This window comes from Amborella trichopoda, chromosome 4 (assembly GCF_054954075.1).
Source record: "Amborella trichopoda isolate Santa Cruz 75 chromosome 4, AtrichopodaSantaCruz75HAP2 v2.0, whole genome shotgun sequence".
Classification (NCBI taxonomy): domain Eukaryota; kingdom Viridiplantae; phylum Streptophyta; class Magnoliopsida; order Amborellales; family Amborellaceae; genus Amborella; species Amborella trichopoda.
In genome coordinates, this window is record NC_142339.1 from 6132534 (window position 1) to 6204622 (window position 72089).

At 37.1% G+C, this 72089-nt stretch overlaps 2 protein-coding genes across 5 annotated transcripts; one reads left to right on the top strand and one right to left on the bottom strand.

The window, feature by feature from the left end:
* The first annotated feature begins 31206 nt into the window (after positions 1-31206).
* Positions 31207-54949, top strand: LOC18439208 (inactive poly [ADP-ribose] polymerase RCD1). Of its 3 annotated transcripts, none has more exons than XR_966837.3 (9): positions 31207-31308; positions 32124-33520; positions 33953-34194; positions 35874-35974; positions 36220-36405; positions 36514-36609; positions 45835-45901; positions 54526-54642; positions 54731-54949. XR_966837.3 is itself a non-coding variant. In XM_011626941.3 (8 exons), the coding sequence occupies exons 2-8, from the start codon at positions 32205-32207 to the stop codon at positions 54567-54569; spliced, it is 2052 nt and encodes a 683-aa protein (XP_011625243.1). In that variant the 5' UTR covers positions 31207-31308; positions 32124-32204; the 3' UTR covers positions 54570-54949. The 3 variants fall into 3 exon arrangements, 1 of the variants encoding a protein (XP_011625243.1); XR_966838.3 differs by having other exon boundaries at positions 54739-54949; XM_011626941.3 differs by having other exon boundaries at positions 54526-54949.
* Positions 54950-61877: 6928 nt separating this feature from the next.
* On the bottom strand, positions 61878-71179 carry LOC148782225 (voltage-dependent L-type calcium channel subunit). 2 transcript variants are annotated; one of them, XM_088864554.1, is made up of 4 exons: positions 70673-71179; positions 68796-69033; positions 68505-68685; positions 61878-62092 (listed from the first exon to the last, which is right to left on the bottom strand). In XM_088864554.1, exons 1-3 carry the CDS (start codon positions 70976-70978, stop codon positions 68552-68554), a joined length of 678 nt encoding a protein of 225 aa, XP_088720680.1. In that variant the 5' UTR covers positions 70979-71179; the 3' UTR covers positions 61878-62092; positions 68505-68551. The 2 variants fall into 2 exon arrangements, with proteins under 2 accessions (XP_088720680.1, XP_088720679.1); XM_088864553.1 differs by lacking the exon at positions 61878-62092 and having other exon boundaries at positions 68129-68685.
* Positions 71180-72089: the final 910 nt, after the last annotated feature.

Below are 72089 nucleotides of genomic sequence, written 5' to 3' on the forward strand. Positions count from 1 at the left end.
AATTCAAGAAGAGGTGGATCCCAGATTCTTGGGAGGGATTTTCATAGTTTGCGATGTAATGTGGGAAGTAGGAGAGTCTGTTTCGGGTGGCATTTTAAGGTTCACTTTGTTTGGATGTTCCTGCAGGACCTGCATCAGTCCCGAGAGATCTCTACTCTGTTGAGAATAGGGATGGCGGTGTACAATTGATAGATGGTAATACCATTTCCCTAGAAATCTACGCACCGCCTAATGTTATCCTTGCTTCTCTGCAGATTTCCTTTTGTGAGTGGTATTTTCTAAATCTCCTAAATATACCCTTCTAAATTTAGAACAGCTGCCCTTGGTGGCAGGAGACGAGAAACCTTGGGATCTTTTGTTTGTGCTCTGGCCTTACTCGCAGTTGCAAATCGTCTTCTCTTTGGGGTTTCTTTATGGGTATGTCTTTGGAAGGATATCATGTATCTACTTTTTTACTGTCAGACAACAAGAATCCTTCTTTTGATCCGCTAGAGATTAATCCACTGGCTATTGTGGTAGTAGAACCTGGCGATGAGATTCATCTGCTAGTGGATGAATGAGGATGATGATCAATTTGCTATGGAAGATGTTGACGAGATACAGGGTGTGGTGCGGTGCGGAGGTAGTCAAGGAGGAGGAGGAGTCTCCCTGATTGCAACTAGTATGGTGATCTTGAGTTCGTTGTGGTGGAGGCAGAGGTCTCACCCCCACCAAGAGAACCATCCGAGACTGTTCCTTCCACATGCTAACATTGTTGCAGCACCAACTGAAGTAAACTTATATGGCGAGGCGGAAGTTGTATCAGTTGTTGTTGTACCGGATGAATTCAACCAAACTAGGGATGCAGAAGAAGGAAGAGTAACGCATATGGGGTTTGATTTTGAAGTACCTACTGGTGTCTTTTATCAAGATATTCTTGACAAAAAGAAGAATGAGGCCTTGGAAAAGAAGAAGGTTAAGTCATCGGACTCAGTGGAGGCAGGGGACAAGAAGAAGCTTACTGGGAAGGAGAAGGTGGTTCACTCCTATCAAAGCAGCTGCAAAGAGCATTAAAGGCAAAGGAGAACTCAAAGCGTCCAGATTTTCAGCAAGGCTAGTGGCTCATGGAGGCGCTTTTAGGAGAGCTACTCCTAGTCATGTCTCTTTCTCATATGCTGATTTCCTGGAGGTCAGTAGTGAATCAACCTCTTCGACATAGGAGTCTTCCGCTCTGGAGGAGGCTCTATTGCTGGAGGAAGTATATTTTGGTCCCTTTTTGGATGGTCCAAGTTCTACCTCTTCCCCCCTCTTTACTGCATATTATTTCATGGAATGTAAAGGGTTTGGGTGATCCCAAACAGAAGGAAGATGTTCTTTTTTTAAGTTAGGAAGTTTAAACCCTCAGTGGTTATCTTGCAAGAGACCAAACTTTCAAAACCCATTGTCTTGGGGGTTAGGGAAGTTTGGGGTTCAAGGGCTATAGACTTTTAGGGTATTGACTCAGTAGGGGCTTCGGGAGGGGGTATTTGGATTTTATGAGACCCTATTGTTTTGGTTCCTTTTCAAAAAAATTTAACAAATAACTTTTTATTAGTGGGTTTGTAGGAACCAGTTTCAGGCTTTTTTTGGGGTCTTATGAATGTGTATATACCTAACTCGCATCTCTCAAAGAGGGTTTTATTAATGATATGTCCAATGTTATGCTTGAATTTAATTTCCCTATTTTCTTGGGGGGGGGGGGGGGGGGAGAACTTCAATTTGGTTCGTTGGCCTGATGAAGCTTCTTCGAGGGGTTCTATTAATGCTTCAATGAGACTATTCAATAGGTTCATTGAATCTAACTCCTTGGTAGACTTATCGATTTCGGGTACGGTCTTTACGTGGTCTAATAGAAGTACCAATCATCTATCCATTTCCAAATTGGATAGGTTCCTCATCTCTGGGGAGTGGTTAGAGCCTTCCCTCTTGCTTCGGTTAGAGCCTTGCCTCGCTTATCCTCGAATCATACACCCATAATGCTGAGTACCTGTAATATTATGGGGGGACCTAATCCTCTCACATTTGAGATAGGTTGGTTATAAGAAAAGGAAGTCATAGAGACTATTCTATCTCCTTTGGATCTCTTGATTTCCAATTGCATAAGAAATTGTTGAATATTAAGCATAAGTTGATTGCGTGGAAAAGAGATAGTAGATATAATGTTAAGGGCAAAATTGATGGAGTTCTTATGGAGTTGGAGATCCTTGACAATAACATCCAAACTTTGGGGGTGTCTTTTCGGAGGAACAAATGATTGAAAGGTCCAGCACACTTAAAATTTTGCAAGATTGCCTTAGAATGGAAGAAGTCTATTGGAAACAAAGATCTAGAAATAAGTGGCTCAAAGAATGTGATCTCAACACCAAATTCTTTCATGCAACTATCAATGCTCGGACTAGGTAAAATAACTTATCGGGTTTGACTATTCTGGTGATGGATCCTAAGGATAACAATGGCATAAAAGATGTTATATTATTGTTAGCCATTTTAAGAACACCTTTGCTACTGAAGTGCACTTCACACCTAAAATGCATAGAGTGGGGTTCAAAGTTTTAACTGCAAACCTTACCAGTGAAGTTAAGAAGGAAATTTCTTTAGATGAATTAAATAAAGCAGTGTTCTCCTTACCCGGTGATAAGGCACCAAACCCGGATAATTTTCAATTAGTCTTCTTCCAAAACTTTTGGGATTTGACTTGTGGGGAGCTCATATCCATGGTTAAAGATTTCATGTGTAGGGATGAGATCTTTAAAGGAGAGAATTCCACTTATATTACCTTGATTCCCAAAAAATCGGTTAGTGTAGGTTTGGGGGACTTAAGGCCCATTAGTTTATTGTCTAGTCTCTTGCAGATAGGTTGAAAGTTGTGTTGCCTGTGGTTATTTTAAGTCCACAATCATCGTATATCAAAATAGGCTGATTACTGATGGTGCTCTGGTTGCTCAAGAATGTATCGACTCTAGAGTGGTTAGTGGAGAATCAAGGGTGATTATCAAGTAATATATGGAAAAGCATATGATAGAGTGGAGTGGGGCATCCTAATAGAGACAATGAAAAATATGGCGTTTGGGGAGAAGTTGATAAGTTAGATCTATGGATGCTTGTCTTGTACCCACTTTACCATTCTTTACAAGGGTAGTCCTACTTGGTTTTTTTAGTGCTTCTAGAGGCCTATGACAAATAGACCCTCTATCTCCTTTCCTATTCACCATCTATGCAGAATGATTCAGCTTTCTTGTTTGGAATGTTGAAAGTAGGGGTAATTTCTCATGGTTCAAAGTTTCGAATCAAGGACCTTGTGTTTCATATTTACAATATGCAGATGATTCTCTTGTTTTCTGTGGGGCTAATAGTACCCAAAACAGTAATATTACCTTATTGATACGATGTTGTGAAGTATCTTTGAGCCTTAAAGTAAATTTTAATAAGACTTCGGTGATTGGGGTAAATTGTGATGAGTCTTTGATTTTGGAGATTGTTGGGCTAGTGGGTTGTAAGATTGACTACTTCCCAATCACTTATCTGGGTATGCCATTATCTGATGGTAGGCTACCGGTGTCGGTGTGGGATAAAGTCATTCAGAGGATTCAGTTTAAACTGGACCTTTGGAAGCCAAATATTTGTCTCTCAAGGGAAGGATCACGTTACTTAAGTCTTGCTTGGCAAATTTACTTATTTACTAGATGTCGATAATCCAAATCCCCTCTTCAGTTGCAAAAAAAATAGAAACGATGATGAAAAACTTCCTTTGGGGATATTCGGATGAATCAAAAAAGTTTCACCTACTCCGTTGGGATAGAGTGCGCACACCTGAGAAACAAGGAGGACTGGCTTCATGAATCAGGCCTTACTTTGTAAGTGGTGGTGGCATAGCTTCTAGTTAAATGATCAATTATGGTACCAGGTGCTATCTTTTAAGTATGGAACTAATAGATATGGCATGTGGATTGGATCTAGACATGGTAGTGGCAATAGTTCAATATATTGGAAAGCTATCTTTTTTAGCAAACCTCTGGTTAACCGCAATGTGAGATGGAATATTGGAAGTGACGAACATATTTCTTTTACATATGGGTAACGAATTATCCGCTAAAATATACTTTCCCTGATATATTTACTAAGGTGGATGATCCTAATGCCCTTGTATTGGATATTTTTTAGAGAAGAGGGCAAGAAATAATTTGGAATGTCAATCTTCCTTACAATAGGATATCTGATGATCTTTTTTCCAATTTAACTCTCTTTTAGAGGTGTTGAATGGTGTATATATATAGCCTCTGGCTGTAGATGAAGTGGTTGGGATATTGAGAGTGATGGGTAATTTTCTATTAAATCCATGTATAGACTGCTCTTCCATGATTTATGGCGATGGTCACTACCTCAAGCTGCTCAAGTTTGGAAATAGACAATCCCTTGCTGCGCAAAATAAGATTCTAACTGTTGATAATTTGGTGTAGAGAGGTAAAGTGCTACTAAACATTTGTCTGATGTGCAAGAATGATGGTGAATCAGGTGCCCATTTATTTATACATTGCTCCTTTGTCAATCATATTTGGTCTTGGTTTCTTTCACAGATGAGTGTTTCTTTGGCTCTACTCCAACCTGTCTTAAGAGTTATTACCAACTTGGCATGTCCAATTTTACCTCAAACTGGAAAAGTTATTTAGCAAATTATTAGAGGAGTAATTCTATGGGAGATATGGAAAGAGAGAAATAAGAGAGTTTTTGAAGGGGAGAGTCAGGCGTATGAGATGGTCTTTAATAAGATAATTCACTCTATATAGTGTTGTTTCTCTAGTACCAAGGAGGGAGTAGGTATTGTCGAGTTGGATGTGAGGATAAATTCATATAACTTGTTTAAGATGGGCTTTATCAAATCCCACCCCAAATACCAATAGCTGCCATTGGTTGGCCTTGGATCTACCTCGCTCGGGCTTCCTTGGGGACTTTGGTTCGATTGACCCCCTATTGGACAACCGCTTGACCTCGCGTGCACATGTGCGCCTCGTGTGCCATGTGCGGATGGGTATTTCCAACAGTGAGAGGATTTTAAAACGATGAAGAGGTGGACTCAAGTACCTACCTCATCGTTTTTGAGTTTATAGGATACACTCGGGCTACTACCCTCTTATATCAATGAACAAAAGCCCTCTAGCTATCCAATAGCATGGTTTGAATTCGGCCCCCTCCCTAAACTCGACACCTCACCTGGACTCTCACTGAAAAATTGCAAATGAAATCCACTTAAAGTGAACTCATCTCTGACGTGCTTTGTTAATAGTTCTAGTTTTGGGGGTAGAGTGGTAAGAGCAATAAGTAAGAAAGAGAAGAAATAGTTCTAGTTTAGAGGTGAGAAGAAGAAGAAGATGATGAAGTAAAATAAGTAAAAGGGTGACCCAAAAATTGGGCAGCCTCCCCGCATAACCTCTCCAAAGAGGTATTACCGAAGACAAGGACGAGTATCAGGCTCGAAACCTTGGTACCTGAAGGATTTGGAAAGTGGAGTTAACTATGTCACTAACCCAAAGAACCCCCAAAAAGTGATCAAGGGAGAGAAGAAAGTGAGAAAGAGAGAGATGGATGCCCCTCACAACCTAAACATTGTGTGACTCGGTAGTTAGAGTAGTAAAATTGTTAGAACTCTAAGAAAAGCTGACTTATGATGACCTCAATTCGAGTGACCAAGTGTAAGAGAATCAATGTCTCTTATAACTTGACTACATTGTACGAGCTTATGGTTAATAGGGCCCTATCTCAAAAAGACCAAATTGAGTGCTCGAGAGGTGAGAGAATCAATGAATAAGAGAAGAATATAAAGGAATAACCAAATAAAGAAAAAATAAAAAGCATAAATGAGAGATGGATATATGGGTTAGAGAGAGAGAGCAATATTTAAAGTAAGAGAAAAAGAGAGCAGGGATTAAGGGAGGATGGACCCGCTTATGGCCCGGGTCTGGGTCTCTTATGTTGGTGATTAGGACAAGAGAGAGTAAGAAGAGATGACAGATGGATGGACCGGCCTTTGGTGTGGGTCTGGGCTCTATGGGGAGGTGAGGGAATAAAGGAGATGACAGAGTAGAGAGTAAAGAAGTGGACCCACCTAATGTGCAAGTCTGAGCTCTAAACGAGAGGGAGAGAGGGGCAGACAAGAGAATGGATGGGAGAAAGAGGGTTAGACGTGTAGACACCCCATTTTAAATCTGGCAAATTCTGTGGTTTCCTGAACCCTTAGGATCACTCCTAACGTAGTAAACCCATTTTTTTGGATAAGTACGTATATGTTATATTAGTATATCCTCCCCTATAAACCCTCTTTTCCTGGTCATTTGGAAAAATGACGGAGAGAGGCCAAACCCTAGGAGAGAGCAGATAGAGATCAAAATCTGATAGACTAGAACCCTAGGGAAGAAAACAAATAGAGATCAGAGAAAAAATAAAAAAGCAGAGAGAGTTACACGAGAGAACAGAAACCCAGAAACTACGTCAGGAACCCGAGCCTCCTAAGAGAAAACCCCTAGAAACTGCTTAAGGAACCCGAGCCTCATGAGAGAAAACCCCTAGAAACTGCTTCAGGAACCCGAACCTTCTAAGGAAAAACCTAAGTCTGAGAAAACCTAGACCTAGGACACAACCACCCTAGATCTACCCTTAGGGCACAACTACCCTTCTTCAACCAGAGACTTTCTGATGAACATCCGACTCAGAGAGACAAAAGAGGATCGGTTCTGATACGGGTGAGCCCCAGAAGGCTCGAGAGTCCCGGGCCATCCGGTCCAGTTCGGTATCGTTTTTTACTCTTTTATTATTTATTTTATGCTTTTATTTCATTTTAATTAGATTAGATTAGTTTTTATTGCTTTTTATTTCATGTTTTATATTCGGATCAATGCTGGCGCTGGCACTGATCTGAGAACAGATCCACTCGTTTCAAGGCGGATCTGGCCTCAGATCAGAATTTGATTTTCCTCACATTCTCTGTCATCTATTTTTAAAATCAGTTTGTGGTATTCAGATATGAGGGATCTTCCTCTGAAGATCTCTTTGATTTTGCACTATAAACAGTTTGACGCCCACCTTGGGGCATTTCGAACTAGATCCGTTCACGAAAAAATAAAAATAAAAAATAAAATAAAAACAGCCCACGATCTCCTTTTGAGGGCCGTTTTTTTTTTTTTTTTTTTAAAGACAAAGAAAGAAAGAAAGAAAGAGAAAAAAAAATCTATTTCCATAAGAAAATCTCATTTTATTTCTTTCTCATAACTTTTTTTTTTTTTTTTTGTTTATCTGCTTGTCAGTAAAAAAAAAAAAACCATTTTGGGATTTTTAAAAGGCGTTTCTTTTCTGTTTTGGGAACGGGTTCATAGTATGCACCACTATCACCATTCCCACTTTCATTGAATCTCTCCTCTAGATTTATTTACTTGTTTATTTATTTATTTTATTCATTTGTGTGGATTTCTTTGTTGTGACATCCTCATCGTCTCTGTCCGAAAGAAATCCATGCTCTCCGTTGCTTATGATTTGGATGGATAAAGCCTGTGCATTTTTTTTTACATATATTACTTTTTGGTGCATATGACATTGCTAGATTATTTTTGTTGTTGCTTTCTGGTGCTTACAATTTGGTTAGATCAGCTTTGTTCGCATTCAAATTTCCTGTCTCTTGCTGAGAATTATTTTATTAAAAAAGAAGAAAAAAAAACCATCTTTCCGTTCTATGGAATTGATTTTTGTAAATGGTTACCAATTTTAATCTTCTTTGATATTAATGGGATTTTGTTACCAATTTTAATCTTGTTTGATATTCACGGGACAATTTTTTATATCCATAGTGCGTGACTTCATATTAAGTAGGAGGAGGTGTATGAGTTGTTAAGATAGCAACTAATCCCTTGAGAGAAATTTATGGAAGATTTAGATAGAGCCGGATAAAGAAGGGGGAGATGGAGAGAAAAAAAGGAGAAGAAATAGGGAACGGGGATTGAGAGAAAAAAAGGAGAAGAAATATGGAAAGGGGATTGAGAGAAAAAAAGGAGAAGAAATAGGGAAAGGGGATTGAGAGAAAAAAAGGAGAAGAAATAGGGAAAGGAAATTGAGAGAAAGATCTTGGGAGGGAGATCGAAAGAAAACAGGCAAAAAAAAAAGGGGGGGGGAGGGAAGAAGTTTGAGAGAAAACAGGGAGAAAAAATAAGGAAAAGAGATTGAGAGAAAGTAGGGAAAAAAAATCTTTAGAAAGGAGATTGAGAGAAAATAACGAAAATAAATAAATAAAGGATCGTGAGAGAGAGAAAGTTTTAAGGGCGTGAGAGAGATAAATTTTTTTATTTTTTTTTAAAGTGATTTGTTTTCCAAAAAAAAAAATTAAGGCCTTTCTCATTTCTAAAAAAAGGAAATTTGATCTGCAAGAAAAAAAAAAATCTTAAAGCTTATTTGGTTACAAAAAAAAAAACTCTTTTGCTAAAAATTTCTTTTTTTTACGCCACTTTCTTTTTAGAAAAAAAAAAAATCTTTTAAGGGCATCTTGCTAAAAAAAAAAAACCTTTAAAGACCTTTCTCATTTTAAAAATTTTTTTTTATTAAGAATAAACTTTTTTTCTTGGAAGTCTTTTTGTTTCAAAAAAAAAAATCATTTTTGTGAAAAATTGTTTTGTCTTTTTTAAGGTCATTCTATATCGAAAAAAAAGAAAAGAAAAAGGAGTGAGTATTTGAGGCCATCTTTCTTATCCACTAAAAAAAAAAGGGGGTATCTTTAGCTATTTTTATCTTAAAATAATAAAAAAAATTTAAAAAAAAAATCAACAAATTTTTTAGGCATCTTTGTCTAATTTTTTTCTAAAGGTAATCTTACATTAATATATATATATATATATATATATATATATATATATATATATATATATATATATATATATATATATATATATATATATATATATCTTTCATTTTTTTACTTGTGATTCAATATTTGCTACTTCTCTCTATTCATTTAATAAAAAAATATAAATAAAAATAAAAAAAAGTTAATAATAATAATAATAATAATTCAGGGTGACCTGCACTCTTTTTAATTGTGCCCTGATCGAGTCACCCTCAACTCGGGGTGCACTCAACTTGGCACGGGTTATGCCTGGTTCCACCTTTATTTATTGTATACTTTCTTAGGGGTCGTTTACCTCCACATCTGAACTGTGCTTTTGGTCGGTCAAAAACCCAACCCAAAGCACACCTCACTTGGCATGATTTGTGCCAAGGGCTCACATTTTTCTTGCAATGCGTGTTTGCCTATTTGCTATTTTTCCTTTTCACTTGCGTGCTTCTTTACACACTCCAGCACACACCAGACCGGGAATACTCGGGAAACCAACAAACAAATATTTTGAAAACCCCCAAAATCTGCATTAACGGCATGAGGAAAACCTAGCTTTGAGAGTCGAGGTGGTTGGGATTCACATAACTTTAACTATGAGGGCCCCTACGTAATCCTTTGCCTCAAAGCAACTCCGCGTATAGTAGGACCTAGTGAATATCCTATAACATGAGGCCAGGACCTACGTGGGGACCTATATCAGCCTAGCCACATTTCAATAGTTAGGAACCCACTCTCAAGCCAAGCCTACCTATAATCTAGGACAAAAGTTTTTGTGTGCTGTCCGGATCTCCTTTTAGTCAAAGCTAAACTCTCTGGGTCCAAGTTCAAGCTTATACTCAACCAGGCCGAGGTTTGAACCAGGTTCACACCCAGGTCCGAACCTAGGCCTCCTTTTGGTCCAAGCCAAGGGCTCGTGCCAAAACCAACCTTGATCCAGTCCGGGTCCACACCCGATCGAATCTTCAAAACCCTCTTGGTTCAAGCCCTAACTTGCACCCAGCTCAGTCCAGATCCGAATGTCCGAACCCAAACTCACTCTTGGTCCGAGCAGAGACTCGTACCCATCTAGTTTAGGTCTTAGTCTAGGTTCTAGCATAAGTGTAAGCCTAGAGTTTCCTCTAAAGCTAGACTAGGCTTACCCTAGTTCAGGATTCAAACAAAAACCCATCAAGTCTAGCAAGTTTCATCCAGTCTAGTCCTAGCCTAGATCTTAGTTAGGGTTTTGCCCTAGAGTCAGACTAGTCTACCCTGAGGCGTCGAGTCTAGATCTCACTAAGTCTAGGAATCATGACCCAGAATCATAGCAGAGCAAGGTCCAACCCCATGGCCCCAGCTCAGTCTAGATCCAGAGAACCTAGTCAGTCCGAGAGGCACCGTCACAGTGCTCCCTCACAAATCCTTCATAACACTCGTGTCAATGAGTCGAATCTCAACCCACATGGAAGCAAACCTAGTCGTCCAAGCCACCTTCAAGGCCACCATTTAGAAGTCACGAGCCAACAGGTTGATAAGGTTCGTAACTCCTTGAACAGTCAAGGGGAGGTGGGGGCAATCCTCCAAGACATAGGGGTTAACCTCAAATCCAGTCGGCACAACAAGAATAAGGCCCCGGCCCAAATCTCTGAGTCAACCGATCTCAGCCGTGTGAACCCCAATGGTCAATTAGCAACCCAACATTTCAGTCTTGGCAACCCGCCATTGAGTGGGCGAATGGGTTCACGTACAACTAGGGAAAGTCTATCCAAGCAACCCATCGCCAGTAAAGATCAGGGTTTTGACCTAACTCGATATAAAGACATCCCTAAAGTGCATGCTTTCAAGACCTGCTAGATAGAGGATACACCATCCAGCGCACTCAATCTAAGAAAGTCAGGTCAAAAGCTCAAGCCATAAGCCAAGCCCAACATTTTGGCTCAAACCAGGATAATCCCAGAGATGTTAGCCTGCCAATCCAACCCACTACGAGCCAAGAGTCTAGTTCTAATCATCACTCGAGCCCAAGACTACTTAGAGGACAGACTCTCTCTAACAGTAGTTATGGCATTCTTTCACTCTTTCAGTCTAGTGTTGAGGCCAGAGAGTACCCTAACCCTAAGGATAGATCATCCAATCAAAGTCAAGGTCAGGTAGGCCTAGCCGCCCAAGGTCAAAGGTCTAGTCGTCATAGCAACTTGAATCGTCCATTCCAATTAAGTGGTGATTCTATCCTTCAGGCCCCCTTGCATGGCCAAGTTGCGCAACCTCCGAGTAATGGGTATACTCTAACCCAATTCAATTCGGATGAGTCTACAGGCCAACAACCAGCACATCAAGTTCAATACATTCATCAGGCTCAGTCCTTTGGGCAACCCGCTACATGGTCCCAATAGCCAGTTCATATGAATCCCATACCGCAAAAACATTTTCAACAAACCATACAACCGAGCCAGCTCACAGCTACAACGACGGCTCAATTCGCTCGTATAAAACACCTCCAAGACTCTTTAGAGAAAATGGGAATATGGGATTCTCAACTCCTAAAGCTTATGTACAAAAATTTCTAGGACATCTAGAAGATCTACCAGTGAGGTTTGTGATACCACAGTTCAGAAACAGACTTTCAGGGAAAGGGGATCCTTAGGCACACATCAACGCCTACTTATTGATGGTCCACACACTGTAAGACCGACCCAACCAACTTAAGGTCATGTTGTCGTATAGCTTATCAGAAGAACCCTTGATGTGGCATCGAAGATTCATGAAGGATAATCCTCAAGCAACTCTTGACGAAATGTTCAGACAATTTTCCTCCTGCTATAGGGGAGGAAGGCCTGGACACGTCATCCTTGGTGAGTTAACTTCCATCAAACAGAAATTGGGCGAGTCTCTTTCCCTATTCATCACCAGATTCGGAGAGGCCATTATGTGAGTCATTGAAACTCCACTTCTTGAAGCTATGAAGGTAAGCATAGCATTAGAGAACATGACTCCTGAATATGCCACGTTCTTCAGTATGGGGGCAGTCCCTTACTCATTTGATGTTAAGCTTGAAAGAATATCACGATATGAGCAAGCCAAGGAAGACAAAGCCGCAGACAAAAAACCTTCTCAAGAAGGAAAGGTGAACATGATTAAGAAAAACAAGCCTTCTGCAAACCATTCACAAGAAAAGCCCAAAATTCATTTTATTACATGGAGAATGCAGACTTCCACACCAAGGGAATTCACTCCCATTGATGAGCCTATGATCGATGTCATGAAGAAGTTGCTCAAGGCAAGGCTCATAAATTACCGACAACAGCCAAGATTCCTCCTTTCCATGGAGGCGATACATCTCGATAGTGCGATTGGCATCAAAACTATGCCCATAGCACTGAGGAATGTTGAGCTTTTAGACATAGAGTTCAGGACCTCATTGATAATGGCACGATACGTGTCAGAAAGAAAGATGTTGATGACATAGAAAAACCAGAAACTCTAGATGACAAACAACTCTGATGTTAACCTGATTAACTCAGGAGAATCACAAGTTGTGCCCAAACCCGAAGAACATCTACAAAAGACTTGGAGCACAAGAAGAAATCAACTGGAAAGTCCAGCAGATGAAGAACAAAACGAGCATAACCTTACCCAGGAGTTAATGACTAAGGATACTCAAGATCAAAGCAGTGAGGATGACCTTAGCTCCAAGCCCATAACCGAAGAAGGGGGAGAAGAAACGGATATCGCATATGGGATTCCACTCCAAGATACACTCCAAAAAATGGCACAAGAAATCGCCATCATCAAGAGTTCCACTAGGGTATATGAACCCTTCAACCCGTACTTTTAAGTTAATACAATAAATGATTCATACATGTGTGGCAACGAATCAAACTCGGGCATATGAACTCGGGCAAAAGCTCAACCAAGGTTTTGAAGAGCAATATGAACTCGAGCATAAGCTCAACCACGGTTTTGAAGTTATGGATGACAAGAAAAATCTTAATTCTAGGATAATAACTCGTGAGGGGGCAAATGAGCAAGTACTAAAAAGAAGCCCTTCACCTCAAAACCTTGACGACCCATCTAAGTAGGATCAATATGATGAGGACGATGTTTCAAAAATTGATGTGATCCAGATCAACGAGAAGGGATCATCTTCCAAACAATGGGTCAACACCCCAAAGTCTCCCGTTACGCTTCCAAACAAGGGGCTAGTACCTCAAATATCAAAAGAATATGAACATTTGGAAATTTTAAGGGGCCCACCTGGGCCACCTTCATCAAACTTCCTCGTCAACCCACCTACATGGAATGAGGAGCCAAGCTTAAAAGATTTAACCGAGTCACCTCTCTAAGAAAACCCAGTTATAGATATGGAAAAGCAAAGAGCCCAAATTTCACTATTCCCAAAGATTTGGCATCTTCATCAGAGTTGATAGAGTTTGAATCTTTAGACATTCTAAGGGGCTCACTTGAGTCACCTTCACAAGATTTCTTGAATAATCTGCAAATCTGGGATCAAGAATTTGATATTGGAAATCCGACCATGTTACCTCCTCAAGAGGCAGGCTCTGTAAAAGTCATTAACGACATGAGAACAACTCTGATAACTGAAGCACCACCATATCAAGAGAATTCATCATGTGAAGAAGCTCCCAACGGAATGAAAAGCCCTGCAGGGGCAACCCCATCAAAATATTTAATAGGGGCAAACTCCTCTCATGAAGAGGATACAATAGGGGCAAACTCATTTCATGAAGAGGATACAATAAGGGCAACTAATGAGATAGAACTCTTCTTTGTTGACTCCCAACATGTCGTAAGGCCATCTAATACCAACTCAGCCACTCCTCTTATGTGAGAGTCTCACCTAAGCTCGAGCACTGAGAAGGAGCCTATCATGGAGTTAACCTCTAGAAAACAATTCGAAATTTACAATAAAAAAGATTATCGAAAAGGAGTTGGGTGATCACTCACCCCTTGCAAATAACCAAATGAGGTATTCATGCCTCACACTTCAAATGCATTAAAGCCTAATATGTAACATGAAGTACTCCATTAACGGGAAAACCCTAATGAACCTATCCGTCAATACATAAGGCTAAGATTTGAAAACTGAGAGTGATTTTGAGTCCCAAAATCAAGGTTCAAATGGAGCAGTTTAAAGGCAAAGTTCAATGAAAATTCAACAACCATTGTCAAAGAGATTTTGGATGCCAACCTAGATCAAGGGAAATCATAGGAAGACAGATATTAGAACCTGCCTGCCACTTGGAGGAGGGAAAGATGATCAATCTCTTACATGATCTTAAGGTGAATTGCTAAAAAAAAAAAGGGGGGCACCTTTGACTCTTCTACCTCCTCCTCCGCTTCCTTTGTCATTGTTCTCTTCGTCAAAATAAAAATAAAAAAAATCCGCTGAACTGAAAATCCGAAAGGAACCCCAAGCATTAAAAAAAAGACTACTGGGCTGAATACCTGAAAGATACCCCGGAGCGATAAAATAAAAAATAAAAATCCGACGGGCTGAAAATCCGAAAGGGACCTCAAGCGTTGGAAAAAAGACCACCAAGCTTATCACCCAAAAGGGACCTTGGGGCGATGAAAAAGAAAAAGTTCTTTCCTTCCTTGTACTCTCCAAAGTCTTTTCTCTTTAAACATCTTCTTTTCCTCCCCTGAGTCAAAGTGCTGTTAAAAGAAAAATCAATAAGCATTAGCCTGACAGAACATTGTTAAGGACCTAGATCGTTTGAAACTTCGAAAGGTGAGTGGTGGAGGAACGAAATCGGAAATCTAAAGAGATTCTGAACATCTAAGGACGGTATTCTGTATTTTCAAAACTACGTTTTGCTCGAAAGCTCCAAAGAACTCTCCTTTGAATTGAAATACAATAACTAGGTTGGAAGATAGAGAAATACTTGATGATTCTTCGTCCCAAAGATTCAAGTAAGGATCCGATACACTCACATAGGGTCCACCAAAGGGGTCACGAGTGGTTAAACTATAAGTCCTACCTTAAAAGAAAAACGACCCCCCAACAGGGGCAGTAAAAATAATAATAATAACTCCACGTTCATATGAGTATAACTGCCGACTACACCGTCCATCGCTGCATGATGTTAAACTACTTAGAGGGCTCTATGGTTGCAGGAGTTAAAACTGCTAACCAGCCTTGTTTTCAAAATATCTTCCCCTTTTCAAAATTTTCACTATATGTTTTGTGTTTTCAAAAACTTTAATTTCTTTGTTAAAATCGTAACATGTCCTTGCTCCGAGTTCTATTTCAAATCTCCCCATATTTTCAAATTTTCTAAAACGTCTTTAAAACAAATGAGCTTGGACACCCGTACATGATGAGTATCGTACTTGACACGATTGCCACATTGATGCTTTGTCTCTCACTTCGGATTCAGCCAAACAAGTCTCTTTCTATAGAAAGCCTTTCCTATCGACAGCCTTAGGAAACCCTGAGGAGATCAAAGAAGATGCCAGGGTAAAAAATTTTCGAACTGCAAAACCCTTGAAGTTAAGCAGCATGGCCAAAAAATCCAACTAGAGTTTCAAGCTTGTGTAACTCATCAACATCTCACGCCGAAAACCCTAGGAGGAAAAATCCCCTAGGTGGGTGAGCTCGATGAGCGCAATGACTTGGAGGGATAGTTGGTGTGTCATCTGACCACGTGACTTCAGGAAAAAATCTTTGACGTTCACCTGCCCCTCGAAGGACAGGGAACGCTAGAGTGTCTACTTATTTGCCACTTACATGTCTATCGAAGGATAAAGAGTGCCAAAGAGGGTCAACTGTAGACACCCCATTTTAAATCTGGTAAATTCTATGGTTTCCTAAACCCTTAGGATCACACTTAACCTAGTAAACCTATTTTTTTGGATAAGTACATGTAGGTTATGTGAGTATATCCTCCCCAACGGATTTTGACCCCTATAAATCCTCTTTTCGTGGTCATTCGGAAAAATGACGGAGAAAGACCAAACCTTAGGAGAGAGCAGATAGAGATAAAAAATCCGAGAGACCAAAACCCTAGGGAAGAGATCAGAGAGAAAAAAAAAAAACAGAGAGAGTTACATGAGAGAAGAGAAAACCCTAGAAACTACTTCAGGAACTCGAGCCTCTTGAGAGAAAACCCTAGAAACTGCTTCAGGAACCCTAGCCTCCTGAGAGCAAACCTAAGTCTGAGAAAACCTAGACCTAGGGCACAACCACCCTAGATATACCCTTAGGGTACAACCACCCTTCTTCAACTAAATACTTTATGGTGAACATCTGACTCAGAGAGACAAAAGAGGACCGGTTCTAATACAGGCGAGCCCCAGAAGGCTCAAGAGTTCCGGGCCATCCGGCCCGGTTCGCTATCATTTTTTACTCTTTTATTATTTATTTTCTGCTTTTATTTCATTTTAATTAAATTAGATTAATTTTTTTTGCTTTTTATTTCGTGTTTCATATTCTGATCAATGCTGGCGTTACCACTAATCTGAGAACAGATCCACTTGTTTCTAAGCGGATCTGGCCTCATATCATAATTTGATTTTCCACACATTCTCTATCATCTACTTTTAAAATCAGTTTGTGGTGTTCAGATCAGAGAGATCTTCCTCTGAAGATCTCTTTGATTTTGCACTATAAAAAAGACGAGAGAGTGAATGAGAGAAAGAGGGACGGACAAGAGAGTAAGAGAGAGAGAAGGGTGGACGAGAGAGTAAGAGAGAGAGGGGCGAACCCACTTAAGGTGAGGAGCTGCGACCTGAGTGAGAGGGCAGAGAGAGTGTAGGAGTAAGAGAGAGAGGGGCGGACCCGCCTAAGGTGCGGGTCTGTGACCCGAGTGAGAGGGGAGAGAGAGTGGAGAAGAGTAAGTGAGAGAGGTAGGGGCGAACCAGCCTAACGTGCGGGTCCAAGACCCGAGTGAGAGGGAAGAGAGAGAATGGAGGAGAGTAAGAGAGAGAAAGGGGCAGACCCGCCTAAGGTGTGGGTCTGTGAACAGAGTAAGAAGGGGGCGAGAGACAAGAGAGATAGGGAGAGAGAGCATAGCCAGGCCCACCCTAGGTGCGGGTTTGGTTTGGACGAGAGAGAGAGAGAGAGTAGGGACTCGGACCCACCCTTGATCTGAATAGAGGGAGAGAAAGAGAGAGAATGGGCTTGGACCTGCCCTGGGTCCGAGTAGAGAGAGAGAGAAGAGAGATAAAGAAGAGAGAGAGAGAAGAAAGAAAGAAGAGAGAGAAAGAGGAAAGGAGAGAGAGATAGAGACAAGAGAGAGAAGATAGAGTGGACCTAAAATGGGCTTGAGCCTAGGTGCACCTTCATTGATCCTTTTGCATGCACTAAAGAGAGAGATCTTAGTCTTGGGTCAAGGTTAGGGTCCAAGGTCTAGATGTCTAGCATAGGTGGGTTGGGTTGGGTTGAGGTATGGTGTATAGGAACTAAGGTGTATGGGATAGGCTAAGGTATAAGCTAGCTACGGTGTATAGGATAGGCTAAGGTATAAGCTAACAAAGGTGTATAGGATACTATGGTGTATGGGGTACTATGATGCATGGTATAGGGTAGCTAAGATAAGGTATAGGGTATATGGAGTAGGATTGGGAGCTAAGGGTTCTAAGGTGTATGGAAATTAGGAGTTCTAAGGTGTATGAGATTGGGAGTTGAGAATCCTAAGGGACTATGAACTTTGGGGTTCAAGGGAGCAAAGGGTTCCTATAGATATATTCTCTCTCTATAAAATTTTTCTCTCTCCTCCCATCTTGAGTCTTGAATTTGAAAGCAAGGCAAAAGAACAAACCTAATTCACAAGAATTTCAATCTTTCAAAAGAGATTTCAAGACTTTCCAAGAGATCAATTACAAATGACTTAAGTTCCTTAAATAGAGCAACCCCAAAACAAGGGTGGATTGCTAGGAAACAACCAAAATTTTCAAAAAATATACATTTAATGAATTAAAATATTAATCCCGTTTTTGACTAAATAACTAAAATACCCTTCAACACTTTTCCACAAATAATAAAATCATCACTCCATGAGGGACCTCTTGCCATTGCTAGGCTTCATGAGATTTTTTGGACATTTACATGGCAATTTGAGCGATCAAGCATCGTAGGATGAATGCTTGAATTATTACACACGTTTTTATAACCTTTAATCATCTTGAAACATATTTTTTAAAAATAACCCAAAATCCAGCCAAGTTTCATAAACTTGTGATTCTTCGACCACCGATTCGACACAATTTATGATGTTCTGAGACTTCAGTTTGATCACAAATTGAAGATGATACCATCACGATCATTTTGTGAGAAATTTCGTCCATTTTGGTTTCTATTTTAGTACGTTCCAATTTTGGAAAGTCGACGCAAAATGGGATTCCGGTGACTGAAAAAGTATGCCATCTTCGACCTCAAAATTCTGTGTTATCCGGCCTCCGATCATTCACAAAAATTATATCAAATTGTACCTCTTTGAAGCATGGTCTCAACGAACCCATACTTTCTCGATCCGACATCGAGATTTTAAACTTTCGCCTCTCAAAAAATTGGATGTTCTTCTTTTTAAAATCTGAATTTTCATGTTTCGAACCGTCTTTTATATAAGAATTCTCTTGTTTCGGGTCACGTCATGACATATGTTATATGTCAAAACGAGCGTATCATCGAGATCTAGCTCACGTCCGAATTTAAGCTTAATTTGATCTAAAATGTGTCAGTTATGAGCAGTTGAAGATCATCTCGCAATGAAAAGATATAGCTTCCATAAATAGAAACTAGTTCACAGAGACTGCACGATACTAATGTAAAACCCACCCTTTTATGGTAAGTTAAGCCCAGAATGGTTCCGAAGGGTCAATTGAGCTGAAATTTGGTACCTGAATATTCTTGATCTAATAACTGTGGTTTGATACTCTTTTGAGACTCAAAAAATGGGGTTATAGTTATAGGGTATATTTTTAGCATGATAGGAACTGGATTTGCAAACTAAGTTTCATCCTGATCATCTCAAAACTTGTCAGAATGCGACGAAACTTTGGAGGTGTCCTTAGGGTATCCAAAACTACCCTCTCATGAAATTTAAGGCAATATTGACACTTCTTCAAAGGTCGCCCAATATTAGGCTTATTGCTATAGTATTCCCGTGGTCTACAACATCTTGGGCACCGGCAGGACCAGGTTACTACCGGCTCTCTCCTTATTGGCCCCGAGGATACAAGTACATCAAGAATAACATATAACAACCACCTTTAGTGGGGGTTTTAAATTTAACTTTTACAACAATTTATTAGGGAATCCAGGGCCAGCTTTGGGGGTTTGTGAGAAATTCAGAAGGGGTGGTTATGTTCTCTTATGATGGACCTTTGGAAGATGCTACAATCAATTTCGCCAAGTTATATGCCCTTCTTTTTGGCCTGAAGATCTTCCCATCTAATAGTCTGGGGGATTGCATTGTGGTTGAAGGTGAATCATTGAACGTCATTAGGTGGTACAGTAGACAACAGAAGGTTCCATGGGCTTTTAGGCAAGTGTTCCTACAAGTAATGGATTTGTCTTCCACGATCAACTTTTCTTTTGTACATATCTATAGAGAAGCAAATGGCGTAGCAGATTCTCTTGCTTAGGATGGCTCCTCCTTATCTACTTTTATTGTTTCTAATGATGTAATCTCTTTTCATCAGTATTGGAGTAAAATATAGATAACTTCTCATTAAAAAAAAACAATTTTAAACCATGATTTTGTAAAATTCGAACCAACCAGTACTCTTCCAAGATTCCATGAAATTGAGAGAACCATGCCTTCCTACTATGATTATCTAAACTTGAACAACCCTAAGTCTTCCTACAAATTAACAATAAGAAAAAAATAAAAGAAAAAAAGAAATGTCTTCCTATCATGATTATTTAAACTTGAGCAAGCCTCATGCTTTTGCTAAGAAATTAAGGTTCACTAAGCATGATTTAAGCTTCCACAAAATTTTAACCAAATTTTAATATAGAGACATATTATTGAATGTGGTACTAATGCCTAAAATATAGGGGAATTACATTTTTTAAGGACCCCTAGGGCAAAGATAGAATCAAATGTGAACATATTTTGAGAAGTTTGAGGTTGCCTATTAAATCATGGGAAAGGTTTCTGTAATTGCCCTAAAGCATAGAAGATATATATTTTCCCTCCCATCCAACCATTCAATTTAGATCAAATGAGTCGCTAATTGTTTGATCTACATCCGACACCTCATAGTATTTTGTTTTTAGTTGTATATAAATTTTATAAATACAAAATTTGGTATGTGCCATCTTCTAAATGGGGCACAACTAATAAAATATTAAAAAGAATTTTTTCATAAAATATAAAGACCAGAATGCCCTTGTCATTTTATTTTATTGAGAATATTATTTTTTGCAAGTGCGACCTTAAGAGAGGAGTGAATGCCCAAAATTTAATGTCAAAATAGTTTCTAGAAAAAAATTAAAAATGAAATAGTGTAGAGACGTGATATTGTGATTAGGGCCATCGTAGCCGTTCATTCAAAATGGATTGTTGGATGGGGGGAGGTATATAAGTTTGATGTAGTAGGAGAAGCATAGAAAGCTTACGGGAAAGCTTTCTATACTTTTTCTACAACATAAGACTTATATGCTTCCCCTTATCCAATAGTTCATTCTAAATGGATGGCTAAGATGGTTTCAATCACATGTCACGTCTCTACACTATTTTATTTTAACTTTTTTCTAAAACTTATTTTGACACCAAATTTTGGGCGTCCACTCCTCTCTTAAACCCGCACTTCAAAAAAATATAAAAAATATTTCCAATAAAATAAAATAACTAAAATACCCTTGAAAATTTCAAAGGGTATTTTCATCATTATATTTTATCGAAAATTTATTTTTAATATTTTTCGTAGGTGTGCCCTAGTGAGAACATAGCACTACCCAAATTTCATATTCATATAATTTGTAGAAAAAACTAAAAATAAAGTACTCTGAGACATCGAATCTAGATCAAATAGTGAGAGGCTCACTTGATCTAAATTGAACGGCTGGATGGGAGGAGAAGCATATATCTTTTATGTTATAGGGGAAGTATAGAAACCTTTCTCATTTCTAAATTATATATATAAGCCCTTCTAGATGTGCCTTTTTTTTTTAGACCTGCTCTTGGATAAGCACGATCATTAGTTAGCCAAAATATTTTGAAAAATTCTCATTTATTTATTAACCAAATTTAATTTTTAATAAAAATAAACTACATATAAATTTTCAAAAAGACTTCATCCAAAATATGAATTCCAATTAAAATATCCAACTAATCATTCTTGTCAAAAATAATCTGAAAAATAAAATAAAATTTTAAAAATAAAAGTAAACATGAAAAGACAATTAGCGGTATGCATAAAATGTTTCTCGTATTATTAATTTTTTATTTTCATGTACAAATTTCCTCTCAATTCGGAACTAGGACTTTCAAATGACTCATTAGAATCAATTTAACTTTTAGTTCCAAACGCCTCATGTAAGCTCGCAAAGCATTCCATAAGCATTATTTCTGAACGGTTCTTCTTCCTTACAAAGATGAAAATATAGACCAAGGCGATCTGGAACTATTAATTTTAAATTGAAAAGTGGCATTATATAAATAATAATAATAGTAATAATAATAATAATAACATAAAATGTGAAATATGAGAGATAATTTTTTTAAGGTAATTAATATAGAAAACCATTTATTCAGAAACAAATCCCAATATTTTCATATTTTACCTTCAAGTTTCATTTCTTGTTATTTTTTAATTTTATCCAAGAAATTCCTGGATCAGGTACTCGAATTCCCCTACAATAATATTGGTGGGCACTTGAAGTACAAAACCACAACTTATTTGATAAGGCGGTCTGATACTCCAAGCGCCCGACCAACAATAGGCAAAAAGCAAGCCAGAGGTTGATCTGACACTTAGAATGTGTGATTGAAATTATTATAAAGATGTCGATCTATTATGCTAAAAATGGCTTCTCGTAAAGGATTTCAATTTGAACATTCCCACACACACACACAAAAAAAAAAAAATTAGACTAGTGCTTCACCAAACTAAGACTATTTTTGGGTAATTTTTTTAAAAAAACTTTGAAATATATGAAAGCATTGGGATTTATTTTTAATTCCAACAAGTAATTGTTTTATATTGTTTATCCCCTTTTAGATACTATAGAGACAATTCCAAAAACTAATTGTTTTATATTATTTATCCCCTTTTAAATACTATAGAGACAACATATATTTCCCTAATTTTTATTAAAAACATTTTTATTTTCTTTCACCATCTCTCTTCTCTCCCCCATAATTTCCTTTTATTAGTTCGCGGCCGCTAATTATTTTCCCATTTTCTCTCAATTTCCCTTGATTCTCACTCAAGTTTCTCCTCTCTGTCCCTCTCTTCGAAGGGTCTTTTTTTTTTAACATTTGATCAGTGGTGCATCCGCATGTGCCAATTTAAACCACGATTTTTTAAACTTACAACCAACCAGAACTCTTCCAAGATTCAAAGAAATTGAGAGAACAATGCCTTCCTACCATGATTCTCTGAACTTCAACAAATCCAAAGTCTTCCTACCAATTAACAATAAGATGAAAAAAATAAAGGTCTTCCAACCATGATTATTTGAACTTTAGAAAACCTCGGGTTTTTTTGCTGAGAATTAAGGATCACTAAGCATGATTTAAGTTCCCACTTAAACAACTTTTTATCTAGAGACATACTGTTGTATATGGTACCAACCAATACCTAAGATATAGGATAATTACATTTTTTTAGGGACCCCTGAAATGTGAACATATTTTGGGAAGTTTGAGGTTGCCTATTAAATCACCAGTTAGTACAGCACATGTCTAATGTGAACATAAGAATGAGACTACATCCATCTTCTATGTATATTTGGAAATAATTATAGGGCAAGCTTTCTATGCTTCCCCTACATTATAAAATTTATATACTTCCCCTTATCCAATCGTCCAATCTGAATGGAGGGCTAAGATTGCTCTAATCACAATGTCATGTCTCTACACTATTTTACTTTTAATTTTTTTTTTCTATAAACTATTTTGATACCAAATTATAGATATCCAGTCCTCTATTAAACTCAAATTAGCGAAAAATATTTCTAATAAAATAAAATGGCCAAAATATCTCTAAAAGTTTCAAGGGGTATTTTGGTTATTATATTTTATCGAAAAATTGTTTTTAATATTTCTTTTAGGTGCACCCCAATGAGAAGATGGCACGTATGAAGTTTTATATTCATACAATTTGTATAATAAAAACTAAAAATAAAATATTTTGAGACATCAGATCTAAGATCAAACGGTGAATGGCTCTCTTGATCAAAATTGGACGGATTGATGGTAGGCGAAGCATAAATCTTTTATGTTATAGGAGAAGTACAGAAACATTTTCCATAATTACAAGGGTGACTCTGGTATTACAAGTCACGTCTCCTTTGCCTAGAGTTTCCCAAGTTATCTTTCTATATGAAATCTTGTCAATGTATTTTATTTTATAGAGGTTATCTACACAATCATTTATTCATTATTCAAATCCAATATTTGTTAGGGAAACCCTTTTAAAGTTCATTTAGTATCTAGATTTAGTTTTAAATAAAAGTATAGGAAAGAAATAATAATGACAAATAAAAATAGGAAACTTAAAAGGCATACAATATTTAAACAAATATTTCATTCCAAAATAAGACTTCCAATTAACATGATGAGATAATATCAATTAAATGTTCAAATTACCATACAAAATCTTTAAAAGTATCAAATCATTCTATTTAACATCAAAATTGTTGTTTTTTAGGCTTTATTTCACGTATGTTCCTCTTAGAAGGAGAGAAACTATCAACTAAGGGCTCAGATTATATTACAAAATAATTAAAGGGCATAAAATATCTCTAATAGGGATATTCGCTAAAAAATTGTTGAATTTCGCTAGTTCAAAGTTAGGAACCTTGAACAATTAGGGCCTTTTGGTAATTTACCTAGCATAAGTGGCTCGAGCTAAATTACAAAAATACTCGCGGTTCTTCAATGTTGGGAGCACAAGACTATCAAATGATGAAATCCCCTAATTTGTATTGTTATTCGTACACAATTAGGGATATCTCGGTCACTTAACATCTCTAATTTCCTAGTCCTGAACAACTAGGGATTATTTTGAAACTTTACATGAGCCCCTTAAGTGGGGCTAAACAACTATAATTCCCTTGATTGTTCATGTTTCCCATCCTACATAGGGACAATTAGGGAACTTTGCAGAACTTTTTAAGAGGTATTTGTATGAATAAAACTTAAATAGTAACCCCTGCAATGGTAAATGAGATATTTGAGCCTTTAGTGATTTTGTAATATAATTTGAGCCTTTTATTGTTTTTTCGATAAAAAAAAAATAGTAAACACTACTTAATTGCCTATTCTTTTGATTAGGAACCCTGAACAAGTAATTACATTTAAATAATGTAACCACACTTGAGTAGCCTGAATAAAAGAATAAAGTATAAAGTACCCTTGGTTATTCAGTGTTAACAAGATCACAATGGAAAAAAAAAAAAAAGTGACTTCTTATTGCTAACTTTAAAGAACCATAGGTATTTTCATTATTTGGTAGGTTCATATTGCTAATCCTTAACAACCAAGGTATTCTTGTCATTTGGCTTGGACCACTCAAGTGGGGTTTAAATACCTAAATGGCCTAGCTTCTTCATATTCTCAATCTTGAATATGGGCAATTCAATTATTTTTACTATATTTTTTAAGAGATGACTGGGTGAAATGAAACATAACATGTAATACTCCTAAAATACTATACTCTCTTGGGAGCATAGTTTGCTTCTAGTCCTATGATTAGAAGATCTAATTGGGAGGATTTTTTTAATCTGAAAGTTTGGGCACCATTTAAGTATGGAAAAAGTTTATATAAGGATGCAACCTTGTAATGTAGAACTACGGATGCACCTCAAAAATCCATCGGAAAAGATAGTTTTAATGTTGAAAAACCTTTTGATGAATCATCTCGACATCGAGATGTATGACCATGAAAAATAAAAAGATTTTAAGTCTTAGAAATAGCGCATTTTACAACATATTATCTACACGGTCCATTTTCAAGATTTTCATATGTTTATAGATCTACTTGATTTTAGCCATTTTTTAAATTTAAAATTTTATAATTAGATATAAAAATAGATTTTGAGATAATCCTAAGAACATTTTACATCAAAATTGTTTACCTTGATAAAATTTGAATGTACACCTTACCTCTACCGCAACGGATGCATCTGTATGCCAACTGCACCCTTTAAGTATTATTTGATGATCATTCTAAAAAAACAATATTTTTTTCAAGTGCACAAAGGTTACAATTAGGAAAACATTTTATTGAAGTTAATCCATGAATTGAAGAGGTTAAATAGGTGGTGTTTTATCCGAGGGAGTAAATAGACATTTTACTTCGGCGGGAGTAGAACATATTTTGCTTTACATCATATAAGTCACGTCTCCTTCACTCCATAAATTATATATGCAAGCTCTTTTAGATGTGCCACCTCTTGGATAAGCACGAGCATTCATTCATCATCTAATTTGAAATATTGTAGGCAATGACATAAATAAATGATAAATACTTAAATTTTAATATTTTGAAAAGACTTTCATACCAAAATATGAAAAATGAAAGAAAATTTAAAAAATAAAAGTAAACGTGAAAAGACAATTAGTGGCACTTAGAAAATGTTTCCCGTATTTTATTTTTTTATTTTTCTACAAAAATTCCTCTAAATTCGGAACTATTATTTTCGAATGACTCGTTAGAATCAAGTTGACTATGAGTTCCAATGCCCTCCAGTAATCTCACGAAGCATTCCAGAAGCATTAGTTCCCAACAATGGTTTAAAAAACGGATCGGTGACCCAGATCGAGCACCCAAAAAACCGATCGGGATCGGCGAATCGGCGATCCGGATAGGGAATTGGGTGAATCGGTCAAAATAAAGCTTAAAAAAAATCCGAAAAAATTATTAAAATTCATTATAAATATTGTTTTTTAGGAATTCAATAAGAAATGAAGGTACTCCATTAAGAATTTTCATGTTTTTGAATGAATATGCGAATATTGATATGTTCTTTCCCTGCATGAACCGCCATTCAGCATTTAATTTACATCACACAAAAGGATAAACTTTTCGATCCGTCCATGGCGATTCCCTGCATGAACCGCCATTCCCGTTTTGTTCGCCGATTCGATCCGTCCATGGCGATTCTCGAGTCGAACCGGGCGAGTCCGATTCGACTCGGCGTTTTTTTAAACACTGGTTCCCAACCATTTTTCGTCCTTTCAAAGACGGAAATATAAAGCAAGGCGGTCTGGAACTATTAATTTTAAACAAAAAAACGGCAGTACAATAAAAAAATATAAAACATGAAAAAAAGACAAATATAAAATATGAAATATGAGAGAGAATTTTTTAAAGGTAATTAACATAAAAAGCAATTTTTCTGAAACAAATTCCAATATTTTCATATTTTACCTTCCGGTTCTTTTTTTGTTATTCTTTAATTTTATTCAATAAACTCCTTGATCAAGTACTCGAATTCCCATAGAGAATGAGAATTTGGTCCGACACTTCAAGTATTAGATAGACTTTTCTATAATAATATCGGCAAGCACTTAAAGCGCATGGCCACGACTTCTTTAATGAGGCGGTCGAATGTTGAACTGAAATGATTTTAAAAACGTCCATCTAGTATACTAAAAATGGCTTCTCAAAACCCCCCCCCCGCCCCCCCCCCCCCAACAAAAAAAAAAACAAAAAAAATTTAGATCAGCACTGCACTGAATTAAGGGTATTTTGGATTTTTTTAAAAAAAAAAACTTTGACATGAAAGCATTGGGATTAATTTTATGGAATATGTAAGCTCTTTTAGATGTGCCTTTTTTTTAGACCTGCCCTTGGATAAGCACGAGCAGTCATTGATTATCTAAATCTATCTTTGCCAAAATCTTTTGAAATATTGTCTCATTACTTAACTAAATCCAGTTTTTAATAAAAATAAACTGCATACAAGAATAGGAAATAACATAAATAAATGATAAATACCTAAATTTAAATATTTTAAAAAGACTTTCATACCACAATATGCAAAATGAAATAAAAATTAAAAAATAAAAATTAACATGAAAAGACAAATAGTGGCACTTAGAAAATGTTTCCCACATTTCATTTTTTTATTTTTCTAGCTAAAATTCCTCCAAATTCGAAATTATTATTTTCGAATGACTCTTTAGAATCAATTTAACTATTAGTTCCAATCCCCTCTTGTAATCTTGCAAAGCATTCCACAAGCATTAGTTCGAAACAATTTTTCTTCTTTACAAAGATGGAAATATAGAGCAAGGCGGTCTGAAATCTTTTGAAATATTGTCTCATTACTTAACTAAATCCAGTTTTTAATAAAAATAAACTACATCGAAGAATAGGAAATAACATAGATAAATGATAAATACTTAAATTTAAATATTTCAAAAAAACTTTCATACCAAAATATGCAAAATGAAATAAAATTTTAAAAATAAAAGTTAACATGAAAAGACAATTAGCAGCACTTAGAAAATGTTTCCCACATTTCATTTTTTTATTTTTCTTGCTAAAATCCCTCCAAATTCGGAACTATTATTTTTGAATGACTCTTTAGAATCAATTTAACTATGGAAAAAGATGTGATTAGCCCACTAGCTCATATGAACAATAAGCCCAACCTCCCAAATTGATTATGGGCCGATCTGACGATCACGGATATCCAGTAGTGTTTGAATTTTAGTTTTTTTTTTTTTTTCTACAAATTCAAATAACTTGAAACTTTATACATATGTTTATAACAAATAGGTGAATCTTCGAAAAATATCAAAACAATATTTTACATGAAATAAATTAACAAAAATACCCCTAAAATATTTCAGGGGGTATTTTGATCATTTTTTTTTCAAATAATTTTTTTTATATTTTTATTAGGTGCGCCTTGATGATAAAAGCACACACCTAAAATTTCAATTGATTTGAATCTGTAGATAAAAAATTAAAATTCAAGCACTACCGGACATCTGTGATCGTCAGATTGGCCCAGAGTCAATCTAGACCGTTGGGTTCATATGAGCTAGTGAGCTAATCCCATCTTCCCCTTTAACTATTAGATCCAATCCCCTCATGTAATCTGGCAAAGCATTCCACAAGCATTAGTTCGGAACCATTTTTGTTCCTTACAAAAATGGAAATATAGAGCAAGGTGGTCTGGAATTATTAATTTTAAATTAAAAAATGGCATTACAATAAAAATTAAAAACATGAAAAAAAGATAAATATAAAAGGTGAAATATGAGAGAGAATTTTCTAAAGGTAATTAAAATAAAAAATCAATTTTTCTGAAACAAAACCCAATATTTCCATATTTTATCTTTAGGTTCTATTTTTGTTATTTTTAAATTTTATCCAAAATACTCCATGATCTAGGTACTCGAATTCCTGAATTTGGTCGGACACTTGAAGTATCGGATAGACTTTCCTATAATAATATCGGTAAGAACTTAAAGCGCAAGACTACGACTTCTTTAATGCGGCGGTCGGATACTCCAAGCGTCATACTAGCATAGCAATAGGTAAAAACCAAGCCAGAGGTGGACTGTCGAACTGAAATTATTATAAAGACGTCGATCTAGTATGCTAAAAAAAGCTTTTAAAAAAGGATTACGGGCCGAACATTCTTCCCCTAAAAAAAAAAGAGGGAATTTTAGACCGGCACTGCACCGAACTAAGGGTATTTTGGAATTTTTTTTAAAAAAAAAACTTTGAAATATATGAAAACATTGGGATTAATTTTTTGGAATATGTAAGCTCTTCTAGATGTGCCTTTTTTTAAACCTGCTTTTCGATAAGCACGAGCATTCATTCATTATCTAAATCTATCTCAGCCAAAATCTTTTGAAATATTTGTCTCATTACTTAACTAAATCCAGTTTTTAATAAAAATAAACTACATACAAGAATAGGAAATAGCATAAATAAATGATAAATACATAAATTTAAATATTTCAAAAAGACTTTCATACCAAAACATGCAAAGTGAAATAAAATTTCAAAAATAAAAGTTAACATTGAAAGACAATTAGCGGCACTTAGAAAATGTTTCCCACATTTCATTTTTTTATTTTTCTGGCTAAATATCCTCCAAATTCAAAACTACCATTTCTAGATGACTCTTTAGAATCAATTTAACTGTTAGTTCCAATCCCCTCATGTAATCGCGCAAAGCATTCCACAAGCATGGAATCATTTTTCTTCCTTACAAAGATGGAAATGTAGAGCAAGCCGGTCTAGAACTACTAATTTAAAATTTAAAAATTTGCATTACAATAAAAAATATAAAACATGGAAAAAAGACAAATATAAAATGTGAACTATGAGTGACAATTTTTTAAAGGTAATTAACATAAAAAATCAATTTTTCTGAAACAAATCCTAATATTTTCATATTTTATCTTCAGGTTCTTTTTTGTTATTTTTAATTTTATCCAAGAAACTCTATGATCAATTACTCGAATTCCCATACAGAATGAGAATTTGGTTGGACACTTGAAGTCTTGGAAAGACTTTTCTATAATAAGATCGGTAAGCACTTAAAGCGCAAGACCGCGATTTCTTTAATAAGGCGGTCGGATACCCCAAGTGCCTTACCAGCAATAGGTAACAACCAAACCAGTGGTTGATCCGATGCTTAGAATGTCGAACTGAAATTATTATAAAGACATCGATCTAGTATGCTAAAAAAAGCTTTTCAAAACAGATTTCGGGCCGAACATTCTTCCCCTCAAAAAAAAAAGAAAAAAGAATTTGAGAGCGGCATCGCACCGAACTATGGGTATTTTGGATAATTATTTTTAAAAAACTTTGAAATATATGAAAGCGTTGGGATTAATTTTTTGAAATATGTAAGCTCTTCTAGATGTACCTTTTTTTAGATCTGCTTATGGATAAGCACAAGCATTCATTCATTATCTAAATCTATCCTAGCTAAAATCTTTTGAAAATTAGCTAAATCTTGATTGTAATAATAATAAAATACATACAAGAATAGGCAATGACATTAATAAATGATAGATACTTAAATTTAAATATTTCGAAAAGACTTTCATACCAAACTATGCAAAATGAAATCAAATTTTAAAAATAAAAATAAACATAAAAAGACAATTAGTGGCACTTAGAAAATGTTTCCCACATTTCATTTTTTTTATTTTTCTGGCTAAAATTCCTTCAAATTCATAACTATTATTTTCGAATGACTCTTTAGAATCAATTTTACTATTAGTTCCAATCCCCTCATATACTATCGCAAAGCATTCCACAAGCATTAGTTCCGAACCACTTTTATTCCTTAAAAAGATGGAAATATAGAGCAAGGTGGTATGGAACTATTAATTTTAAATTTAAAACTGGCATTACAATAAAAAATATAAAACATGAAAAAAAGACAAGTATAAAATGTGAAATATAAAGAGAATTGTTTTAAGGTAATTAGCATACAAAATCACTTTTTCTGAAACAAATCCCAATATTTTCATATTTTATCTTCAGGTTCTTTTTTGGTTATTTTTTAATTTTATCCAAGAAACACCTTGATCAGGTACTCGAATCCCCACACAGAATGAGATTTTGGTCGGACTCTTGAAGTATCTAATAGACTTTCCTATAATAATATCGGTAAGCACTTAAGGAGCAAGACCGCGACTTCTTTAATAAGGTGATCGGATACTCCAAGCGCCATACCAGCAATAGATAAAAACCAAACCAAAGGTTGATCCAACGCTTGGAATGTCGAGCTAAAATTATTATAAAGAAGTGGATCTAGTAAGCTAAAAAGAGCTTTTCAAAAAAAATTTCGGGCCAAACATTCTTCTCCAAAAATAAAAAATAAAATTTTAGACCGGCACAATACTGAACTAAGGTTATTTTGGATAATTTTTTTTTAAAAACTTTGAAATATATGAAAGCATTGGGATTAATTTTTAATTCCAAAAAATAGTTGTTTTACGTTATTTACTCCCTTTTAAATACTATAGAGACGTAGCATAAATTTCCCAATTTTTATTTTTCTTTCACCCTCACTTCTGTCCCCCATAATTTTCTTTTATTAGTTTTGGACCGCCTATTTATATTCCCAATTTTTTTCTTAATTTTCCTTGATTCTCTCTCAAGTTTCTTCTCTTTCTCTCTTCCAAGTGTCCAAATTTTTGTTTTTCGATTCTCTCTCTGCTTTATGTTCGATTGCGGGCAAATTAGGCGAGAGAGAGTTCCAGGTCTCTATCGGCACTGTCCCTAAGGAGACCTCCCTTCGTCTTCATGTCTTTGTGAAGGTAGACTTAAACCCTCTCTTCTTCTTCAAGATCCGTGGAAAAACTGCAACTTTTTTCGTATTTTATATCTCTTGATCCTTTCATTCTACATTATCATCAGATTTTACTTCCTTAATGGCTTTTGAATCTGATAATTCTAGCTTCTGGGGTTTCAGCTCTGTATTTGTTGTGTTGTTTTTCTATTTGAATGAAACCGATTTTTTTTTTTGCTGCATGCAGATTTTCTTTGTTTCTATCTTTTTTTATTTTTTTTGAATTTTAACTGGAAATGACGGGTTCTGGTAGGTTTTTTGTTTCATTGAAAGTGGTTAGGATTAGGAGTTTCATTTGACTGTAAATGATTCGGGTCTGGTTTTTTTGTTGTACAAGAAGTCAGGTTTCTTCTTTTGACTTTGGATGATTAGGATTTGGTTGGTTTGTTTCATGGAAAACTGGGGCCTTTTTCGAATGAAAACTCCCCAAGGAATCAAAAAGAAGAAAAACTCGGGGTTTTACATTTGCTGAAGTAGCTAGATGTCGGATGAAGAATTAGCACCTGAAATGATCAATGTTTGGCCATTTGTTTTGTGAAAGTGGTACCTTTTTTCATTTGCATGTCTATGGGTAGGATCATAGTTTGAAATCTAGGGTTTCTGCTGGGATAAATTTTGCATCTTTTTTGGGCTTATTGCATTTGATGTTACAGGGTGATTGGTTTGGAGAAAATATGATGTCACAGTGTGTAGATCTCTCCTACTTTATCATCGTCTATTGTTTGAATCATTGTTCTGTGGGTATTTGTTTTAGAGGCCTTCCTTTTTTTCTTATACAAACAGGCTTGGTTATCACCTATTCTCCATCGGAGAGTTGTAAATCACTGTAAATATTGGATACTTAGCTTCTCTGTACAGTTGGTTATGGAGAAAACCAACACCAATGTGTCCCTCGATGGGGGGCCTGTGGCTTTGAGGCGAAAACGTGCAGCTCGTTATGCTGCATACTTCTCTGGTTCAGCTCGAAGCCAACTGTCTCGCTCCAAATCTAAGGGAATTTATGGCAAACCATGCGAAAGAGAATCATTTAACAGTTGCATCCATGGATTGCGGTGCTCTTCTGTAAAATCCATTGTCAATAACTATGAAAATTTCCTAAAGAGTGGATTGCCCAGGCGCTTGATGTATTTGTCATATGGTGACTGGATTGACTTCCCTAAATTTGCCGCTAATTTGCTGATTGAGGCCTTCAAAGTTAGAAACTCTGCGATTGAAGTGATTCTTGATGGATGCCTTTACTTGGTGGACTTTCTTCACATGGTTCGAATCAATTTGGAATCTGGGGTTCAACAATCGGTTGCTTGGATTGATGAATTTGACAAATGCTTCTTCCCCAAACTCTTTTTTGATGGTTCTGTTCTACCCGCTTGCTTGGTTTGCAATGGCACCAGTGGCGAGAAGAATAGACATGGTGCTATGAATGAGAATCGGGGAATTGAGGTTAAAGTTGAGATTGGGATCAGTGGGGCCGATAGCTCGAAACCAGAAGACTGGGGTGAGGTCTCTATTTCACATGTGAAGGCAATTAAAGCACAGAAGAGTCTCCCATCTAATGAGCGCAGCGAACTTGAGCAAGACACTAGCACTACCAGAAACCCATCAGCTGATGCCAAAGAAGTTATCGCTGAAAATGGGGCAATCCCACCTATTGGATATGGAGAATCAAAGTCGCCTATCTCTGGAATCCAGAACAGCAGTAACCGATCTTCAGGTTCTAGGGAGATCATTAGAGAAAACGGGGCAAGCCCCCCTCTTGGATATGAAGAATCAAGGTTACCCGTCTCGGGAATCCAGAACGTGATGCCAATGGATTGTGGGTTGGGCCACGAAAAGCTTGTTCGTTTGGACAGAGGCTGCAATGACTATGACATGGTCCAGAATATGTTCGTTGCTGGGTTCGGTATGTTCTTGACTGCAAGCAATATAGTGGGGATTTACTGTAATTCACCGACGAGTAGCTCTGTGCAGGCTAGGTTGCAATCTTTTCAGAAGCAAATTGAGATCACAAAGAGCTATCGTGGCAATGCAAATGTCCGGCAAGCATGGCATGGTTCGTTTAAGCTGGGTGTTTCTGGGATCATGCTCCATGGATTTGGGTTTGGGCAAAGCGGGAAGCCCAGGAATGGAGTTGCTTATGGCATTGGCATCTATCTCTCCCCTGAGGACTGCTCTTACATCAGGTGTGCACCAATTGTTTTTGGTTCATCTCTTCTGCATTGATTTTTTGATCGAGATTGTATAAATGAAGAATAAATGGTTGTAATGATAATTGTAATTCATGCTTATTTGTCTGGAGAAAGTATATATTCGAATATGCTAGGCACAAACTGTTATACATTGGGATCATGGTCATCTCAAGAAATGATGGGCAGTAATTGAGTGAGAGTGGGACTCACCATAGGATGTCTTGGTCTTGATCACTTTCTCTTCATCACCATCCATCATTTCATCAGCCAATCATGAGCCCAATGGCCTATGGTTTTCCATATTCCCTCTGGATGGTTTTATACTCCCCCATTTGTACTTTGTTTTGATATTCTATTTGTCATGTCACATGGCTAGTTTATTTGTTGAAGTGTAACGCCTTTGCACTGTCACTTGCCTACTTACAGTGCAAACTATTGTGATGTTGACGAAAATGGTGTGCAACATATGGTGTTGTGCCGAATAATAATGGGTAACATGGAACAAGTCCAGCCAGGCGCTGAACAATTCCATCCTAGCAGTGAAAAGTTTGATAGTGGCGTAGATGATCTTCAGAACCCGAAGCATTATATAATATGGAGCACGCACATGAACACGCACATATATCCAGAGTATGTCGTCAGTTTCAAGGTGCCTCCAAATATACAAGGTAATTTGTTGTGTACTGTTGCAGTTGCACTAAGGGCCTGTTTGATAACTAGAAGGTAAATGTCCCTTGGAAATTGGAAGTTCTCGTTGCTGGGAAGAAAGAAGTTATTTAAGGAAGTTCTCAGTGTATGTTTGATAACCTGTTGGAATGTTAAAGAAGTTCTAGGTACTGTGTTTGGCAACCTTGGCATATAAAGTCATGTTTATTTAAATATTTTTAAAATATTATATATTAAATATGATTTAAATATGATTTAAATATGATTTTTATATTGTTTATATATTTTATTATATAGTAATTATATAATATATTTTATTATATAATGTATTGTAAGTATTGATTACATAAATAAAATATATTATATTACATATATATGTAATATGTTATATAAAACAAATATTGTATATTATATAATAAAAATATATATTATATTACATAAATCTATTATATATAATACAAATATATATTAAATATATTATATATTAATAACTTAAATATAAAATATATAACATAATATAATATATAATATAGTGTATTTCATATTTATTTTATTATAGAGTATATAATATATAATAAAGTAAATTATATTACATTATATTACATAAATATAGATACTATATCTAGTAAAAATATATATTAAGTGTATTTTATATTTTATTTTATAATATATTAGACATATATTATACAAGTATATTATATTCCATAAATATATTATATATAATACCAATGTATATTAAATATATTGTATATTAATAATTCAAATATAAAATATATAAAATAATATAATATATTATATATAAAGTGTATTTTATTATATAATATATAATAAAATATATTATATATAATACAAATATATATGAGATATATTATATTAAAATAAATATATAATATATAATAAAATATATTATATTGCGTAAACATATTATATATGTTATATAACATGGTGTATTTTATATTTATTATATTAATATATATAAATACATAATATATATAACATAATGTAATATATAACATAGTGTATTTTATATTTATTCTATTAATATATATTTGTATTATATATAATATTGTAAATATCTATTATATAAATAAAATATATTATATAGTATACAATAAAATATAAAATATATATTGTATTACATGAAAATATTATATCTAATTTATATGTATTAAATATATTATATAGGATGCAAATATATAATAATAATTTAAATAAGTATATTATATATAACATAACATAATATATAATATAATATTATATACTATAGTGTATTTTATATTTATTTTATTAATATATGTGTATTATATAATACATATATAAAATGTAATATAATACAAATACAAATATAAATATAAATATAAATATAAATATAAATATAAATATAAATATAAGTGTTTGAGGAAGAAGCCGTCTTTGAGAACCAAGTTCCTATTTTAAGTTCCATCATTTTAGAGGGAACCTTTTTTCTTAAGCACAAGAAAGTAAGGAAGTTCTAGGGTGAACTTCTTTACTGTATAACTTCCGTGCATCAAACATGAAACTTGTACAGTAATGGGGAAGTTCCTTCTTCCTCCCCCGAACTTCCTGTTATCAAACACGCCCTAAAAGTATTTATTTCTGGGGACAACATCTCTAAAAATTGTGATATTGCTGTCCTGGTTTCTTGGTAATGTTTTCACAGAGTACTGGGGTGGACTGAAAGGAACTTGGAGCCCAGTTGGTGTGCCTAGAGTTCCCTTGCGTGACAGCCAATTGAAGCATGAAGCATCTTCAGTTGATTTGGTAAGGCAATTTGTTTTCTTGATTTAGATTGGTGATTGTTTCATGGATCTAAAACCAAGGATATTAGAGAGTTTAGCTAAAAGTACTTGCCTTTGAAGGCTCATGATCATGTATGGGTATTCCCCAGGCATACTTCCTTTGGTTATGGGCAGTATCTGACTTGTTTTATTTTCAACGTTCTTAGATGTATCTAATGAGTTTGAGAGAAGATGTCGTCCTTCTATGTAACCTTTTATTCTGTTTAGGCAAGGGATGGGCAGAAATCAGATATACTTAAGGGATCTGAGGAAAAGTTACAGGAAAATGTCCCAAAAACTGTGAAAATGCCAACTTCAGCGTGGATGCCTTTTCCCGTGTTATTTGCTGCTATTGAGAAAAACATATCTCCTGTCGACAAAGATTTGTTAGATCGCTACTATACTGATTTCAAGGTAAAGTGTTTATTAATTGTTGTATAATATACAAGAATTCAATTTATTGCAAAAGCCAACATCATTATGCAATTACATTTGTTTGCACTTTGGTCGGATTTGTGTCAGACAAAGAAAATAACTCGAGAAGAGCTTATAAAGAAGTTGAGATTGGTGATTGGAGACAAATTGCTTATATCTACATTGAAAAATCTCCAGGGCAGGGTAAGTAAAGTTTTCATTTAACAGTTTGCCTTTATGTGTTTTTTCCTTGGTAAAGAATTTGATGTTAAATTTTACTTGGAAGTTATGATTGATATATATAGATATATGGAAAACTTTAAAAAACGCATATAGGTGAAATTAAATAGTGTTCATCTTGTGGCGGTTTTGCCTTAAAAACCTCCACGGATCATCGGGAGCCGTGGCAGTTGCCTGTGTTTTTTTGCGTGAAAAAAGACCGCAACAGACCTAGTATGTCCGTTGCGGTACCACAACGGACATAGTAAGTCCCGCAAGGGACATATTAGGTCCGTTACGGTCTTTTAATCCATGCCATCCTAAAAAATTGGACGGCACCGAGCCTATAGGTGAAAACACTGTACATTTTTGCCCATAGGCGTTGTGTAGTGGCTTCCATATTTATGTATATTGATTGCTCATTGAGTGTATTCTCATCCAAAAAATGCTCTACCCAATATATATGCACGTTTGTGTGTCACTTGTGTTTTGTCTGGCAGAGCTGTACACATGAATAAAATCAGATATTTTGATTATTTAGTACCAGAAAGAGTATTTACTGAAAATATGGTTCTCCTTGTTTGAATAGCAGCTAGTCATGTAGTGATGCTCTGAGTTTCTCTGTCCTTTTTATGTTATTTTCTCTGCCGTTGCACCTTCTTCATTTCCTCAATTCATTTTCTCTTTTTTTTTTTTGGAAGAAATTCACATTATATATATATGTAAAAGATATGCAAAATCCTCACAAGGCTTGAGGCTGAGGCATCCCACATGCTGGGTTCTCTATACAAAAGAAAACAGAAAAATGGACCGAACAAATTGAATATAAAAATTGTTTGGCGTACCACAAGCCAGGTGCTCAAAACCTAAATATATCAACATTAGGTACGCGACAACCCACACATCGAGTGCTCAGCGCACAGGGCGTGACAGCCTACAAACTAGGTGCTCACAACTTAGAAAATATTGAGCGGATGCTGATGGAGAGAGAAAATAAGAATAAGAAAGGTAGGAGTAGTAGTGATGGGAGACAAAATAGGTTATAAAGAAAGAGAAGAAAAGGATGGCGGGGAGTTAGAAGCACTGTGAGAGAGCTAGAGAGAAGTGAGACTGAAAGTATATATATATATATATATATATATATAGAGAGAGAGAGAGAGAGAGAGAGAGAGAGGGATTGAGTAGAGATGATGTATGCAGAGAGCGAGGGGGAGAAAGAAGGATAAGGAAGGGAATGACGAGGAAAAGAGAGAGATCTGTGGGGTGTGAAAGAGGGAGAATGAGGGAGGTTACATGGGGGCCGAGACTCTGTTGGTCTGTACACGTGTGTCAAGTGTCTAGTTCACTGGTCTAAAAAGCCCAATATGACAAGACACATCTGTACATTAATTTTTATAATCCAAACTTTATCTAATGTAGTATTCCATTTTATAATATTAAATTAAACGCTTGGAGAGGTGGTAGAGTGTTTCAGTGCAAGGTGGTGAGAGTTTGAATCCCATTATGACCATATCTTTTACAACTAATAAAATATTGGATTAAGTATATACAATTTAATTTGCCCCTTAACATTCAACAACTAATGGTGATGTGGTGGCATGTAATGGTGTGGAACAATAGGAGAGGGTTCGATTCCCACTGTGAGCTTGGTGTACCTTTTTATTGCTAAAGACCAGTGAAAAAAGAAGGGGGAGGGGGAGAGAAATTTTGCAAGCCATGAAGAACCATGTACTTGCCAAAAGAAAAAAGTGAGTGCTACCATGTGGGGATCTAAAATTATATTTCAAAAATTGCAGGGCACTTCAAGTTAAAGTCTCGACACCATACTGGAAATGATGATGTCAGGCGACCATATGGTCTTGTTCGCGCCTGTGTCTGAAAGTGTCAACATTCGACATGAGCGTATATGGAGAGTCTAGGCGACACTAGGCATCGGTTGAGAGAGAGAGAGAGAGAGAGAGAGAGAGAGAGAGAGAGCAAAGTGATAGACCCCGAAAAGAAAATTGATGTTAGCATCCAAAAAAGCAAAGTGATAGACCCCAAACGGAAAATTGATGTTAGCATCCAAAGAAGCATAGTGATAGACCCCAAACAGAAAATTGATGTTAGCATCCAAACAAACTAAGGTGGTGGTGGCCGGGCCTTTCTGAAGTGTGGGAAAATACTAACAGTATCGCTCTCTGTAGCTAGAGCATCTGCCACCATATTGGCCTGTCGCTAGATATGATGAAAGTCTACTTGAAGAGACTTGCAAATATAGAAAACCTGTCAAAGGTATGAGAAAGATTCCAAGGGTGCTCGGACAGCCTTTGGGCCCTCGATTTCACGTTCTTAGAATCGCGTTCCACGATAAGGTACCCTAGGATTGGTTGGACCTTAATAGACCTACCAAGAATGCTTTTGTATCGACTTAGGTGGAGTTACCATAGCAAAGAGAACTTGAAAAAGATGGCAAAATATTGGCATTCGCATCCCTGAAAACCTCCCCAAAGCCACAGGATCCTGGATTACCGAAGGAGCATCTGTCAAAATTGAGTTTGATGGAATCACCATCCAAGGGGAGAAGAAGATCGAGGCTCCTAGTTGATCTGTGCATGATTATATTTTCCTAATCGATTAAGAAATCATCCTCGAAAAGTGCCGGTGAGACTTGTCATTTAAAAAAGCACAAAAGATAGTAGTATTGTGAATTTGATCGGGGGTGCAAGAACTAGGCTTTTGGATACCTTGGAAAATTCTAGATTTCCTCAGCGTCTACATATTCCAAAAGGCGGCCAAGACTACAACCTTCTAGAGGAAACGACTGGCCTCAATATAGGGAGTTTTGTAAAAGGCCAAGAAAAGCTGTTATGTGGAAAAAGGTGTCACCCATTCCTATTGAAGAGCTTATGGTTAGAAGCCCAAATGGGTTCCACAACTGTACAATGCAGCAATAGATGGCTATGAGTTTCCTTGGCCTCCCAGCAAAGACAACAACGATTGGCTAGGGGGAATCCTCTCTTTTGAAGATGTTCAATGGTAAGATTTCAATTGTAGATAGTAAGCAAGTCAAAAAACCTGGGGTGATCTACCTTCCTAGTTAAGAAGGTAGATCGACCATCATGTAAAGACTGCAAGGTTATCCCTTGAGAGAGTTTGACTACCCAACATAGGCTCGTAGTTATGGACGTCTGCATAAAGACATGGCAGAGAAGGGGTGAAAGTAATGGGTGCCCAAGAACTAGGTGGTGTAATTTAAAAAATGAGAACATAGACTTATTTAGGGATAAATTAGTTGAAGAAGGAAAATGGAACTTTGAACATGATGATGTCAATATAATATGGAATGAGATGGCTGACTGTATCAAGAAAGTGGCAAAAGAAGTTTTAGGAGAATCTAGAGGGAATAGAAACTCCGATAAGGGACCTTGGTGGTGGAGTGATGAGTCAGTAAGGGTCACCTAATAGTGTGGTTGCACAACAAAGGTGGGTTGTGGAATCAAAGAATTGTGCTAAGTAGGTGGAAGGCATGTTGGAATTAGAGAAAAGATGTGGCCACCTCTCCTTGAGGGGACGATCCCCAATCTAGAGATCGGAGTAAAAGGAGACTTTACTAACACAGTTCACCTTGAGCCCAATGGCAGAGAGAAAAGACTTGGCAGAGACATAGGCTTCTATCGAAACCTGGAAGTGACTCTCCTTTGGGAGAACTAGGATTGGGGGTTTGGGGAATGTTTCTGCATCACAATGTTTCTCTTGAGTGAGTTTGCATTGATGGCATGACACCACCATCGTTTTCCAAGTAGAGCGATGTTCATGCCTTTCAGTAGAGCAAGGTTCATGCATTTCAGTAGAGCAAGGTTCATGCATTTCAGGTTATTAGCACCAGTGTTTCAAAAAGCGCTAGGCAGCACCTAAGCAGTCAGGGGGGGTCCAGGCCACCCAGCACCTAGGCGGGCGCCCAGAACCTGAGCGGCCTCATAGAAAGTTTTTTTTTTTTTTGGGTTTTCTCTTTCTAAAATAGCCTCTAATGGGTTTTAGGTTTTAAATGAAACTTAGAACCTACAATTTTGCCCCTTTAGTATTACAAAAAATGACCAAAAAATACCCTCAAGGAGCCGCATTTCTGCCTCTAGGTCGGGCGTAGGCCTTGGGCAGCCGCCTAGGCGGGCGGCCAAGGACATTCGCCTAGTTTGGCCTCTTAGGCCTAAGCGGCTGTCTACACACTGAGCGGTCTGCTTTTTAAAACTATGATTAATACCTAGACCACCTTGGTGCTTTGGGGTGCAGACCTCTTCCCAAGCTACAAGATCGATCTTCTTATGTTGTTTAACACCTGGTCACAAACGTCTTTCATGATTGTTTCTAAGGATCTGACAAGACTTTTAGGCGTAAGGAAGAGGCATATAGTAAATGGGTAGGTTAGACAAGTTGGTCTTGATTAGAGTAATACAACCACCCAGAGAAAGGAAACGACCCTGCCATAGATCGAGTTTTCTATGGAAGTTATCAATGACAAGGGTGCTAGAGAGATGTTGAGGATTTACCTGCGCAAAGGGGTAGACCAAGGTTTTTGGTCAGCAAGGATTCCATAGCATAACCCTGTCTAGAAGCAAGGGCAGAGAGATCATATGAAGAAACATGAATCTCCATAAATTTGGATTTCGCCATATGGCTTGGCATTCCAGTATTAATCTCAAAGCATCTAAGGAAAATCCAAAGAGTGTCCACTTCTTTTGGAGTAGCATTGCAAAGCACAAGGGTGTCACCTGCATACTGGAGCTTGAAGACAGAATTGCTAGAACTGGAAACATGGAAACCCAACGAACGGCCCCTATTATAAAGTCTCGAAAGGGACCTATTGTAGATCATGGTTTCAAAAAACGCTAGGCAGCCGGCCTGGCGCCCAGCACCCTGTAGTACAAATTCTTTAGATAAATACATATACGTTATATCCAAATAGACATAATATTTGTGTTTGATTTAGTGCATTTGAAAATATTGTAACATACTTGTTTATATACAAACATATGACATACCAGATACCACATGTTGAGAATAAACTTGTTCAAACTTTACAGCATAGGAGTATTGGAATATCCAGAAGCTTTTGTTGGAGACCACCAGAGCCAGGCCATCACAAATTCAATTTTGATGGCTGCTTCCTAGGGAACCTCGGATCTGTCGGGATTGGAGCAATCCTCAGGGATAGCATTGGTACCACTCTATCCTCCCTATCCAAATTCGTCGGTCATTCAGAGTTCACGGAGTCAGAGGCAACAACCTTCTTGAAGGCCTAAAATTTTCCTTTCCATTTCACTCGGAGTGTCTCATTATTGAAGGAGACACTTAAGAATGTCATTACTTGGGCCTCTAAATCTTCTCCCCCCCCATGGAACCTTGCACATATTTTTGACAAGATTCACTACATTTGCAGGGATATGCACTTCTCATGGAGGCATATTTGGAGGGAAGGAAATCAGGCAGTAGACGCCCTTGCTAGTTGGCCCTTAATTTTTGGGATCGACATCTTTTTGCCTGTTGCTTCGTATTAATCACTATAACCTTTAAAAAGATGTTTTTGGATTCTTCTCTCTCTCATCCCCCTTTTCATAACGGTTATGTTTAGCTCTTCGCCTGTGGACCGCATCCTCCTCTCTTCTCTGTACTTTCTTATACTCTATAAAAGTTAACTTTCTCAAAAAAAAAAGCTTTCAAAATTCAAACCATACTAAATTTAAAAAAAAATTAAAAGTCTAATATGCTATGCATTAGTAATAGTCTCCAACTCTCCATATGAGAAAATAATTCCAATGAGAAAAGAAAAGTTTAGGAAGCTTCTTCAAAGCACTAAAAATACTTTTGATTATCAGAAATAGGTATAACTAAGAGGTTGAGGGCTTATGGAAGTGTTCTTTTAACTTTGGGGGTTGAAAATAACTCCCATAACTTATTTAAACCTTTTTGGGGTCAAAATTACCCATTTTCCCTTTTGGGCATCTTTAAAAATTGACAAAGGCCCACGTCTCTAGGCGCTGCACAGGTATAGTCGCCTAGAATGGGGTGCCCAAGTCTAGGCATGCGATTAGAGGTGTCTTGGGTGCCTAGGCACTGGGCGGACTGTTTTTTAGATTATTGCTATAGACTTAAGCTACAACGGTGAAAAGGAAGGAGGAGATTGGATCTCCTTGGTGGAGGCCTCTTGGAGGAATGAAATTAGCATTTAGGTAAACCATTGACTAGAACAAAAAGAAAGGCAGAAGAGACACATCCATGGATCCAACCCCTCCCACCAAGCAACGAAACCCATGGGCAAATGACCTGGTCAAGAACACACTAGTCAACATGATCATAGGCTTTTTCCCAATCAAATTTTACAATTGAACCCAGTGTTTTGGAGAGGTGACGTGAAAGAATAACCTCGTGGGCCACTAGAGCCTCATCAGGGATTTGGCAATTATGGATAAAGCCACTCTTGTTGGGAGAAATAATGTGGCCAAGGACCAATTTTAGCCTTGAAGCCAGGACATTAGTAAGGATTAAAGAGCTTAAAGGAGGAGTTGAGGAGACTAATCGGCCTAAAGTCCTTGATATCACTAGTGCCCTCAATTTTGGGAATGAGGGCAATGAAGGTAGACTTCTCACTCTTATTGGTAGTGGCGCGGTGGTAGAACTCACTGAAAAAAGCGAGGACATCTGGGGAAGGGTGTCCTTGAACCTAGAAAAAATAATGATTGGAAATCCATTTGGTCCTGGGGTTTCTATCATTTCCTAAATCAGGGATGGCCTTGCGAATCTCCTTTAAGGTTAAGGGAACCTCAAGGTTATCAGCATGAGCTTGAGAGAGGATAAGAAAAGATAAATGCGACACGATAGAGTGTGGACCACTTTCGATCGAGGAAAGATTCCGGACGTATGCTAACACCTAGACTAAGCGGTGGGGTTTTGTAAAGGACATTTTATCAACAGTGATGCTGTGAATGAAGATTCCACGATGTCTAGAGCTACCCATTTTGTGGAAAAAGGCCATATTCCTATCACCAAAAGAAAGCAATGTAAAACGAGAGCCTTGTGACCAATAGATGTCCTCTTTCTTGACAAGAGTCTTTAAAGAGCTATGAGCCTCAATCCTGTTGGAGAGTGCATCCTCATCAAGGGGCCCAGATTGCTCCAGGGGGTCAAGGTTTTGGATATCATAGAAGAGTGTTCTTGATCAAAATGTAGATGTTACGAGTCCAAGATTTGATGGCTAGTTTACGGAGTTGTAGCTTCTTTTGCATGTGGTAACCTGCCGAATCGAAGACAAAAGGAATTCCTTGATTGCAGAACTTGAAGTCGACCTCTTCTAACCATGTTCAAACCTAAGAGGGTTAGAACCAGTGGAGGTGGAGTTAATATTTGAAAGGATGGGCTTGCGTGGGTTTCGGTTAACTTGGACCGGACCCGATCCAGACCCGGGTCGAGTCCAAGTGACTTGGACCTTGGCCCAATTTGGACTTGGGTCGGGTCCAAGTCATTTGGACCCATGCTTGGGTCTAGAATTGTTTTTTAAAAATTTATATACTCTATAATATATATATTATATAATATATATTATACATGGTCTGGTTGGTTTGGGTCGATCCCAACCCCACCTGTTAGGGTCCATGTTGAATCGGGCTCAGAACTAACCCTGGTTGGGTCCAAGCATTTGGACCTGGACCCGTCTCATAGGTCCAAAACATGGACCTGGACCAGACCTGGTTTGGGTTGTCGGAGTGTCGACCTGACCCGATTGCCACCCCTGGTCTTGTGATCTGAGGTAGATTTAGAGAACATGCGGGAATGGGTACTTGGGAAGCAAGAGTCCAACTCCAGAGAAACCAGAAAGTGGTCAGGTTTGCTTAAGGCGGGCTGGGCCAGACTGGTTGGACCAGGTGAGGAGGAACTAGCAAGTGGGATTTCAAACAAATTATTATTGGAGATGCAATTAGAGATCCATCATAGATGAAGAGATTCTAGAAGGCCTATTGATTTCATGGAGCCACCATATTCATTAATCTCAGTTAATGATTTTATGTCTTCTAGTATTTCTTTTTCTTTTCTTTATGACATAATTTTTTATGCCTTTTCGCTTTGCTTTTTCTTTTTTGAGAAGGTTACATAGGAATGGAACTTGAGACGTTGTGCTATGAAAACACAGCCTCTACCAGCTTGACTCAAGTCTGATTCCTTTCCTCATTGCTATTTCCATCTCATGTTAGTTCCTATTTCACTTATTCTTTATTTTGAACTATGCTATATGTTTTCCATAATACTCTGAAGTCTCCTGTCGGGCAGCTTTAGCTGCTACTTTGAGGAGTGGCGGCTAGAGGATGCCTTTCTTGTACTGCCACAGGCAGCAAAGGATCATATGTTTCCGTGGCCCAAAATCACCACATGTAGGGGGTCATTCATCATTTCCCTCATGGTGGGAAATGCTTTGGTGGGTTTGTTAGTGTTGTATATGTCTTCCAAGAACCTCTTAGACTCATTTCAGTAGATCAAAACCCATAAAAATTGAAATTGGAAGCTTGATTAGAATTAGAAAATCCAATCCGTGAGATTGATTCGTTGACCATACCTGTATTGTCCTGGTTTAATATCTTATGTTTGGAGCTGATTGACGATGTTCATCCTTTCCAATAAGATTTGCTCATTCCTTGTGTTCTTTGCCAGTTCACTTTATTTAAAATGATCATTCCAGGATTGAAACATTAGCATGTTACCCATCCAAAGATATAGAAAAAAGAGGTTGGGGATGTTGGAGCTTGTAAAATGCCTCTAATGAACACTTTTCAAAGTGATCAACTTTTGTTGGGCTGCAGTCCTTGATTAAATTTTTAAAGCTTTCGATGCTTGCATGGCATCAACTTAAGTAGAAAGGGTGGAAAGACCCTTGAATAGCCGTACTAAACTGATTCGCATGGCATCACCTTAACTAGAATGGGTGGAAATGCCTTGGAGGGTGGTACTCTACTATTCATTGTTTAATCATCTATTTAACATCAGTCATGGAGCTCATAATTTGTTCTCCACATGTTTTGTTATGAACCTTTTGTTACCTCGTTTTGTGGCATTTGATTTAAAATAATATCCAGATCCTTTTTCAATGAGTAATCTTTAGATTTTAAATTTTTTTTTTATTTTAATCTTTGTAGTTCATTTTCTGAACTTAATTTTGGATGTCAAAATGCTTTATTTGTTGGGCAGAGAGCAGGAAACCAAGCTACAAAAGAAAATCATAACCAACAAGGAAAAGTGAAGAAAGGGAATGATGGTAAGGTTTCTTGTTTCTCATGAGGCTTACAATGGTGTTGTTAATCTTGCTATAGTTCTTGGACAATGGTTTTCCATTTGATATTTGAGTCGATTTGTTTGCATTTTAGGTTTCTCTTAGGTGTTGTGGATTTGCATGCATGTGTATTGAGCTCTTATGGGCAAACCAGTGTTTTAATACCTGGATCGGCTAGGCGAACCAGTTGTCTGGGAAACATGTCTAGATAGGCGAGACGGCAGATTCTTTAGCGTGAGAATTGGTGAATAGAAAAAACAGGAAAAAATTAAAAAGGAAAATTAATAAAAAATACAATCATAGAACTGGATGAGTCGGCCCATACTAGATCAATTCCTGGTTTTGGCTGGGAACTGGTGTGTTGTGGACTGATTCCTGATATGGATTGGCAATTCCCAATCTGGATTGGTGGGGTTTTAAACACAGGGCAAATCATTGTTTGTGCAGTCTTGTCCCTCGGTGGTGGAGGGCCAATGACCCGTCTTGCATTAGATAGGATTATTTAGGCCCTTAATATTACATGCATTTTGATTGATTAAGGTTTTGGGGGAAAAATCGAGCTTCTACTCGTAACATGGAGAAAGTCCATGTGTTTGATTTGATAACTTTTGGGAAAGAATAGGGAAGGTCAGAAGGGGCATCTTTTTACTATGTTTGCTACTACTTTGCGTATATCGAAAATCTTTATTTTCTTCTTTTTCCATTTAAAAGAATGGAAACATACTCTTTTTTGACCAGTTGGTTAATCTTGTGAGAAGATACTATATGGCTATACTGACGTTTTTCAAATTCTAAATCATTGTGATATCTTTCCCAATTCAAAAGTGAATTCGAAAAACATCAGTATAGCCATACAGTATCGTATACTACATGGTGTGATGAGTTTGTACTTGTTTAAACCATCAGATCATTTGCTAAGCTTGCTGTCTTAAGTGCTTAGTATATTGACATACTTGTTTTGTATTGAATTTGATAAATGGATTAGATCAGTTTTATCCAATGTACTAATTATATCAAAGAATAGAGATAGATAACCTCTCGGTAACTCCATCAGCGACTCAGGTAGAAGTTATATTAGATGCAAATAACAAATGTCTACAATCATGTAAATCACGTATTCATGCTATTTTTTGTATTGTTATTAGTTTTATAATCTATTGGAATTTTTAAAATTCACTGTGCGCATTGGATGTGATGTGCATTGCGGCGACATTGAGGTGCATGGTGCATAAGACCCGACCCCATGCGCCCTGCAGGCTGGTGCAGGGAGCGGCTCCTCTGCAGTTGACAGCCTTGAAATGTCTAGATGGATTGAGGAAGGTTCCTAGTGTTTTGGGCTGATCCCACTGACTGATGCTTAATTTTGACTTGACCAAAAGGTTGGATCTTCTAACTCTTGTTGACTTGGACTCCGTTAGTTTATGGGTAATATAGGGGCATGGCTAGGGATGTGCTATTTTTAATCCAATCCAATGATTTTAAAGATTTGAAGACTCAAAAAAATAAAAAGATAATAAAGAGAAGAAAAGTCTTGTGAAAGGTGTAAAATTAAGGGAGAAAGATCAGAAGAAAGGAAGGGAGTACGTTCATAGAATTGTCGCGATTATTAATTCTTCAAACTAGAGATTCATAATGTGAAATTCATTTAGTTATTTCAATCCACAAATAGTGATCTGAATTGTTCATTGGAGGCATTCATCCTCCCCTGTTGAGTTCACCAACGGGTTCCAAAAGAAACAATTTGGGCATATTAAGGGAGGCTAGGTGACTTGCTCTTCCCTTTATGTACTTATAAGAACTTATAGGTGACGTCCATGGGCTACAAGGTTGCTGAGAAGTGACAAGTGTAAGGCTAATGAAGCACCTGGTGATACTCTACTATTAAGGGGCATTACTGAGTAAATCACTTGTGGGACCTGAAGTGATCTCGAGTGGTTCCAAGACTTTATATGCTCTTAGTAGATTGGGGAAGTTAAAAGGGTTTCGCCGTTGAATTTGGAGTAGGATGTGCTAGAAAAGTTTGTGATGCTGTTTATGTTTGGGTCTCTTGTAAGACTTTTAAGAATTTTTGACCAAATCTGAGAGGATTTGAGCACTTCCCTTGTATCTCAGAAATACTTGAGACCAATAATAGTTCCACTGAAAATACATATATCCCTGTATTAAGAGGCAGAAAGCCAGAAGAGTTCCCCACCTGGCCAGCATAGAGCAAAGCCAGTGGTAGCAAGGTCAAACTATTGGCTGAGAGTGAAGGATTTGCTTTTAGTAAGAGCTATTATTGAAGAGGGCTTTTTGCGAATGAAAAAGCAAAGCACTCTAAAGAATCATTTCAATTTTCTAAATGAAAGCTTTCTTAATCAGCTTGTTTCTAAGCAGAAGTTCTTTTCTAAAAGAGTGATGTTTTGTTGTTTTGATTATTTCAAAATGTGATGGAAGTCATTATGTAGTTTTAGGACCAATTCTACCTGTCCGAACATTCTTAAACAGGCAAGCATCTCTTCGTCTTTAAGAGCTTTATGGTTTATTTTTATAAGTATATAGGGATTGATTTGATCGTTCAGGGATGGAAATACATGTATGTATTAGGTCCTAGTTAAGAAAAACACTACATTTTCTCTTTGTGATATGAGTTGTATAGGTTGTGTTGGTGGTGGCGTCTGCGGTCTGAGGGGTATGTGGGTGAGGGTGCTACTAGTACTTTTGGGTCCTGTTGTGATTGCTATTAGAGTACATTTTAGTAAATTGGTTGGTACATAGTAGTTTTTCTAGAACTTCAACATTTGTAATGCTTATTCTTTACCCATTTTAAGAAAATTTATATCAGATGTAGATTTGCTGCATAAATTAAAACCAAAAAAGAAAGGTATACATGCAGTGCATTATACATCTAATGGTCTATGAAAAGTGCACTGATAGTGGCCAACTTGAAATACATCAGTGATAACGATGTGTGGGTAGAATTCAGGATGTTGATTGGGTATTCGAGAAATATGATTTGAGTTGGCTGGCTATTGAGGAGGCTACTGAGGTCTCCACGGAGCTCAATTGATGTATTAGATCATGACAGAAGGTGATAGAGCTATATACGTAATGGAGGCAGCATTCCCATGGAGTTTTGAGAGACAACATGTCACAAAGGGTGACAATATCTTGATATATGATGGAATGGCGTCAAGGGATTATGCTGTGGTTTAAGAGTAATGTATGGAACATTTTGTTGTTGATTGATGAGTAATGTTTGGAACTTGGTGGTTCAGCTTCGTGGTGGACGAGAATAGGTGATGCCATTTAATTCATTGAATGTTTGGATTTTCTTAGACATTAGGGCTGAGAATGGGTCCGATCGGGTTCGGACCCACTGGGATTCGGATCATCACCATCATCAAAGCTTTTTCCCAACTAATTGGGGTCGGCTACACGAATCTCGGTCTGTCATTCTGCTCTATTAAGGGCCATACCCTTAATGAGGCCAAAAGTCCTCATATGTTTTCTCACTACTTCCAACCATGTCCTTTGGACCTAACCCTTGCCTTTTTTGAGCCTTCCACTTGTATTAAATTGCACCCCCTAATAGGTGCTGTATTTGGTCTGTGCCACACGTGGCCAACCCACCTAAGTCTACTCTCCCTCATCTTGTCGCCTATTAATGCCACACCTAAATTTTCTTGAATGCATTCATTTTGAATTCTAGCCCCTTTTGTCTTGCCACTCATCCATCTCCACATCCTCATCTCCGCTACACTCATTTTGTGGGTATATTGTTTTTTGATACCCAAATTTTCCCTATAGAGTGTAAAGCTGGTCTCACAACTGTCCTATAGAACTTTCCCATCAGCTTCATCGATATGCATTGATCACATAAAATTTCGGTTGAACATCTCCACTTCGGTCATCCAGCTCTAATTTCATGTGCGACATCTTCCCCAATGTCTCCATTGTCGTGGATTATGGACCCAAGATATCGAAAGTGCGCTCTTTTTAGGATTTTTGGGCCATCAATTTTAATAACTTCCTCGTCTCTACTCTTATTATTACTAAACTTGTGTTTATATACTCAGTCTTAGTCGAGCTAATTTTAAACCTTTAGATTCTAGAGCATCCCTCCAAAGTTCTAACTTTATGTTGATGCCATTTTAGGTTTTATCAATTAAATTTAAAACTATGTCATCTGCGAACAACATGCACTACAATACTCATCTTGTAGGTTTGTTATCAAAAAATACTCATCTTGTAGGTGCCTAGTTAAGTCGTCCATAAGTAAGACAAAGAGGTATGGGCTCAATGCTGACCCCTGATGTAGACCTATTGTCATTGAAAACTCACTCGTCTCTCCACTAGTTGTTTATACACTAGTTAGTGCTCCATCGTATGTAGTGTCTGACGACTTCTTTCTTTTCTAACACCCACCAAATCAAATCTTGAGATACTCTATCATAAGCTTTCTCTAGATCAATAAAGTGTATGGCTTTTCCCTTTGTTTTAAACTTCTCAATCAGTTGTCTAAGTAGGAAAATAGCCTCGGTTGTTAACCTCTCTAGCATAAAACCGAATTGGTTTTCTGATACACTCGTTTCATTCCTTAGTCGTTGCTCAATCGCTCTCTCCCAAAGCTTTATAGTGTGGCTCATAAGTTTGATCCCTTGAAAGTTTGCACAATTTTGTATATCTCCTTTGTTCTTGTAAATAGGCACCACAATACTTTTCCTCCCTTTGTTTGGCACTTTCTTTGTTCTCAGCACTTTGTTGAACAACGTGGTCGGCCAGTCAATGCCAATCTTCCCCATGCACTTTCAAACGTCTATCGGGATACCATCTGGTCCTAAAGCTTTTTCTATCTTCATCATTTTCGAAGCTTCTTTCACTTCCAATATCCCAATCCTACGAATGTATCTATGACCTCCGCCCTCATTTATGCTAACGGTTCCTTTTATTGCTATGTTCCCATTGTATTCGTCATCTAATAATTTTTGAAAATAAACTCTCCACTTTTCGTTAACCTCCTCATCATTCATCAAGACCCTTTGATCGTTACTCTTAATGCATCCCTATTCTTTTTCTCTCACATTTTTCCAAATTTCAAAACATCTTTTTCACCTTTTCTTGTTCCCAGTTTACTCTATAGATTATCATATGCATTAAGTTTAGCCTTAGTTACTATTTGTTTTACATTTTTCTTAGCTTTTTTATATTCTTCTTAGTTTTGGTCATTTCTATCACATTGTCAAGTATTTATAACATGATCATTTTTCGCTAATGGCCTTTGAACCTCATCGCTCTTCCACCAAGTTTTATTGTCGGATCTGGTTTCGGGTTCAAAAAGTATACATGGGATCCAGATCTGGTCTGGACCCGAAAAGTATGCATGGGATTCAGATTTGGATCAAGACTTGATCAGATCCAAAAGAATTATTTTATATCCAAAAAATAATATATAACAAAAAATACTATATAGCATATGTATATATAAAATAATATAATATTTTAATAACTGGGTCGGATCCAGATTGGATCCACTTGTAGCCAAATCCGATCCAAATTACTATTCGGATCCAAAATTTGAATCCGGATCCAAATCTTGGTTCCATACCTGCATCTGGACATGGTCCGAAACTCGCCTTTCGGATCCAAACCAGGTAAATTCTCAGCCCTATCAAACATTTCCTTTTTCTTTTTTTGTATGGATCCTAGTTCCATTTTTTCTTTTTTATCTCTCTTTTCTTTTCTTTTTGTTTTTTTTGGGAATTGATGTTTCATTTAGAGTCAAAGACTCAGTGTTGGACTTTGGCTTTGTGCGATATAAGTAGACTTGGTTAAACAAGAAAATTTCCATTCAGTGTATTGATTTGGTCTAGTTTGCACATCATATTGAGTACTCTTAAACTTGGCTGATGTAGTTCCATAGTGATTCTCTTTTACTCACAATTTTATGTGAGTCAAATAAACTTGGGTGAGGCTGAGTTTTGGAATACAGGCACAAAGCAACCACGCATGGGATGCCTGTAATATGTATGACAATACATTTCTCTTGCAATGATGTATGTCTTGGTGGCTTTCTTTGGGTCATTCCTCTTGCTTTCTCTTTCGTCCTCCCTCCTTAATTGTCGCCCCCTCCTCTTCCCTTTCTCTCTCTCTCAAGCTAGCCTCTTTCTCAGTCTCTTGGTCTTGCTCTCTCCCTCTCTTGCCCTTTCTCCAGGTCACCTTACTCCAAGCCTCATTGGCTCTTATCTTGTCCATCCCTTACATTACTTTGTTATCCTCTTAGTTTCTATTCGAGTCTTCTCTCTTTGTCTCTTACTCTCTTTGTCTCTTTTAGTTTCTAGATCTTCTCTCCCCATCCTACTTTTTGTTTCTCTGTTCTCTGTGTCTTCACTTCGATCATTCTCTCTCACTAATTTGTATTTTAACTCCATTGTAATTTTTGTTTTAATATTTTTTAATTTTTTATATGGCATCTGTATTTAAATTTTGTCACTGATACTTATTTATTGAAATAAGCTTCACAATTATCTAGTTATGCTCTTTTTCGAGTTATTGAATCGACTCACTATTGTTGCACAAATTATTGAATGGAATCGTCGTTATTTGCAAGAACTATAGAATAGGAATTAAATTGTGAACAGATTTTTTTGAGCGCGAGCGGAATCTTAGTTTTAGACTTTGGAGTGAGGATGTATGACTGCTACACTAAGCATGCTGTACTAAGGACTTGCATGAGTTCTGACTAGACTTGGTGGCTTGCCAGGTTTAGTCTGTGTCCCTTGTCCATCAACTGAGGCTAGTAAATGGTCCAGAGAGATTGTTTACTTTCCTGGGATTATTTTCCACCATGATTATCTAACTTTGTATCTCTTAAATTGGGTCTGGGTATCTCTTAAATTGGGTCTGGGCTGATTTGGACTTCAATTATAAAAGGAAAAGAAGATATACTTTTCCTCATTTATTAGGTGCTACAAATTCGGGGCATGACCTTGAAAGATCATGAAAGATCATTAAAGCACATCACGCTCTTGGGCCTTGAATAAATTTGATTGATATATAGATGCAGCTTAGACCCTACTCATTGACGCTTGATTATTAGAAATTTGGAATTTCTATTATCCATTGCTGCGTTAATACTTTCTTTCTTTGATTTAAAATACTCCATTACTCGCTGGGCTTGTAAATATTTGTATTACCTCTAGATATAGAAAGTAACCAATGCGCCCCCATGTTGTAATGTCCATAAGATGCACTCAGATGTTAATATTGCAAAAGTGCCTTGGGGGTTTAGAAATATTGGTTCGGTAAGAATAGCATCTTAACAGTGTCTCTAGAGATTTTTTTGAGCACTTGAGAGGGGCTTGGGTGTGTGTGTGTGGTGGAATTAGTGAGTGAGATTTGAAAAGGCATTTTTTGTGATACCAATTCTCAAATTAGGAATTGCTGGGATATTGTTGGCGACTTCACATATGGTTTGTTCACCTTTATCTGCAAAAGGAACAAAACTATTGCGTAATTTGGTTTGCAAGAGGCTATTGCCTTGTTGTAGGAGGCATCAATATGTAGACTTGTGTTCTCACTGTGTTGCGTGTGTGTGCATGCGTTTGTGCACTTACACACAGTGTGCATGCATGTGTGTTCTTACGCCCACATGCACACATATCTTTGTATGTGTGTGGAAGAGATTATATAAAACAATAGGCTTCTACTGTAGCATGTGTGCTTGTCTGACCCCAAGTTTTGGTCACAAGTGGACATGTGGATGCAATTGGGGAAAAATGAGCCCCCATTTTTGTTGAATACATACACACGAATATAAAGTAATATTATGAGACTGCTATGTGCATGCGTGCGTGCGTGCCTGCATGCGCATGTGCATCTGTTGGGGGCTACTTGTTAAACCTATTATTTTAGTGGTCAAACTAGTTTGTTGAGCTGACTGGTCTCTCTCTCTCTCTCTCTCTCTCTCTCTCTACTATAGCATGTCATTTGGAAAAATAGGTGCTTGTCTGACCCCAAGTTTTGGTCACAAGTAGACATGTAGACGCAATTGGGGAAAAATGAGCCCCCATTTTTGTTGAACGCATACACACGCACATAAAGTAATATTATGAGACTGCTATGTGCGTGCATGCGTGCCTTCATGCGCATGTGTGTCTGTTGGGGGCTACTTGTTAAACCTATTATTTTAGTGGTTGAACTAGTTTGTTGAGCTGACTGGTCTCTCTCTCGCTCTCTCTCTCCTCACCAAATCAGAAACTGATTGGTATAGTGATAACTCTAATGAGTAGTACCTGTCGAAGGTGGTCATTTTCACTCAAACTAACAACATCATCAACAACAACAATACAATAATGAGGATGATGATGATAATATTATAAGAAGATCAATAACAGCCGCAGCAGAAGCAACTGGTAATATATTAAAAAAAATCGCTCGTCCAGGTATCACTTAATATTTTAAGTTTCTGGACCACTTGAATGATCTATGCAGGTTTTGTCCAGGTACTTTCTTTATATGGTTGGATATGCAGGAGAAATACATGTCTGTGCTTGAGTGGCGCAAATGTAATCGTGTTATTGGGGGTTTTATGTTTCTTTATTTTCTAATGGTTTTCTGCTTGTTTGCAGTGGCATTTGATTCTCCAGGCGGGACTTCTGAATCCAATGCATAAAGCTTCTTCACCTTGAAGTAGAAAGGACCGAATGGTGTGGGAGGCGGCAGAAGTTTCTTTTACATGGAACAAGGTATTGTTTGTGCACAAGCAGTTTTAGGATGAGTTAATGTCTGAAATCTGTCCTTCGTATTATTAATTAATTATCTTATGTACCATAGTTTGATAGGTTTTGAGCAGTGGAGATTACCAACAACAAAAGAATGTGTATCCCTTAGGCCTTTTACTTGTTTTAAGGTGTGGCTGCAGCTTATAATTTTTATGGGCAAACCATGGCTAATGCTGTAATAAGAATTTGTCGACTTCATTTACTGCTGCTAGCTACTCACATGTTGATGGCTATTTTACATTATTAAGTTGATAATGGCTTTACCTTCCAACCTTCTTGTTAATTTTCTTGGTGGCTTTATAATTATTCTCTAATTATTTCATGGTCCCAAATTGTTGTGCATAGACCTTTTATATCCTGTTATTATTTGTTTTGTATGTGAACTTTTATTCTTCGTTTGGGTGTGTATGGTGTGGAAGAGGCTCACATTGTGTGCATTTTATCATATTGCAGAACATGACGTGTGGCATTACAAGTTTCTCCATTTGTATTTTCTTTTTAAAGTTAATTTGCCACATCTATGTAGGACCCATGATGAGGTTTTTATTCACTAGAGGTCGATTTATCTTCACGGATCCTCGTCTTCTGGGGTCTTGTTTCTGGTCTTGGTCAGATCAGTTGCACTTTGTGGTGACACAGAAACACAATGCAAATTTAGGAATATTAGAGAGGCGTACAATCCCTCATTGGAGCGTCTTTCTTGTTCACACGAAAATTTGGCTGGCTTTCAGCCCCCTCATTGAAAAGGGTGTGGTTTGCATAAGGTTGCAACCTCAAAGCATCAAAGGAAGGTACACTTCCAAACTTTCTCATGCGATGTAATTGTGGTGTCGCAAATTCTTAGGATGCTGAGAGAATCTAGTTATAAAATTTTAGACTCAAATGGTTCAATTCAAACAGATCTATAAACACGTGAAAATTTTGAAAATGGACGGTCTAGATAATGCGTTTCAAGATATACTATTTTTAGCACTTAAGATCTATATATATTTTTTTCTTCTTCTCTATATCTATTCATCACGATGTCGAGATGATCAATTAGATGTTTTTCCAACATCAAAACAACCTTTTTTTTTCAAAGGAGGTGCACTTTAATTCTACCTTTTAAGGTATCAACCTTATATATAAACTTTTTCCAACTGAAAATGATGAGAGATACTATGTAAGTTGTGAATTTTTCCAAGATTCCCCTAAGACGAGTGAATGTTTTCTAAGCCCTCTAGTGGCATTCGAGGAGTTGTCCTTTAGATTTCATGTTCCCTAGAAGGCAAACACCCCCAATCGTGTTTCGAGATTCTCCACAAATGGTGGAATTGCCTTAACATGAGATTGGGCTGGGGCTTTGGCGGTAGTATGCCCGAAGTATGTGGTTCTATTATTATCAAGAGGTAGGGGTTTAAATCCCCACTTGACTTTACCTTTTTTTGTTTTCTTTTAATGGCTTTTAACATTTAATTCGCACCAAGTTGATATTTTGAATTTTTTTTAATGGCTTTTAACATTTAATTACCACCAAGTTGATATTATGAATTGGGCTAACTTACTGTATCTGGATGATGACCTCTTGTTCATATATCCAAGGCCTCCTTAGAACTCCTAGAAACATGGGGAATGGGGATCCAATCAAAACTGCAGTTGCTGAGAGGGTAGATTGGGAGATCCAGCTAAGATAAAAATTTTTGGGCTAGTTTGGATGTTTGATGAAAGAATATTGATTTTGGATGTTTGATGAAATAATATTGACTTTGAGAATGCTTGCAATTAATTGAAATTCTTGTCATTTTATTTTAGGAAAATTAGACGTAAAAATGCCTTTTTTGATGGATATTTATAAAAGTCAGGATAATTGTGAAATTTACATAGATGTCCCTTTTGTTTTTTGAAATTATTATTTTTTTTCTCAAATTGCGCTTAAGTTTAGCACTTAGAGCACTGTAATAAGGTCGTAGCATTGCAGTAGCAAAAATAATGCAAAATCTTTTTTTTTTCTTTTTTTAAAAACAAATACTAGTTCCGTTACCAAACATGTTTTCTTTTCTTAGAAAATCAACTTTTTTTTTTGGGAAAGTTCTTACAAAATCAAGTTGCGGTAGTCATAGCACTGCACTGGTTTTTGTTTAGGAAAAAAATAGAAAAAAGGATTTTGTTTGGTACTGACAGTACTTAACTTGATTTTGTAAGAAAAATCAAGAAAATGTTTGGCACTCACAGTACTGAAATGGGTTTTTTATTTAAAAAAAAAAGATTTTGTTTGGTATCGAGAGTATTGAACAAGACATTAAGATGACATTATTCAGACATCAAGATGCATGGACATGAGAAAAAAATGGATTACAAGTTTTGGAAGTTGTGTATTTTGAAACAATTTTTGTACCATCAATTTTCAAGATTTTCAAGTTTTCATGGATCTGTCAATCTACACTATTTTTGAAGCTTTAAACTTTATAAGTAAAGATGAAAATATAGTTTAAGGCTATTACAAAGAATTCCAGTATTGAAACCACATTTCTTAACACTCTATACAAACCGCACTCTTTACCTTCGTTTTACTGTGCTGATAAACTGTTTAGCTGTCGAAAATAATATTAGAAGCATATTTCCGTATGCGTCTGTTTGATTACTTAAACAGTAAATCTTGACATGACAGATTTGTTTCTTCGTTTTTATTGTATAATTGAAAAATTTTACCAACGTCGCTGACCCCTTTTTTTAAAAGGATTCATCAAATAAATTTTGTGGAGAGAGAGAGGGAGGGAGCATAATTGCTGGGGTACTAGAATGTGGATAATAAAGAGATTGGTTGCATGTCATGGGATATGCTTCAAAAAGCCAATCTCTGCAAGAGACGTGCAAGCACATTCTCCAAGTTCACTTTTTTCCTGTTTTCATCAGATCTCCAAGTTTAATGTGGAGGGAGGGTGTATAATCAAGTATTAGTCTGTGGATAATCAATCTTCGGTATATTAGAGAGGTTGGTTGCATCTCATAAGATCATCATCATCATTTTAGCTTTTTTCCAATTAATTAGGGTCGGTTATATGAATCCTAATTCTCTATTATGCTTAAGTTTGTCAGGATTCATGATGGGTTTTAGTAAAATTTTACGTTAACTGTCTTACCTAACACAACCATATACCTTTACCTGGGAATGGGATGGGTTAAGAGAAGGTTTAAGGTCATCACCCTTCTTAGTCCTTGCATCATGGGATGGGTTAAAAGAAGGTTCAAGGTCATCACCCTTCTTAGACCTTTCATCTCATGGGATATGCTTCAAAAAGCCAATCTTTGTCATTTTTTCCTGTTTCGATCAGATCTCCAAGTTTAATGTATAAAGCATAGCGTTGATGCCATTTCAAGATTCTTTGCTCTTCAAACCATCAAGCAAACAAAAGAAGCCCTAAATATATTCTGCCGAGCTTAACAAAGAAGTATTAGAATATAGTCTTCAGCATATCAGCAAAATTTTTGTAATAGTATGATACCAACCAGATTTTACATGCCATAGCGCTTGTTGTCCCCTACCAAAATCTAAGAACTTGCAATAAAACCTTAATGGAGCAATTTGCAAATGCATTTATATTTGCCTTTGGATACAAATTACGATGATGTATAATTTTTTCCTCAATAGTGGCATTTACAGGAAAGGATTCAATCTTTTTAAGAAATAAAGTTTTTGATCGGAATCAGAATCAAACCGAGGGACCCTTTCTTAGAAGCGACCTAGTCGAGAGGAATTTTAAGTACATCAACATTAGTTAAAGTTAACTTTGTTGGAAGCTCAACAAGAAACCTCCACCAAATTTGTGGGTGTTAGAACAGTGATAGATTTACTACAGACTGAAGCAAAAACTCTTCTCATAAATTAAAGTGACATCCTGATTTGTTGAAATAAAAGCCAATTAAAGGGCGAGATTCCTCAGATCCAGTTTCAGTAATTAAATTGTTAATGAAATGTACATGTGTTGCCATTGATTTTGAACAAGAAACCACATTTCTTAGAAACTCATCTTAAATAACCATATCATTAGTCAGTGTTATCATCTGCAGGCAGTTAATGCTTTATGCGGCCGCATCGATGGGCTCAGAATATATAGGATATGATTCTAAAACAGTCCTTACCCCAGCTAAGTATCAATGCAATATCGCCTGACAGACATCTACTTAAATCCTATTCCACTTCGATTTTGCACGAAAACAGGCCTAAACCGATGTATTGCTCTAGTTTAGTATGTTTGGAGGCGAGTGAGAATGATTCAGCTGTCCAAATATATTACTTACCATTAGTTTAGCTGATCAGTTTCTACTATATATGAATTTATTGTTCTGTTGAGGTTATTCATCAAATTAACGAATGAGGAATATCCTAGTGGACCGAAACGAGAGAGGGGAGTAGGCCACTTCGATTTTTTCTGAAATTTCCTTTGTCGAAATTTGTGTGTGCAGACTTTTAACATGTTTATCCCATTTTGAAATGTGCATAGGTATTTAAGTGGGGATTGCATATCAAAATTGGACAGGATTTAGCCAGACTAGTTTTGAGAGGAGAGAATCGCAGTAACTAGTGGTGATTGCATGTCAAAACCAGATAGAAATTGTCCAGAAGTTGTGGACAGTAGTTTTAAAAGGAGAGGATTGCAATAACATATGCAAATAGTAAGTAATGAATTTCCATTTTTTGAAGTGAGTATTTAACTGTGGTATTTAAAGATTGCATTACGATTAGTGAATATAAAATACAGTAAGTGGTTTGTATGTTTGTAATGCAATATGTATATAAGTAGTGGTTTTCCGATAGGAAAAATGTCTGTAGTGCTGTCAAAATAAGTAAAGCCTCAATATGTATATTGTAACACATTATCTAAACCGTTTATTTTACCATAAAAGTAATTATTCATGAATCTTTAAGATCTGGACTATTTTTTGAGCTTCAAAGTCATAGTGTTGGAAATTGATTTTAGTGTCATCTTGGAGATTTTTATGCCTAAAGCGCTTTTCAAATGAGGATTTGAGGTGAGGCTCTACTTTATTTTCGAAAAGACTAGGTCTTATAGAAATTGCATCCTTTTCGATAAACAAGCTTCCATGATGGATTTTTGTGGTGCACCTTTAATTCTATATTTTAAGGTTGCAACCTTATATAAACTTTTTCCAAATATAATTTCTTTCTACATTATGAAAAATATAAGCAAAATGGTCAAAGGTACCTAAAAAATTTGAAAATTCAATTTCCTGGTTAAATTGGTGAAGTTACCAGCATAGTTATGTTTTTTCACTTGGGTACCTCCTTTGCAATCCTTTGCAATCCTTCGCAATTTACGGGCGTAGTTTGCATAAGGTTGCAACATTAAACAATCCGACTAAGGTGTACCGCCAAACTTTATTACGGGATGTAATTTTGATGTACAAAATTCTTAGGATGGTGTGAGAAATTACTTTTATCACTGATTATAAAATTTTAAATTTTAAAGATACTCCAAATCAATCAAATCTATAAACGCATGAAAATTTTGAAAATGGACGGTCTAAGTAATATGTTGCGATGTACTATTTTTAAAACTTGAAATCTCTTTTTTTTTTTTTAGATCTATACATCTTGATATTGAGGTGATCGATTAGATATTGTCAAAAAATCCAAAAAAAAAACCATCGATTAGATGTTTTTCCAATATCAAAACAACCTATTTTTGAAGGATTTTAAAGGTACATTTTAATTCTATATTTTAAGGTGTCAACCTTATATAAACTTTATCCTTAAATTTGCCCTATTGTGGGTTTAGAACCAAGGGCTTTGATAATTTAGCCTACTTGCCTAGCTTCGAACCAATAACTTGTTTTGGTTTATCTTGTTTTATCTTTGGTGTTAGAACAAGTGAGAGGCATTCACACTTAAGTCACCTGACCTAAATATTGTAGACACCCTTTTGTGTTGAAATATCTAGTTCCAAGTTTTGAAACTGGGTCTTGCATGATAATTTAGCATGGGTTGGACCAGATAAAACTCCCCCATTATAGTCAAGGACTTCTTTAAAAAGTAACAAACTTGTGGTAAATTAGACGATTTACCCACCTTATTGGTTTCTTTTGTTTTTACCATTAATTATTCTGGTATTTCCCCCTTTTTTCCGTGAGAAAAGAAACCATAAAGCCAAGTTATAAGGGTATGGTTTGTATAGAGCCGAAGTTCTAAACAATCAAAGTCGAGCACATCTTCAAATAGTGTCAAGAAATGTATTTTCAATACTGGAAATATTCGTGACAACCTTAAAATATGTTTTTATATTTAATTATAAAATTTAAAGCTTCAAAAGTAGTGTAGATCGAACATATCTATGAAAACTCGAAAATTTTAAAAATTTACGGTCCAAAAATGTATTACAAGATATACTATTTCCAAAATTTGAAATTTACTTTTTTCTCATGTCCATGCATCTTGATGTCGAGATGATCAATTTGAGGACATTTGGGCATCAATACAACCTCTTCTTGTAAAGTTTTTAAGGTGGGCTCTAATTTGATTGTTTTGAGCTTGAACTCTGTATAACTTTTTTCTTGCTATAAATGTATGATTTTTAAATTGGAAAAGTATATTATTAAGCGGTGGGCGGGTTTATACGATCATACTTAATTCCGTGGGCAATTACAAATCTACTTTTGCGAAATGGGCATCTCGCAAAAACTCATTAATATGAACATATTGATTTCAAGCTCTAAATAGATTGACATTATTTTTGGAGCTTCAGATTCTATATCCAAATGCGTGAATGGATTTGTAGACCATTACAAGGGTTTTCATGCCGAATCTGATTTATCCAGTGGGTTTTGAGACAGCCTTAGCAAATCTCATAAAACTGGTGCCAAACCGACCCTCATTTTCCTTTTTTTAGACAAAAACAATGAAAAATTTACAAATGATTATGTACAATAGGTGCACTTAGGTCTATTGTAGTCCTCTAGCATCAGACGCTAGGGACGTGTTGTAGCCTACGCAGAAGTCCTTGGAAAATAAAATCTCATGCAACGCCTATAGGCGAAAATGAACAGTACATTCACCTATATAAGCTTACCACCGTCTTATTTTTTGGACGGTGGGGAAAAATTGACGGCCACGGACCTACTATATCAGTTGCAGCACCGCCACAAATATAATAGATCCATAACGGTCGGTTTTTCCGTTGTGGGGGCGAAAATATTCACGTATAGGAGTTGGAAAGTGTTGTTCTTTACATTATCCATCATTTAGATCGCCGGCGAGGTGGTTGTGAAATAAAGGACGCCTAGTGTACTTACGTCAGTATTTTTTTGAATGTTCACTTTGTTAAAATGGTACATTGAGGAGCATGAACATGACAAAAAGGTAAAACGCAAGCAACCTAGAACAGCTAAAGCTCGCCTCATAGGGAACCTCCTTCCATTACTGCACAAGGGGAGAAGAAAATCGAGACAAAATTGAGCCGCACACAGTCATTTACACGAAAAATAAAAAAGAACCACTTACTAGGGATACTTGATGTTAAAATAAAGTGCAAGTGGGGTTTTATCTCTTGAGGTTTATGATTTCAAGTCAGGTTGAGTTTAGTTGGAGGCTAGGGTTTTGCGATCAAAGGTAAAGCCACATTTCAAAATCTTGCTACAAAATGTAGTTCCAGCACTATCAAACCAATGAGGCTTGGAAAACAACTTTCGCTCTTGATTACCAAATATGTAGCTCCAAAAATTGTGAAGGTCCAGTGATACATGAACACTTAGAAATGATAATTTAAATAATGTATTATATTATTTTTAGGGCATGCAATCATTGCTCTTTCTATATATATGATCGTTGAGATCGAGATTATCAATTTGAGGACTTCCTGTTGCCGAAGCTACTACTTCTAATAAGATCTGAGGTTGAAATTTACCTTTTTATTGTAGAGTGTAAGCGTGCACAAGCACAGTGCAATAATTCCTGCATCTCTGGGCTTCCGCTTCACATGATTAATGCATTTCCAGAAGAGGGATCCAACCTTTAAGGCATGGGTCTAGTGAAGTTATCGGAAAACCTCTGGTTGCTGCCGGAAAGCCATTAGGAAAGCGTTGGAGACAAGATGAAAAGGGATCTTTCTTTTATGCATTACTACTATTGTGACTTCGGAGCGGCGGCATATTTACATTGGCACTAGAAATGCAGGTGGTGATGGGTGGCTCTCGGTTAGTTGGAGAAAGAGGGGCAAAGAGGATGGCTGCCATCGCAACTAGAGGGAGGTTGGCAGACAGGCAGGCAGGGAAAACGCTGATGGCGAGTTGTGCAAGTCCAAGGTGGCATTCACGTGGCAGCATATCATCAGGGAAGAGAGCTTGGTTCCCGCCATATGGAATTTGGAAATTCAACATCCTTGACTTCAATGGCTTCCAGAACAAAATTTAAACAAATCTGGCTACCAATGTCGAACTCATGTTCCAAAGTGGAAGTTTTATCTTTGGTATAAAGACGTCACGGCTCACAATCAAACTTGGCCGTTGGATGTAATCAAGCAATTAGGAGTGTCCCATTAACCATGCACAAAGTTCAAGAGGAAGTATTTGAAACTTTGTGGCACAACCCAGGCTATTAGATTTTAAATCCGACGATTATGAGTGATGTGACCTCCTGGTAATAAAAGTAAATGATCTTATAGTATTCAAATCCTTTGAAAACAGAGTGCCATGTATGAGGATAGGCGACACATCACGAGGCTCAAGAGTTGATAAGAGGCCTGACCTCAAGCCCAAAGCCCAGTTACCGTACAACGGTATAGATTTGAGGACCTTGATACCCCAAATCCTGAATTGAGGTGACTCTAGAGTGCAAGAGGCATTTAAATTGAATGGACTCTGGAGGCGTGGAGCATTGATGGCCATGATTCATCGAGAAAGGTCTGTAATTGGGCATTGGAGAATGCAGAAAGGAAAAGAGGCACCACAGACAGTTAGATAGGGGGACCCTTTGTTTCCCTTCTTGTTTCCCATTGTGGCTGAATTGTTGAGCCAAATGGTAAATTGGGTTAATAGCCTTCTCTTGGGTTCAAAGTACCGAATGATGGATTGATAGTATCTCATTTGCGATATGCAATTACATGCTAATTTTTTTGTAAAACAACCAACAATTACATGCACAATCTTTTGGCTATTCTTGCATTGCTTTGAGGTGGTTTTAGGGTTAACACGAAGAAGACAAAGCTCATAGGTGTCCTCTGCCATGGAGAGATTAGAAGCCCTGCAAATCTAATGGGCTGGGGCATAGACGGCCTACCAAATAAGTACCCAGGGCTAGGGCTGGCTACGGGACAAGCTTCGGTCAAGGCTAGCCCGAACCTGGTCCCTATAGGGGGCCGGCTAGAGCATGGCCCAGATCGGACCGGGCAAAGGAGGCCCTAGCCAAGACCAGCCATGGCTTGTTAGGACTGGGCTGGGCCAAATACAATTAAAGCAAAAAAGAAAAAAATAAGGAAAACGGGGCTGGGCCAGGCTGAACCCATCGGGCCTGACCCTCGAGCCACATTTTGTGGCACATGCCCTAGTTTTTTAGGGTCAGGCCGGGCCGCCAGGCTCATTGCCAACCCTACCCAGGGCTTTTTCGTTCTGGTGGCAGATTACCAAGGTCGGATGGGTCATTGTTATAAAGCTATTCTGAAAGAAGATTTACAAAAAGCAATGTACCTCTCACTGGAAGGGAGGATCACTCTAATTATCTCCACAATGTTGAATCTTCCCATATATTATATGTCCAAGTCCCTTGGATGGACAAGCACTAGAAGGTCTAATGAGAATTTTTGGAGAAAGCATGAACAAAAGATAAGGTTTTGCCCAGTGAAATCGACTACCGTTTGTGCGCATCAGGGGCTGGGTTGACTGCAAATCACAAAACTAAAAGCCTATGAATGAAGCCCTGTTAACGATGTGGTGTGCTAGAATACTGGCTGGCATTTATGGTGCAAGGCACACATCACCAAGTATGATGAGGGCCTTACAGGTCCTTGTTCAAAAGAAATGGCAAGACATCGGGGTTGGGAATAGTGCGACTACAAGCTTTTGGTTTCATAAGTGGCTGGGTGATCACTCCATTGGCATCTAGCTCCCAAAGGTCTTCATAAGAGCAAGTGCACCTCAAGCCACAATTAAAGAAGCAGTCTCCATTGAACTTTAGGGCAGATTACAACAGCTATATTGCTACCCAGATAATGCAGACCAGAGTAATCAGTATTATTGCTATATATAGTGATAGAACATTGCAAGCTCTCCCATTTGAGGCAAGGATTGCGCGTTTCCAATCCCACACAAAATGCAGGTGTTTGGATGGCTGGATTCAATGGAAAAATTGCTGACTGATAACCAGATGGCATACCTAATATTTGCCTAATATACAAGAAAAATGCCAAAACGGTGTAATATCACCTATTACATTTCTTAATTCCCCAAAGTTTGTGGTATTGGATACTTAAAACCTTTTTAGAATTCAACGGGTATTCTCGCGCTTGATACGAGTGTGGAAGGATAGAAGCTACTGCAATAACAGTACTGTGGGAAGTGTTGGAGGAGGAGAACTGCAAAATATTCGAAGGAGGTTCGATGGATATCGATACCCTAAAAACCACGATTATGGCTACCGAAATCTATAACCCTCGACAGATAAGGAACTGTGGGGTATTACTAACACTATCTCCTTTCACGCTTTAATGGAGTGGTGAAAATGGGACTATGGAGAAGGCCAAGATTGAATAATGGGCAGCCTTCGTTCCGTTGAAGGAGTGATCCAACTAAATTTTGATGGAAGTTCACAAGGTTGGGAAGTGGTAAGAGATCACATTGACAGATATATTGTAACCTAATCTGGTACATGCAGTGTGTGCACTGCTAATAAGGCTAAAGCTGGATCCTTTGTGATGTAGGAAAATGCCAACAAAAACAACTAACTGAGGGGTGATCCAACCAATGCAATTAATGGGCTAAAGGAAAACAATGCATCCCTTGGCATTTGATCCCAATTCTTAACAAATTAAGAACGCCATCAAAGAGAAAGGTACTCAATTTTCTCACATCTGTGGATAAAAAAACTAAGATGCTGAAACTTTGGCAAGAAAAGGGGCTGCCATGCTTCTTTTCCAGTCAATAGCTTTTTGAGGATTTCGTTTTTTTGGGTAATTCAGTGGGGAAGACAGCCGCCCGCCTGAACCCGCCTAGGCGGCTGCCCAGGGCCTGCGCCCCTCTAAGGGGCGGAAATGTCGCTCCTTGAGGGTATTTTTGAGTCATTTTTTTAATACTAAAGGGGTAAAATTGTGGATTTTAGATAATTTGAAACCTAAAACCTATTAGAGGTTATTTTAGAGAGAGAACCCAAAATTTTTTTTTTTCTACTGGGCCGCCCAGGTTCTAGGCGCCCGCTTGGGCGCTGAGCTGCCTGGACCCCCCCGACCGCCTAGGTGCCGCCTAGCAATTTTTGAAAGACTGGGCAGTGCAACATGTGCTGATACAAGTGTGTAAGCACATCAACAGATGGTGCTCGGGGCATGCAGCTGCAGCCATATGAAAGCTTCATCCGGTTTGTTATCCAAAGACTGAAAATCTAATCCATTGATTTCCACCATGTTGAAATAGATGATGATGAGCTCATTAGCACAGTACATGACACACGGTCCCAGTTGTTCAGTTCTTATAATGAATTCAGTGGGAACTCATAATCCAATGGACTAAATATTTTCCAAGGTCCATCGGATCATGGTAGTTTCCCAACATTAGCCTAGCAAGCCCATGATCATCTTTCATACTAATAAAAAGGAAAACTACTCTTTGTTAGCAGTCAGGTTTTCTGCAATTGGTTAGCAGCTCCCCAACCATCTAGTCAAACAAAGATCGGTCAAGTAGATGTAGCAATATGCGCAAAACTGTGGACTGTAGGAAAAAGTCTAAATAAGGTTGCAAACTTATATAAAAGTCACCTCAAAATAATATAGGAAAAAGTGTTCTGAAGTTGGAAAATCTTCCAATTGATCATCTCGACCTCGAGATGTATGGATACAGTGAAAAAAAGGAATTTCAAGTCCTAAAATTAGTGCATCTTGTAACAAGTTATCTGGACCATCTATTTTCAAGATTTTTAAGTGCTTATAGATCTGCTCAATCTGCACCATTTTTAAAATCCTAAATTTCATAATTGGGGTTGAATATAGATATTCAAGCCATTGTAAGATTTCTGACACCGAAATTACATCTTCCTATAAAATTTAGATGTGCACCTTACATTTATAGTATAACGTGAGCACCTTATACAAACCTCGCCCCTATATAAAATCACAGAAGGAAAACACTACCTTAAGGCCTCAAGAGCTTCGTAACCCTAAATGCAACACTACGCCCCAAGTTTGAACATTACACATATATATGTATTCATGCATGCATGCACAATGCAAACACTTGGGTTTCCTAATGTCCACTAGCAACTTCCCAACCATAATGGGAACAAATGTCAATCTGGGTGCATCGTTCTTCCTAGAGTCTGTCAAGAAAGACATCTAACAGTTGTAGTGATGCTTGCAATTTGTAGGAAGTTTAGTCAGTTTAAAAACTTAAATTCTATGGCCTTGGATTTGCTAATCATTGGGCATCAAAATTGAGTCCCTTCATCCATGTTTTTTCTTTAAATTCTATGGCTTTGGATTTGCTAATCAATAGGCATCAAAAGTGAGCTTTCAGGGAAGGGTATAGATATAAGGCAAGGTGTCAACCTTAAGTAATCAATGTAAGGTGCAACTCAAAACCTAACTGCAAGATGTAGTTTTGATGTGGGAAACCCCCTATAATGACTTACAAATCTATTTCACCCCTAATTATGAAATTTAAAGTTCTAAAAATGGTGCAGATTGAGCAAATCTATAAACACTTGAAAATCTTGAAAATGGACAGTCCAAATAATGTGTTACAACATGCACTATTTTTAAGACTTCAAAATCCTATTTTTTTTGATATCCATATATCTTGAGGTCGAAATGATCAATTTGAAAATTTATTGCATCGGAACAACCTTTTCCAGTAGGTTCTTGGGGTGTATCTTACTTTAATAGTATGAAATTGATGCCTTATATAAAACTTTTTCCTTTTTGAGAAATGATAGATTAGTAAAAGAAGGGCCACATTCATTGCACAATTGCCTCACCCAAAACCCAGCATAAGAAAGACTTCTCTGTTTGTGTACATCCAGAGTCATTGGCCGAATTAATAAATATTCAAGTAGCACTGATGAATTTCAAAGAGTCAATAGCTAAAACTACATCAACAAAAACATGTTAACAAGAACCACCAGTGAGAATTCACTATTCTATGTAGCAGCATCATAATCCAAATAACATGGAGATGAGGCTGTGTTTGATGCTCTACACAGAGAGAGAGAGAGAGAGAGAGAGAGAGAGAGAGAGAGAGAGAGAGAGAGAGAGAGAGAGAGTTCTTAAAATCTGTATAGTGATATAGAACTTTTAGAGCACCAAAATACAATGTATACCAATAAACAGGAAAATTCGCAATATTTTGAGTGGCTAGGCGAAAAAAATATAACCTCCTATTACAACTCAAAGCATCAATATAGGGGATATGCAGAGCACCAGGGTACCAGTAATAATAAACAGAACAATTCACAGTAATTTGGATGGATAGTTAAAAATCTAATCTCCATTACAAGACAAAATAACAATATAGTATCTCTCAAGACAACAATCTTATGATAGCTAGAGAAACTAACACTCAACTTTATGTTTTTTTATTTTTTTTTGGTAGTTCTCAACTTTATTTATTTACATTAGTAAGAGTAGGATATATATTACCTCATAGAAGCCGCAATCACCTAGTTACTTGAATTAAACTCCTTCCCTTAATGAGTATGGTGAGCTCTCCGAGCAGCAGAGTATGATGATACAGCTGATCCTGTCATGGCTATCGAATGCTTAGTAATGTCTATGCTTTTCTTGGTGGCGAGCCATATGATCCACAGGAACCCAACCCAACCTGCACCAAATGATCTGCTCTATGAGAGAGAGAGAGAGAGAGAGAGAGAGAGAGAGAGAGAGAGAGAGAGAGAGAGAGAGAGAGATGTTGTCAACTAAAAAGCTATATACCTGTGGCAACAAATACTGCAAATATGGTCACCAGAGTAACAGTGGAAATCACGAATGCAGCAATGGATAGAACTGCAATGTAAATTGCAGTTACACACGCAAAGAAAATTGCTAAGAAGCCACCAGCTGCTGCGAAAGACACGAAGAGCGATATTATAACTGCATTTGCTGTGGCCACAGACAAGAATAGCATGAAAGTTAATAGTCCTGTCAAAGCCAAGAGTGCGATTGCCCCCACCTGCAAAAGTATTTGATGACGTATAATACATCAGTCTCAGGATCAATAGTTTTCTCTCTGTTGCAAAATTAATACAGGAATTTATGACTGGAATCCCATGGTACACAATTCAAAAACAGATCACAAGTTTGTCTAACAAAGCACACCAAATAAACCACTAGTCAGTCTGATAGCAGTATGGTTTCAGCAGAGCTTTAGAGGTGGAGATTCAGAGATCATGAACTTCATTCAAGTTTCTTTTGATAGTTCTTTTTGTCCTTTTCATTATTGAATTTTAGTAGAACCTTGATAAACAGAAGATCCTAAGATTCAAGACCTGAGTATGCAACATCGGAAGATTTATTTGATAGACAACATGTTATGTTCTGTTTTGAATTGCGACTGATGCTAAGCTAAAACCACAGATTTTAAGTCAATATCCAATAAATTCCAACTAAATATCTCTGCTAAATGCACGAAAGTTCACTCCAGCTCCTTTGTTCTTTCAATAACAACTGAATCTACTCCTAAAGTTGCAATTGCCATGAAATCCAACTTGGAGTTGGACCTTGTAACGTCTCGATAAATCCAGTCCGTGAATCTCTACATAACACTAAACAAAGACACCATATTAAGATATAATACCTGGGGATCAAACAACAATCTTCAGCTACTGAAATCTTAATTCTTTTAAACCTAACTAAACCTATCCTCTGCATAATCAAGCCAATTGTCATTTGTTTGAATCAAATTCCCAAAAACACTCTTATGTAAATTAGATCCTGGAAATCCAGTGATCCAGCAAACACCTAACATGTTAACATGACGCATCAAATTTCCATATGACTTCAATTTGACAAGAGCAATAAAACGTGAGAGCTTAAAAAGATGGCACACTCCATCAAATGCGACAAGATAACTGAACATACATGCATTAAAGATACTTATTTCAACATCAAACTATCATTCAAACCAACTTGCAGAGCTTTAAAAATGGAAACTCCAAAGAAATTAACATGACTTAGTAATTGATCCATGGATCTTCAATTTTTGTTTTATTGCTTCGATCAGTGGGAAATAAAGGCCCCTAACCGTTTTTAGAAATATAGTTGGTGGTTTTGAATGCGTTAGCAGGAATGGAAACCTAGATCGGTAGCTAAGGCTCAGGTGGTGCTACCACCAGGACCTCAACTCCAAACCCAGGTATCTTCAATTTCAACTGTGATTTCTAACAAATCTTGATGGGAAAACCCAAAATAATACAAAACATTCTAGCAGTTGGAAAAGCAAATACCTAGGAAAAAATATGACAATTAGAAGAGCTCCAAGATGGGAAAAGAAAAGAGGAAAAGATTATCAAACCCCAAAATTGTGCATATCTAAGCAGTAGTTTTTGCAAATACAACCTGAAAGCTCCAGAAATAGAAAATCCTAAATAGAAGCATCAGAGATGGAAAAAAACTGCACAAATTCTCAACTGGGTTACATGTACTACACAAAACCCCACAAGGAGGACACCTAACCCAAACATATCAGCAAGAGAGAGAGAGAGAGAGAGAGAGAGAGAGAGAGAGAGAGAGAGAGAGAGAGAGAGAGAGAGAGAGAGAGATAGAGAGATACAAAACCAAAACATGGGTTCTGAAGGCAGGACGACACATACCGAGATCACAAGGAGCCCACGCCATGGCCCTCCCTTTTTCGTCCAAAACAGTAGCTTCTGATAAGAATTTACAGTCCCTTCTTTAAGAGAAGGCCCATTTTCCACAAGGGTCCTCTTTATCCTTCGGAAAAGAGGGGCCTGAGACTTTGGATCAGGAAAAATTATTTGCCCCATTATATGGTGAAGAACCCTGTATAATGTTTCTTCTTCCTTCACGCTCTCTATCTCTATAAAGCGAAGCTTTTCAGAGCTTTCGTCCATGGAGGCCCCTGTCTCGCTCTTACCATTCGGCCTCTCCTCTTCCATTACCGCCCTCCTCTTCCCCTTCTTCTCCACTCTCTTCCAATCCTTCTAGTCTCTCCCCCCAGTCCCTCTCTCTCTCTCTCTCTCTCTCTCTCTCTCTTTGCATCAGTAATTTACAGTCTCTTCAGATATCCACCAAATACTGTCTTGCTCACTCGCACACAGGAAAGCTCATTTCGACAGTGGAAGAGGACTGACCAAGTTATCTCTCGGTTTGCTAAAAATGATAAATTAATGATAGCCATTTGTTCTCCCGAGGGACCATTTATTAGTCCGTTTTTAGATTTAATCGAACGAACGTGCGATGGTTTGTAAAAGTTATTATTATATTTAGACAAATAATTATTTTTATAAATAATTTTTATTAAATTTTTATAGATAATTTTTATAATGATATTTTAAAAAAGATGCCATTTGTATAGAGCTTAGGCGCTAGACAATCAAATTAGAGCCTACCTATCTTCAAATAGTACGTGGTTTCAATATTGTAAATCACTATAATAGTTTTAAAATATATTTTTATCTTTATTTATGAAGTTTAAAGCTTAAAAATGAGGGTAGATCGATAAATCTATGAAAATCTTGAAAATTGACGATCTAAAAATGCATTACAAAATATATTAATCTTTAAACTTGAAATCTATTTTTTTATTATGTCCATACATCTTGATATCGAGATGACCAAAATTGAAGATATTTGAGAATAAAAAAAACCTCCTCTAGTGAGATTTTTGAGATAAGCTCTAATTAAATTGTGCTCTATATAAACTTTAGCCGTCCCTCACCCCAATTATGTAATAGGCCTTCTTTGGATACAAAATGAGTTACCGGTTAAACAAGTAAACCGGTAAACCATTGCCCGTCCAGCAAAAAGCCCGACAATCGTCCAACCACCATCCATTAAGCCACCGCCCGGCCCAAACCTCTTAACTCTCTCATCAAAAACCTGTTTTCTCTCTTTACTGTGAGTGAGTGAGAGAGGGCTTGAAACTTTGAATGCATATTATAAAAGAATCTCACAATATCTATCTTTCTTTATCATTAACCCCTATACTAAGCCCCAATATATGGAAGAAAAGCATTATGTATGGAAGAAATTGAGATTCCCAACTTT

Coding starts and splice junctions, on each gene's coding strand:
- LOC18439208 (XM_011626941.3), top strand. CDS start 32,205: ATGGAGAAAACCAACACCAATGTGTCCCTCGATGGGGGGCCTGTGGCT. Junction 36,406..36,513: donor GCTACTATACTGATTTCAAG/GTAAAGTGTTTA, acceptor GATTTGTGTCAG/ACAAAGAAAATAACTCGAGA. Junction 36,610..45,834: donor TGAAAAATCTCCAGGGCAGG/GTAAGTAAAGTT, acceptor TTTGTTGGGCAG/AGAGCAGGAAACCAAGCTAC.
- LOC148782225 (XM_088864554.1), bottom strand. CDS start 70,978: ATGGAAGAGGAGAGGCCGAATGGTAAGAGCGAGACAGGGGCCTCCATG. Junction 69,034..70,672: donor GTGGGCTCCTTGTGATCTCG/GTATGTGTCGTC, acceptor ATACTTTTGCAG/GTGGGGGCAATCGCACTCTT. Junction 68,686..68,795: donor TGCAGTATTTGTTGCCACAG/GTATATAGCTTT, acceptor CATTTGGTGCAG/GTTGGGTTGGGTTCCTGTGG.